General features: G+C 39.5%; 3 protein-coding genes across 9 annotated transcripts in view; 1 reads left to right on the top strand and 2 right to left on the bottom strand.

Moving 5' to 3' along the window:
- Positions 1 to 6,935, bottom strand: part of DYRK4 (dual specificity tyrosine phosphorylation regulated kinase 4) — a gene marked incomplete at its 5' end in the record, with an annotated part of 22,584 nt that extends 15,649 nt beyond the window's left edge. Inside the window, 3 exons of the mRNA XM_056340814.1 lie at positions 235 to 370; positions 5,338 to 5,487; positions 6,843 to 6,935. Of these exons, the coding sequence (XP_056196789.1) occupies positions 235 to 370; positions 5,338 to 5,487; positions 6,843 to 6,935 (379 nt within the window). The remainder of the gene's footprint in view (positions 1 to 234; positions 371 to 5,337; positions 5,488 to 6,842) is intronic.
- A 23,787-nt stretch (positions 6,936 to 30,722) lies between these two features.
- Positions 30,723 to 38,872, bottom strand: RAD51AP1 (RAD51 associated protein 1). 5 transcript variants are annotated; one of them, XM_056340113.1, is made up of 10 exons: positions 38,742 to 38,872; positions 37,879 to 37,928; positions 36,376 to 36,517; positions 35,513 to 35,622; positions 35,115 to 35,189; positions 34,314 to 34,463; positions 33,005 to 33,160; positions 32,319 to 32,465; positions 31,591 to 31,776; positions 31,282 to 31,417 (listed from the first exon to the last, which is right to left on the bottom strand). In XM_056340113.1, the coding sequence occupies exons 1-9, from the start codon at positions 38,855 to 38,857 to the stop codon at positions 31,640 to 31,642; spliced, it is 1,083 nt and encodes a 360-aa protein (XP_056196088.1). In that variant the 5' UTR covers positions 38,858 to 38,872; the 3' UTR covers positions 31,282 to 31,417; positions 31,591 to 31,639. The 5 variants fall into 5 exon arrangements, with proteins under 5 accessions (XP_056196089.1, XP_056196090.1, XP_056196092.1 ...); XM_056340116.1 differs by having other exon boundaries at positions 38,734 to 38,835; XM_056340114.1 differs by lacking the exon at positions 31,591 to 31,776 and having other exon boundaries at positions 30,723 to 31,417; positions 32,313 to 32,465.
- C5H12orf4 (chromosome 5 C12orf4 homolog) lies at positions 38,864 to 61,355 on the top strand. Of its 3 annotated transcripts, none has more exons than XM_056340111.1 (14): positions 38,864 to 38,999; positions 40,303 to 40,497; positions 40,759 to 40,904; positions 42,248 to 42,429; positions 44,062 to 44,161; positions 44,253 to 44,374; positions 46,591 to 46,697; positions 47,419 to 47,616; positions 51,031 to 51,159; positions 52,271 to 52,339; positions 53,904 to 54,106; positions 58,838 to 58,895; positions 60,098 to 60,165; positions 61,105 to 61,355. In XM_056340111.1, the coding sequence occupies exons 2-14, from the start codon at positions 40,320 to 40,322 to the stop codon at positions 61,195 to 61,197; spliced, it is 1,653 nt and encodes a 550-aa protein (XP_056196086.1). In that variant the 5' UTR covers positions 38,864 to 38,999; positions 40,303 to 40,319; the 3' UTR covers positions 61,198 to 61,355. The 3 variants fall into 3 exon arrangements, with proteins under 3 accessions (XP_056196086.1, XP_056196084.1, XP_056196085.1); XM_056340109.1 differs by lacking the exon at positions 38,864 to 38,999 and adding an exon at positions 39,588 to 39,707; XM_056340110.1 differs by lacking the exon at positions 38,864 to 38,999 and adding an exon at positions 39,591 to 39,707 and having other exon boundaries at positions 51,031 to 51,138.
- Positions 61,356 to 71,609: the final 10,254 nt, after the last annotated feature.

The following is a 71,609-nucleotide window of genomic DNA, read 5'->3' as shown; positions in this document are numbered from 1 at the left end:
CTCATTTATATATATGTGTTAGTCTATTCACTCTCCTATTGTGTACATCCCTGAGTAGGATTTTTAGAAATCACTGAGTCCATTTGTATGTTTTTCCTTCACATTTTTTGTTAAATATTTCAGTGACCATTTAGCACAGGACCTCTGGTCAGCGAGTATACGACTGCACACATTCCTTATCTGTGCAGGCAGTCTGTCACTCCAGTCTTTTTAGCATATTCTGTTATATTCTACCTGAAGCTGTCATAGGCAGTTTGACACTAATGCTGGTGCTTTCCAGTTTTGATGTTTTTTTCTGGGCTCTGGTATCACTTTCAGGAAGACTGTCTGGAAGGTTAAATTGGGAAAAATTGCCTTGAGTTCCATTTTCCTGCCAAGCAAAAAAAAAAAAAAAAAAAGTAAATTTTATTTTCAGATATTTTCATGAACATTCATCTGATGTCCAATTATATAAATACACACAAAAATATATGTAAAATGCTACATTCACAAAGACAAAGCTGCAAGATACTTATTTTGGATTGGTTGAGTGATCTATGTCTGTTTTGTGCTGAGACAGAACAAGCATGGCTGGGGACTAGAACGCCCTGCTTACCCAAAGAACAAATTCTGCCAATAGCACTGGAGGCTATTGGATCATGGAAAGATAAATCTCTAAATACAAGAAGGAAGTTCATCTTCCAGTTTCATTAAATACATGGGCTTTTGTTTTCTATAAATACTACAAAGTGCCATGGTTTGATTAATCGCAGTAACTCACATTAACTATTACAGGAGGGCAGGAAAGACAGCATAATAGGCAATTACCCATCTCAGATTTCTGTGTGGGCACATCCACTGGGGAGTTGTGCTGGAATCCCTGAGATTGCTTCTGCAGTCCATGGAACTGCAGGGATACCAGCCTGGGTCTGCACACATACGCATTCGGAACAGAAACATCAAGACTGGTATAAAGGGGAAATGAATGGGCCTGTGTGGGTGTGGAAGCACTATAAGGAAGCAATTGCAGACAAAATGTTACACAGATGTCATCTATATCAGCAGGTGATCAAGAACCCAGCACATGCAGGTTCTCAGGGCTCCTAGAATGGGAAATCAGACGACAGACTACAGAATCAAGCCATGAAGAGATGATGGAGCACTGGAGATCAAAGAGCATCAGCTAAGGAGACAGAAGATGGTGTGCTCTGGGATAAGGATGTAGGATGTGGAGGCCCAAGCCATGTTCTCCTCAGCCCCTTCATTGAGGGGAAAAGACTCAGCTGGAGATGATGCATCCAGTAGATCAATACTTGGCTGAAGCTACAGATGGCTGTGGCTTCTATGAACATAGGATGAGGAAGATGAACTGGTGCGCAGAAACTCTGTGATGAATTAGGGCAAGAGTGTTGCAAAGAGCTTTGCTAACCTAGTGAAGAGGGGTTTTAATTAGGTACAGCAGGGAAGAGTCATCATAACCTAAAGGCTCTGATACTCATGGGGCAATTCAGTCACCACTATCTGCTGGAGTGGCAAAAACATCCTAGGAGATTTCTGGACTGTGTTCTTAATGCAGGTGATGTGAGATGCACTGCTGGACCCACTACTCACACACAAGGAACAAATGGTTGAGGATGTGAAGGTCAAGGAAAGGACAACTCTGGCTGCAGTGACCATGTGATTGTGGAGTTCAAAGCCCTCAGACAGGTGAATAAAACAAGCAGAATTACAAGCCCTGGTCTCAAGGAAAGCACCTTTTGGCTTGTTCAGGGATCTTTTTGTCATAAACCCACGGAAGACATGGAGGGCAAAGGAAATCAGGAGAGTTCATTGCTCTTCAAAGTCAGTCTTCTTAAAGCACAAAAATAGTCCATTCTAACATGCAGGAAGTTGAGCAAATATTGCTGAAGGCCAGCACGGATGAAAAGAGAACTTCTGACCAGGCACAAACACAGTAAGGAGCCCAAAAAAGGTAGAACAGGGATGGGTTATCTGGGCTACATGCAAGAAACACTAGCTGAACATGCAGGTATGTTTGGTAAAGCCAAAGCTCAGCTGGAATTGCAGCTAGCAAGGGATGTCAATAAGAACAGTTTCTGTAAGTAGATCACCAGCAAAAAAGGAAGGCTGAGGGAAATGTGGACCCACTGCCCAGTGGAAGTTGAGACCTAGTAACCAAGGATTTGGAAAATACCAAGGTACTCAATGCTTTTCAGTTATAAATTTTGCCCTCAAGCCTGCCAAGTCCCTGAGTCTAGAAGTAGCATTTGCGTAAAGAAGCATTACCTGCAGCACAGGGAGATAGAGACCACATAAGCTGCTGGACATACCTAAGTCTGCAGGACCAGATGGGATGCGCCTGAGGGTGTTGAAGAACCTGGCCAATGGCATTGCAAAGCAGGTCTCTATCATCTTTGAATGGCAATCAGGAGCAGTTCCTGACCCTTTGAAAAAGGCAAACAACACACCTGACTTCAAAAAGGGCAAGAAAAAGGCTTCATGGAACCACAGGCTGGTCCTCCTTACCTCAGTCCCTGGGAGGACTATGGAACAATTCTTCTTGGAAACCATTTCCAACCAAATGAAAGACAAGAATTTGATTTGGAACAGCCACTAGGGATTGGATTTGCCAATGTAAGCTGTGAGCAAATGGTGTCTGAACAACATGATTGCTCTCTCTGATGAAGTGAGGGGCTTGGCCAGTGAGAGAAAAGCAGTGGACATTGTATACTTCGATTTCAGCAGGGCTTGTGATGCTGTCTCCCACTGTATGCTTGAAGTCCAGAGAGAGATATGAACTGGATAAATGGATCATAATGCAAGTGGAAAATCGGCTGGGTGGTCAGGTTCCAAGGACTGTGATCAGTGGTAATCGATTACTAGCGACATCCCTCAGGGATCAATACGAGGGCCAGTACAGTTTAATGTCTTTATGTGGACAATCGGTGTGTTCGCTCTCTCAAATCCGCAGACCACATCAGGGCTGCTGTCCAAAGGGATGTCAGCAGGCTGGAAAAAATGGGGTATGGGTATCTTCTAAAGCTGAATGAAAAGAAAGGCTAAGTCCTGCACCTGGCACAGAATATACCCATGCAACAGGATGTGCTGAGGGACAACTCAAAGGACACAGCTTTGCAGGGAAGGGCCTGACAACAACCTGAACACGAGGTCGCAGAGTGCCCTTGTAGCAAAAAAGGCCAAACGCATTCCGGGTTGTATCAGCATGAGGACAGCCGGCAGGGTGGGAGGAGTGATCTCCCACTCTATTCAGCATTTGTGAGACCATGCTGGGAATACTGTGTCTAGTCTGGGGTTGGCCAGTACAAGGAAGACATTGACTGACTGGAGTGAATTCAGGGGAGAGGTCTGGGCTTGGTCAGGAGCCTGAGACACGTGATGTACAAGGAGAAGCTGCACGAAATGCATTTGTTCAGCCTGCAGAAGAGGAAGCTTCAGGGCTGACCCTACGGCTGTCTAGTTACTTGACAGAATAGTGTAGAGAAAGCAAAGCCAGACTCTTCTCAGAGGTGTGTGGGTCTAGGACAAGATGGGTACGTTCCCAATGCATACAAGTTGCAACATTGGAAATGTTAAGGTATTAGAAGAAGCATTTTTTACCCTAAGAGTGGTTCAATATTGCAGCAGGCTGCCCTGAAAAGCCGTGGGTTCTCCAACCTTTGAGACATTCAGAACCCAGGTGGACAAGGCCTTCAGCAGCCTTCTCCAAGTTTGCTCTCCTTGTAGTGGGAGGTTGGGCTAGGTGTCTTCCAAAGGTCCCTTCCAAGCTAAATTATTCCTTAATTTATTTATATCTCATCCCTTGAGAAATTCCTGATGATTCAGAGAAGTGGGATAGGATGGAGACATAAAAGATGAGTTTCTCTTAGTGTCAGAAGGGTACAAAAGCCATATTCAGTAAGCAGCACACAGTTAGAACAATTGTTGGCAAGAACAACCCAGGTGATATGATACAGATGGATCAGTGGGCAGTCCTAGTCCGCCATGTCCTCGCAAGAAGTCCTGGCTGGTACCACTTGGATACATGTATCTTGGGGCTTGTGAATTTGGGGTTAAGAATACATGAAAACGGGTTTGTTTTAAAATGAAATCATCTTCCCATACTTGCCTCTAAACTTGCTACTTTTTTTGCATTATTAAGTGCTACAAAAGCAGGGTAACCAGGCATGAGGGGCACCATCTGAACAGCTCAAGGACGGGTCTGTGCTGACACAGTCAGTCCTACTGTTACCCTGCTGAGCCCCAGCGCGAGAGCTCCACTCTGCCCATTCCAATAGGCACCCCCTCGTTCAGTAATGCTGTATTGCTAAGGAAGGGTAAACAAAGAAGGTCTCTAAAACATACAGAACATAATCATGCTTTCTAGATTGAAATGTTTATTGTCCCCTGGCATTTCTAAGCCAAGCAAAAGGCTTTCTTATTGGTGTTTACACAGTTGCTTATATAAGTCTATAAATTGCCTTTAAAGAATAATAATTAAAAAAAAACCTCTGTAAAATGCTTGGCTCCAATCTTTTTACGGAAGATAAAACGGATGGATGGTTCATTTTCAGACGCAAAGGTTAATCATTGGCTTCTATGGGAGCTGAGTGTAGGTTTGACTTATGAAGGCCACAGGATTAAGATTTAAAGAAAATTTAATATATTTTAGACACTAGCCCATTCCACTTTATCATTCGTGCTATTTTGCATCTTGTAGCTTTTCTCAATGATATACACCCCCCCCAACCCAATGAAATAATTTGTAGTAGTAGCAAGCTGCCAATTTCAAAATATTTGAGAAGACTTTTGACTTCTCAAAATGCTTTATGTGGGGACTTCCAGTGCAAGAGATCTGAAAAGACTTCATATGAGAGCCCTATAGAACCTCTCAAATCTCTCAATAAAGAGACTCCATTGAAGAAGAAGAGAGGTGAAAAAGGGAGCGATTAGAGTAGTGGTGGTGAGTAGTGCAGGTCCCTGATTTGTTGGGGAGAGAAGCGGCAAAGGAAGAAGGGTACAGACAGGGGATGGACGTAGGGTTTGTGAAAAAAAATGAGAAGGAATGCCAAAGTGAAGATGACTTCAAAAACTTCCTGTGATGTTGGGAATTCACTAAAATACCTGAAGATATGCACAGCCACGCTGGTAAGTAATCTATTTGACCGTTGACAGTTCTTTTTTTTTTCCTTTTAAACTATGGCTGAAAATGGAAACTGATGCAAATGCTGACACTAAATTTTTTCTCTCTTCCCACATACAAACACGCTTGTGACTGTCACTGGCACTCTCTTAGCAGTACTTAAGAGAGAAGCTGATTAACCAGGCAAACACATGATGTCCAAGAGCTTTATAACTCACCTGAAGAGAGGGGACAAAATTCTGCAAGCTCTTATTTGTTATCTGAGGCAGGCTGCTTTCAAGGGGGGGAGGGTTTGCAGTGTCTGCAACCAGACCATGCTTTGCTTGACCTTCCAGATGTGGGAGGGAAAGAACACCACGACTGACTTTCTAAATAGAAAGCAGAAGTAAATGTTACACAACGTCCTAGCCAGCAATTCTGTGTAATACCTTAGAAAACCAGAATTAAAACCTTGGAAATGTGTATGGTTCACTTCTGACACCTAATGGCGAAGGGGAAAGGAGCAGATGCTCTCCGGCAGCTCCCAGGCGTGCTAGCGGACAGCAGTTTGTCCAGGCAATGGGGCAGCCTGGCACATTTTAGGACATGCAAAGTTTCCCCACAAGAACACCTCCATCCAGCATCAAGGCAGTGACTGCTTCAGCTGGAAAAGATGGTTAGGCTTGGAAACCTGACAGCTGTTCCAGGCAGCAGCGCTCCCCTGAGTGGGGAAAATTAAGCATGTGCAGGGTAATAAGCAGGCATGAATTGTAAATGGCAGGCAACATCATTAAATGCTCCCAGTGGTAGTAGAGAAATTGGGACTGGACTGCTGCCAGGCACCAGGGGTGGAGACACTGGGAGGGTCTTCCCTGCACTGGTTTCTCAATATTTCCTTCCCCCTCATCTTCCATGGAGTTCACCTCGACAAGGCCCCTTTGTTGCACTCCTTGTTATGAGGAAAAGGCAAGCTCTCTGCAAATGTTGCTGAAAAATACATGCTTATACTCATTTGAAAACTCCAGGATTATTAGTCCATCCTTCAGGCTTCTTCCATTTGTTACCTGCAAAACATTCCTATAGCACTCATTCTTTAAAGTTAGCCATTTAAGGATGTAGTTTCGTGAATGTTAGGACCTCTAACATTCTTGGGTATCTAAAGTGAGAGAAATCACACTCTCAGCAGCAAAGAACATTCTCGAGGTAAACTATTTCTTTGGCAAATAATAAAAAAATGATGTGAAATAGATCTGAAATAGATCAACTGTGCACTATGACATGCAGAACAAGGTCCAGAGTTAAGGCTATAACCTATATAAGACTGTGAAATTTTTGTCATGAGGGAAGGATAGAAACATATTTGTAAAGCTTTTGACAACAAAGGAGAGGTTTGATATTTTCTCAGAAAGCAAAGAAACAAAACTCTCAATCCAAGCAACTTGAATGAATAAGTTCTGTTTTCCAATACTATGAAAAAGTCTCAAAAACCTTAGAACTGAGATTCCAGTGGACTTTTCATGAAAGCTTTAACAAACAGAAGTGGCTAGGCAGAAGAAATGCCTGAAATGCTACTGAACAGTGAGCAAAAACAAAATACAGGCACTTGGGACAGTCATACAGCTACAGGGGAAATGGAGGAGGGCAGGGAATAAAGGATTTCCCTCTGCTCAGATTAATTTATTATAAGGAGTCTCACAGAAAACAAGAATTCACATATTTTTAAAGTCAGCTAAGAGTCACATACCTGATGGAAGACTCTGTTAGATCCCAGATGATCTCTTTCTTGAACAGTTAGTTGAGACTGAGAAAAGGCATCCACATGGGAAGACTGCAAACATGAAATGATGGTTTAATAAAAATTATTCCGGAAAAAAACCCCTGAAATCTCTGTACGGCTTCTGAGTTTCTTTCCTTTGTGGTAATGTCTGTGCCAATACAGTGTGTGAGAGAGAACCACAAAAGCTGCTGAAAATGCGCTACGCTCTAGCAATTCCTCTCCCTGTCGAACAGCTGTTTTGTGGGCAGGTGCAGAGACAGCTTGCTTTGCCTATTATGCCTCTCAGCGTGCGTGCTATGCCCATGTGGTCAGCAGAGGGGAAGGGGGGGCTTTGCCATCCCTAAATATGTGCTTGAAAGCTGATAGTGTGAGTCTGCTTGGAAGGACAGCTTTAAACTGCCTCACAAGGTACATTGTGAGCCCATCCATTGTTAACAGCAGCATTAAACTGATTCAGCTTGTGGTACAGGTTTTATAAAAACATAAGTCAATGTTTAAATTTACTGTGATATAGAAAAAAATACATTGGTTCTGATGGTCAGAGAATATTAGCAACAAATACAAAAAAAAGAAACATGGGGAAAGTGCTAAGTAGCTTGTAATTTTTAAGATTTTGCTGGTGGTTTCAACATTTTTTTTGTAAACATGATCAGCAGCACTGTATATTTCTGTCTGATAACAGACTGCAGTGAATTGCAGAAATCTTTACAATAATTAGATACTGAGCTGAAGCAGCTTGGAGCTCAGCTCTATAGGGTGCAAGGAAGCCCACTGAGTTTGGTCAAAAGTGCTCCCTTGTCCCTGGGCTCTGAGACACAACATCATTCCACTCATAGTCACAAAATCAACTTTATCCAAGTAGATCCATCAGTTCCACTATAGAAGTTCTGAAGTTGTAGAACATCAATACTTTCTCTAGAAGCAGAGGAACTTGGAGTGCGGAACTCTAAATTAGAGTTTCAAAATAACAAATTTGCAAACTATTTTATGGATGCGACCTGCAGATTAAAAATACTTAAATAAAGCAGCTTGGTGTTCTTCCTTATCTGTTCTGCAGCCAGGGCTTCCATGCCTGTACCTGTCACACAGCCTTAAACGGGCAGAGCACCTGCTGATGGTAAAGTCTTTGCTCTTTGCAATGACTTTTAGCTTATCCAGCGCCAGTATCAGGGCCAGGGGATCACCTGTTACAGAACTTTGTCACGGACTTCAGTTAGTCCACACAAAAATATTGGAGGGGTATGCTTAACGTGTTTTGTACTGGCTGGTGTAAAACATCTGCCATGATGCAGCCTAGCTGTGCTGGAAGGGCTTCTTAGTGTCTGAGCCTGAAAGAAGAAGGAGCAACCCAGATGAGACTGATGGATCTGTGCCAACACACTGCGCATACAGAGAGAGAGGAGCTACAGCAGGTGAGGGATGCTTGTGTACAAACTGATCCACGCGTACACAGCGACTGTGATATATCCAGGGCACACTAGCATTGCTACAAAGGTGCAGATCAAGCTGAAGATACATGTGCAATGGCTCTACACATCCTGCTCTATAAGTACGGAATAGGCGCTCAGAGAGGCTGTGGGATCTCTATCCTTGGAGATGAGGTTAGATTAGAGACTTCTAGAAGACACTTCCAAACGAATATAAAGGGAAAACTCTATGTACAAATCTACCTGATCACGTGAAGGAAATGCTGCCCTTTGACATGCAGGTTCAGCTGCCTCACTGTCCGTCAGGAAGACACCACTAAGGCTGGGCAGACCAGCTAGAAACTGCCCTTTGGACAACCGTGCCGCTGCTGTCCATGGCAGGTATTTTTTCTTTCTTTTAATTTGAAAAGTTGGGAGAAAAATCCCACAGACAAGTAAGTCCTTCTGCAAGCTTAAAGGAAGTCCTTCTGCAAGCTTAAAGGGTAAACTTGAGATTCAGAACAAGCTGAGAACAGCTGCTCTGGGTTTAGCCTTATTATGCTAATTGAGTCCGGTTTGAGAGGAAAGGTCACGGATATCCGTGGGGCACAGGAGAACAGTAGGGAAGGGAAAGGTACTAAGACTTGTCTTTGCAGGACATAGTAATAGCCATCTTTGGAACTGGAGATCAGCTGGCCAAGGGTAAGGGATTGTGTGCTGTAAATGCAAAACAGCCCCAGGGCCACCACAGCAAATGCCCCCAGAAGAGAACCAGTGTATTACTGTATCCTACAAAGCATGATATACTTTGCTCAGCGCACCAAATATCCTTGTGGTCACTGTCCTTCCGTGTGAATTTCCATAGATGAACTATGGAAGCCCCAGTGCCAGAGCATTTTCACAGACAAACACTTCACATGCAAACTACATAACCTGCAGATCAAAGGAGAATCACGTTTGTTGTGAAGGTGAGTCTGGGATCCACATTCATAACTCTACGAGATGTATCAACCCAGCTCTTAATAAGACTATTAGTTTTAGTGCATGTTATACTTTCCCCCACACTTTAGCTACACTTCACTCCCAGCTAGCATTATTTTTTAGTATCTGGAGCTGATGAAAACATTACACTCCATTTAAAGACAGTTTCTTAACTACATTGTGCTTTTCTAACTACAAGTCAACATAAAGCCAGGATTTTAGACAGATACAATTATCACTGAAAATCCAAGAAACAGTGGACTTCACTTACCTGTATAGACTGCAGAGTCTTCACTCCAAAATGACATTTTATTTCTTAGCAATATTTTTAAAAGGCTACGCAGTGATGCCTGTATTACTATACATGCATTTCAAAATACATTGTATTTACTAACAGAGCATGAACAAATCACAAAATGACTTTAAAACTCAGCAAGAGCTAAGGAAGAAGGCGGGTGAGCTCCAAGATGTCCTGCCAGAATTTGGAATTCGTTTGATTTCCATTCACTGGGGAAAGATTAACAAGATTTTGAGGTGGGCATTTCTCCTTTTACACTGCAAAAGTAAAACCAGTCCATCAGCCCATGGCCATGCCTTTTTTTAATCACAGAAATTTGTGATTCTCTTTGTCTCTCTTTCTCAAAACCTATTTATAAAGGGTTTATAGTTCTTCAGTGCTCTTTGGGCAATTTATTCAAACCACCTTAAAATCAGTAACTGATCAACCCTCATAACATTCCCCCATAACAGGTAAACAGCATATTCTTCTACCCGTGGAAAAAAATTACCTGTGCCTACAACAGTCCTGCTGGTGGCTGAATGAGGAGCAGGTGGATTGATCAGTTAGTCCACAGTGTCTTATTTGATGGTTTTGATCCAGATGACCCATCAACTGCTGGTCTAGCAAAATCCTGTACAATCTAGTGCAGGACCTACAGCTGAGCTGTTGTGACTCGTTTAATTCTGGCAGATGCACTCTAATGAAAAACTGCAGCAACTCTTACTATTCCTCTCCATTTCACTCCTGGCTGTCCTGCTCCTAAAGCACACAGCCTGTCCAACAGCTCCAATATTGCACTTCAATCCCAAACTATCATGTCCTGCTATTCCAGCCCTTCAAATCATGTATTACCTTGCTAATTCCAATTATCACTCAAGAAGCAGAAAAATATCCTCATTCACTACCTAGTCTGCAGTCATAAGGAGTTTTACGTACTGAGAATACAGCATCCTGCAAAATCAGAAATTGTTACACATTACCATAATTCCCAGAATGTCAAATTATTTTTCTCTGTACCCATTTGACCACAGAAATCAGAGATGCATCAAAATTTCAGAAAATATTAAAATACACAACTATATAAAATATAGACTCCCTTGTCTCCTCATTTAAATGGGCACTCTATTCTCTGTCCTCAAAGCTGAATAAACCCTGCAGAATACATAGAGAGAATGCAATGTAGGTGTTAAATCATGCAATATATCAAAAAGCCATAGCAAATGCACTGTCACTCACTCAAAATACAGTAGGAACATAAACATTTTCCCCACCTTGTCAACTATCTCTGTCAGCATAACTGCAAGAGCCGTTAACTGCAGGATAGAGGTTGCTTATTCCATACGGTGAATGCATTTCAGGAAGCCCACCTTCATCTAGTCAGAGCATAGCAGGATCAGTTTCATACACAGTACCCTGATCAGAAAAAAAATGGGTAACGCTTCTGCTTGGCTTCAGATTTAAATTTTTATCCCGGAAATATGCCAGTGACTATTAGCTGCTCTAGTATTCTTTTGGTGGCCATCTGTTCCCTTTCTCAGCCTCCTTCTAGCCAAATATAATTTTCCATATTTATCATGGCAAGTCAGTAATAAGAAAGACAAATATAACAGGATTGGCTGTTCTCCTTGCTGTCTCAGTCTGTTCTTTCTCACTGAGCTCATGTGCTTGCGAAACCAAAAACACTTGAACTTGTATTTTTTCAAAATTTGCCGCAGAGACCTTGCTATACAGTGAGTAAAATCCGTTCACCAAGATTGCCAGCCTGGAGAATGAAAATATATCAGAACCTCAAGGGTTGATTTCTCACTGGACATGATGTGTCATTTACTGAGGACTACACTAAAGCACCTTGGTGTGCGTTCTTGTAGGCATCAGTGCAGAGCTCTTCTGCCCTGTGAGATAACGAGGCTTTCCTTTTGATGTGGATAGTGAGGCAGAGCTCAGCTGCCGCCCTGTCTTTCCTTTTCCTCTTTTGGGTGTTGTGCATGTGTGATGGAGCACTGGTGGAGGTGTCCCTATCCCTCCACCATCTTAGGGGAATATCTAAAACTGAAAATACGATGTGCTTTCCTCCTTCATACAGCCAAGGAATGGCATGTTCTCGGCTGGTCTTAAATCTGTTGACAACCCAGAATAGTTCTACTTTCACTCAGAAAGCAGGGCTTTCAAAGAAGAAAGACATGCTCACCCACAGAAGCTATTTTAGAAGGCTGCCACTTTTACTGATCCTCCTGGAACAAGCACCACTTTTCACAGTGTGGTCAAAGGACGAACAGCTGTTCTTTTGCTTTCACGGTGGTCCACGTAGTGCCCTTGCCTAATATAATTGATGAGGTGCACCATCCTAAAAGGCACATCACTCCCACTTTTCCATTCTTACCAGCTTGGCAATTCTCTAGTCAACAAAAATCCTCCCCAGTATTATACCTCACGTACAAGAGAACCTTCTCATTCTCTAGCCAAATAACCAGAGACTGCCACACCAGCAGGGCAGGTTCAGCCCTGGGAATGCATGGAGATGCCTTGTGCTGGAATACAAATTAAACAAACACGCATTAATTGTATTTAAGTTCAACCATTCCCACGCAAACATATGCAGACAAACAACCATGTGTGAGGACATACAGGTAGTTAACACTCCAACTCTTCTCTCCCATAGGTAAATTAAGCATTTTTGAGCAATTTTCACCAAGGTTCACAAGAAGGGATTTAACTGACGTAGTGTGTGGCGGATATTCTAACTGAAAATATAGATTTGTCATACTGGAAATGATCCGTGCAATCCACCGTGGGTTTCACGTTTATGTACTATGCAGATGAGGAGGTACTGTGATCCCCACTGGCGCTTGCTGATAGCACTCAGTACTCTTCCTTCCACCAGCTGCGCTAGGTATACGAGGTGGGGGACCTGACAGAAAGCTGCACACTGCATTCCCTCTGGGTTGTTGTAGTGCAGACATTCTTTGAAGTTGAAGATTTAAAATACAGCTTTATATAGCTCCACAACCCTCTGGGCCATACCTTTCCCTCTTAGGTTTTGATTCTTGTTGAAAAACTACGGACAGTCCCAGGACAGTTTACATAGAAAGGAGTGAAGGACAGAGCTGACCATGCAGTCAGCTGTCCCCCATCAAGAAGAATGTCCTTTACTTAATTTTCTTTGACTTGTTTTTCTTCTTTGTAATGCTGTCCATTCTCCTCATTTCATCTTATTGCATTCTTGTAAGCATATACAAATTTGCTGTGCTAAGTCATGCAGGAATAAAAACAATCTTCAGGATGACTCTTTTCTCATACCTGAAGAGGACGGACCAATGTTTGGCAACACAAGAAACTGTATAAAGTTTTCTCCTACATTTCTCAACAATACTCTGAAAGCAAGAAAAAGCTCTCAGGATTACTACTAAGTTTCAGTCATGATACACTGAAGTAAAAAGCAATATTTTAAATGTTTCAACTACAAATTAGCAAGCACTTTTATTAAATTTGGAGAAAATATTTACAGGTTTTGTAATTAATATAAAAGAAATCCCGTTTCTGAAAGATATTTAATTAAATTAAGCTTAGTGCAATGGTAGATAAATTCCTTGTGGATGTGATCACTGTCTGTGATCATCACATAGGCAAAACATTAACTACAAATTTATTGTTTGGCAACATCTCTACGAAGTAGAATAGTATTAGAGATAAAGGAAATGAAAGAACTTCCCATGCAAAGGAACAGGCATTCTGGAGTGGGAAGAGGATTCATTCCATCTTAGTTTAAATATTCAAGGTAAACAAATTTCCCTGTGGAAGTGGCCCTGGCTTTTTATTGGCTTGGCTTGAGAAGAATGTAGACTAGCTATCCCAAATTTTTATATCCCTAAAATTAGTTTAGATTAATTCTACTCTTTATACTGTTTACTGTGCTCCTCCTGCACTTCAATCCTGTTCTCAGTGAGCCAAAGGATGGAAGGGAACGATGAACTGAACACCGTCTCCAGCCCTGTGCTGTGGCACGCATACAGGCCTGGCCGGTGCCATGGAGGAGGTCAAATGCCACTGCGGGCTGGAGCAGGGAAGGTGAACAGAAAAGCCTCTAAAGAACAAAGTCGAGTGGAGTTGTGAGAAAACTTCTTAAATCACTCCTGCTCTATTTGCTGTAAGAAAGCATATGAACTATGTCAACAAGACTGTTGCAAAATCAGTGCAAAGGGAATGGGTGATTAAGGTTTTGCATACATTTACTTGGGCTAAGATCCCATCAGATCAACCAATTAGTCCAAATCTGCTAGAAAAGAAAAAGCCAGTTGCACAGTTTCTGACTTCTTTAGAATGTATCTTCCACAGAAGACTGCAAAAGCAAAAGCTTTATATTATAAAGTCAACTTTCTAACATTTAAAGCATTTAAATTATTTGCTAGGAAGTTGGCTCTTTAGAATAGAAGAATCATTTAGGTTGGAAAAGACCCTTAAGATCATTGAATCCAACCATTAACCCAGGACTGCCAAGTCCGCCACTAAACCATGTCACTAAGCACCACATCTACATGTTTTTTAAACACTTCCAGAGATGGTGATTCCACCACATCCCTGGGCAGCCTGCTCCAATATTTGACTACCCTTTCAGTGAAGAAATTTTTCCTAACATCCAATCTAAACCTCTGCTGGTGCAATTTGAGGCTGTTTCCTCTTGTCCTGTTGCCTGTTATCTGGGAAAAGAGACAAACCCCCACCTGCCTGCAACCCTTTCAGGTAGTTGTTGAGAGCAATAACGTCTCCCCTGAGCCTCCTCCCTCCTCTCCAGACTAAATAACCCCAGTTCCCTCAGCTGCTCGGCATAAGAAGACTCGTGCTCCCGGTCCTTCACCAGCTCCACTTTGGACACGCTCCAGCATCTCAGTATCTTTCTTGTAGTGAGGGGCCCAAAACTGAACACAGTATTTGAGGTTAGGATCTGGTATTTCTCCTAGCAAACAAGAAAAACAAATTAATAGTGGTGTTCAGTTCTAAAAGGGCTCAAAAGCTAGGTAAGAATCATGAATGCAATTTTACATCGTAGGAAACTAAGGCATTGCGTAGCTAAGGACATAATTACCATAACCTTGGGAGATAATTCCTAATGTCTGAGCAAGGATCCACAACCAAATTCAAATAGAATTTGGGTAAATGGGGATCTTCCAAACAGCTCTTTGACTGTACAAAGCCACCAGGACCTTAGCCACATCATCAACTGGGAAAACAACGGACAGCCTAGAAATCAGTGCTCAAACAGGTTTTTCCAAAGCATCAATCTGTTCTTAGGACTATTCCAAGAACAGAAAATATGGTTATTCCTGGACTCGCAAACTAAAGAGGAATCACATGAGAAGCAGGATTTGGACATGGACCAGATAAACTGATTTAAATCAAGTGGGGTGCACAGATGAAACGAAGCCCTAGATATGTTGAAAAGTCATGGGCAAAAAGAAGTTGATAGGCAAATAAGATCATGATGGAAAAGAATTTTTAGCTTTTCTATCAAGCCCTGAAAGCCTTGCAAGATTTTCCTTTCAAGAAAGAGCTCCAGCTGTTTCTACCAATCTGCAGGTCAGATCTGGGAAACAACTGTGCTACCCTGTCATGACTGGAAGTGGAAGCTGCGGAGGTTGGTCCAGAAGAATCAAAGCCTCTTGGTCCTTGTATAGTTCCTAACTACACTTGCTAAATAACCTTCCCAAATAGTACCGACATCAAACATTCACCTATGCATTCAGATATACTTCCTAAATAGTGCCATTTGGGGAGGAAACCCAGGGGCATTGTTTCACAACTTTATTATTTCAGAGGGGTTATAATAGTATAAAATTAGTAGCATATCAATGAATGACCCCTCACATTGATTTTCCTATAGAGAGTCAGTTTAAACAAAATGATCAAATGCTAGGTTTAAACTAAAAAACATTCATTCTTAAAAAGGCAAAACTTTTGATTTCAGATTAATACAACTCACTGGCATTTCTACAGAGCATAATTTTTCCTCTAAAATAAAAAGTAGACTAGCTGTCTACAATATACATGTATCTTTAATAAACCACAAAGCCTCTCATATAAATATAAAGGTCAATCTGAAAACTTTTGCAGAATCCTATGTACTCTGGGAATCTATAAATTAACTATTTGCTCACATTTATGCAGAAACATGTAACATACTCCTGTAACTTAAAAACATTAACAGTTATTAACTTTGCAGCATTAATAATGTTAATGGTTTCATTAGAAATTGTCATCTTAATTCCACTTCTCCAAACAAATTTAAACAATGATTAATCCAATAAAAATATCATATGGAATTCATGGTAGATGGCACAACCGATCAAACTGTCTTCTTTCTGTTTTCTAATAACAATTTTCCATTCCTCACAACAGATACGTCACAACCTAATACAAACATTTGTACATCAAACAATAAAAACAAATGCCAACCACTACTACCTTAGGCTCGATTCTTCTATTTCTTCTCATTCGTAAACAAGAGTTATTGAAGAAGCTGAAATCACAGCAACTCTTGCTGCTTCTTTCTTTCCCCATAATGACAAAGCTCCATGTTTTAAATCTCTCCATTAAATTGTTCTCCTTGTAATTTAAACCTGACACTACTGTTCATCTAATCCATCTGGCCACACAGGTGCCCCTCTATGAGCAATAGCATGGGCTGACTGATGATTTGTATGGGTGAGCTGGTTGGAATCAAATCACATGTTGTTTTACTATGGTTCCACAGCATTGACACAAACCAAATAATATCAAACTGAACTGTGAATAGTAGCATATTCGCTGACGTGCTATGAAATCTTTGAGGACTTAGCACAAGCACAACATGTTCGTCAATTAGGCTCAGCACGATTGCAAAACCATCCCTTGAGGCACCACAAGGTGCATCATTTGCTTTCCTTTTCTTTCTTGTGTTTGTTTTTTTTTTTTTTTCCAAAGACACAGCCATAGCTTTAGCTCTTCTGCTACAAACATAAACTGTCTAATGAAGGTAATTCAAAGGTAATTCAGAGTTTTACTGAGAATCCAAAGAGTACCCCCAAGCATTTCACTCACAGCTTCCTCTTAGCTCTCAAAACTACTTGCAGTCTTGGAATGACTGTTTCTGCGTACTCCTGTCTCTGCTTAAATTATAATCCTCTATGTGCCCTGACAGCCTTTTAGCTATTCCACCAGAAAACCAAATACTTGCAGAAGGAGCAGCCTTAGCTTGGAATATTAAGGGAACAGACTTCAGTGATCCTTTATTCAGCATGCTGTAATCTATTTTTGTACTCCTGACAGACTAAGCTAACACTTACGTCTCAATTCATTATTTTTTCTTTTGAGAACTGTCCTGGTTTCAGCTGGGATAGAGTTAATTTTCTTCTTAGTAGCTGGTGCAGTGCTGTGGTTTGGATTTGGTGTCAGAACAATGTTGACAGGAACTGGCATTTTTAGTTGTTGCTGGGTGATGTTTACACTAAGTCAAGGACTTTTCAGTTTCTCAGGCCCTGCCAGGAGAGGGCTGGAGGGGCACAAGAGATTGGGAGGGGACACAGCCAGGACAGGTGACCCAAGCTAGCCAAAGAGGTATTCCATACCATATGATGTCATGCTGAGTATATAAACTGGGGGAAGAAGAAGGAAGGGAGGGGGGACATCTGGCATTATGGTGTTTGTCTTCCCGAGTAACCGTTACGCGTGACGGAGCCCGGCTTTCCTGGGGATGGCTGAACCTGCCTGCCCATGGGAATTGGTGAGTGAATTCCCTGCTTTGCTTTGCTTGCGTGCACGGCTTTTGCTTTACCTGTTAAACTGTTCTTATCTCAACCCTGGAGTTTTACATTCCTTTCTGATTCTCCTCCCCATCCCTCTGGGTGAAGAGAAGTGAGTGAGCGGCTGCGTGGTGCTTGGTTGCTGGCCTGGGTTAAACCACGACAAAAAAAAACAATTCATGTTTCATAAAGAGCAGAAAAATGCAGACACAATTTATGTCAAAGCGAAAGAAAGATTTAAAAAACAGAAGAGCAACACAAGCTCAACAATAAAGCCATAGTAGGTCTGGAAATAAAAAGAGAAAAATCTCCAAATCTGCTTTTTGGAAAAGACTGAAATTAATACCAGTTACATTTCCTATGTTTTTTATGTTAAAAAAATCATTTTACAAACACTAATATTATTTGATACTTACTTCAAAACGTTTTCATGCAAAAAAAGGGTTCAGGACCACCGAGATATTGAAATCGTATTACCTTGTTATTCAATTTTTATTTCCTTTGGAAATGGGGCGGGGAGGGAGGAGGGAAGGAAAGAGAAGGATGTGAAAAGAGACAATTGGATGACAAAACATAAATACCAAAAAGTCAAAACCTGAAACTGTTTTAATCAAAAAGCCCAAAGAAACAAACAATGAAATTTGAAGACCATAACTTTCCTTACAAAACAAACAGAATCTCAAAGCTTGAGGAAGATTTCAGAGAATCAGCAAAAAAAGTTTGTTCCACACGGCAGGAAATACAGCAATAAAATAATAAATGAAAGGGCTTGCACTATGACGTCTATAATGAACAATTTCTGCCTTTGACTTCATATCCTGCTCCAGTTCACATCAGTGAAGTATTCTTCTGGGTTTGGGAGTCAAATTTAGAGCTTGAAAGGAGAAAAGGAAATGATGGAAAATGGAGAGACTGTATGAAGTCAAATAAGAATTTTATGAAGTCTAGCAGAAGATGGATCATACCCCAGATCCTGAACCGCAGTCACTATGAACTAAGCGAGTCAACATGAGAAATGTGAGCTTTCATTCAAGCACTGAGAAATCCATCACGACAAGTGCCAAGTAACTGATCATTTTAGTCTAGGTTACAATGCATGCCAAATTAATGTGGAGGTGTCGAGAAGGTGCAATGTTTAGGGGTCCATGTCCACCTCCTTCCCCAGACCTTCAGCAGCACTGAGCATCCATAGGGGCATGGGACTGTGACTGGTGCCAGAGGTACAGAGGTGCTGGAGTATAAGAAGGAAGGGGCACGAGACACGAGAAAGGTCCGAACTGCCTCCCATACTAGCAGCACTACCAGCCCCACCGCAGCCTCCTCAGGGTGTTCTGGCAGCACTGTGTTTGGCAAAGGGACCAAGTGAGCAAGCCCTGCAGACCTTGATTCACCTCTGATGTTGATGTGCATTATCAGCTGGCAACCACTGGCCTAGTGAGATGTTTCTCAGTGCCTGGACACCACGGGAAACCCCAGCGATTCAGACTGCAGTCTGCATTTCACGTGCTGTTATTAAACGGAGCAGTCAACTATGACTTGAATAATACGTGGTTAAGGCAACACGTCTGTGGGGAAGACATGAGTTAATTAGCAGCCTGAGGCACTGCTTCAGTAAGAGATTTCAGCACACAGTTAGTCTGAAGTATGAAAGTCACAGGGGTGTTGGAACTAGATGATCTTTAAGGTCTCTTCCAACCTAAACCATTCTATGATTTTATGTATTTCAAAGGCGAGTGCTTGCAGTCTGCTCGATCCAGGTACTGACACAATCTCAGTACACCTGCTGAATTTTAATACATTAATCTCACTGTATTGAAGACAGATGTGCCAAATGTCCGTACCTGGCACATGTGCATTGCTACCGTTAATTTAAATAAAATATTTTAAGTATGTATTTTGCCTCACTTTGTCTTTTGAGAGAAGGAACATCTTAAAGATCATGTCCCAGTGGCATTTCAGGAGATACAAGTATTTATTAAAAGAGCTTTCCTATTAATTGAGTAAAATATTTTAATAATACTCTCTTCACATGCATTATAAACACTCAGAATATTAGGGAGATTTCAAAGGAGAACTATTTCCTTAACCGTTACATATTACGGTACAAAGAATAATTTGGGTTGAAGTAGAAGATCTCCACCGTGTGTTTCAACCTGAACAGTTCTGTGACTGTCATATTGCAGTATCACTGCTTACCATACACACAAAGGTTGTGCCGACCTGTCTTTTTATTGGTGTTACCAGTCTTCCCTCACACTTTGGACAATAACACTAATTTTCTTACCCTGTGTCAAAGATACCCCTGCACGTTCAACTACAGAGGGTAAAATGTCATAACCAGTAATAAATCAAAACCAAATCCTATCACATCAACAAAACCAAAATTTGCTCATAAAAACTTTTCCCCTTACAGAAAGATGCAGAGAAAGCATGAAGATTGTACAGAGGACCTACTGCAGTATGTGCTGGGTAACATGTCTCAGGAACGATGCAGATGAAAATTTGGGAGTGAGGCACAGTTCCTGCTTAGGAACAGGCTGGCTGTGATGCGCAGAGGACAGAATGCTTCACATCACTTTAATAATATACTTCCCCACTCTTTCAGGAGCAGCTGGAAAAATCGGCCTCCAAATTTCTTTGGCAAGAAAGATGAATCAAAGCAAATGAAAAAAAGGGAAGCAAGAGCTGATCTCAGCAGAGACGAGCTCACTCATGTTCTAAAGTATACACAGTTCAGCAGAGAATATACACTTACTGTTAAACCTCAGTGGAGCTAATGAAGATATAGTGCACAAAGGTGATGAGGAGAATCAGGCTTTCTATATACAACTGCATAAATGAGGTAGAAAACATATCCCACCAGACCATATTTTTTCTTTAAATGATGGTTTCAAAACTATTCAGTGCTGTATCTATATCTTGCTGATTTAAATGTTCCCAGGAGCTTTGGCAGCTCTCCACTTCACATTTACAGTTCCTTTGCAGGTAGCCTAAATTCAGTCAGCTCTTAGTAAACATACCTTGTCTGCCTTCACTTTATGGGCACACTCCAACCTTCCTAGAAAAGCGTTCGGGCTATCGTGTCTGCCCAGTGCTGGCTGCAGGGATCTGTCAGAAGGGCAGATGGAATGGGTGGGGATAGCCAGGCAAGGCACAAGAGCACTAAGACCCATCCACATGGCAGGAAAACGAGCTCAGAAGTGTTCATTTAAGGATCTTTCTCTCAAGTATACCAGCTGGCCTGCCTTTCCAAAACCTGCAGGCTGGCAGTGGCTTCACAGTTACTTCTGCACAGCCATGTGAACACAACCAAAGAGAACATCTTTTACAAGGGAATTTAGTTCTACTTAAAACCACTACAGAGCTACTAGATGTTATTAAGATTATTGTGATGAACCTGCTGGGCCTTCATACATGTGGACACGAGCTTTAGCATACATCATGTCCTGCAGATTATCAATGCCTTTGATGCAAGATATGACTAAATTCAATGAAAGCTGAAGTGGTCAAGGACAAATAGAATTTTAAAGCGCTAATGGTTACAGATTATTATAAACTTACCATTACGATTTCCATCTTATCTTCGATTTCCTGAAAAAGTTATAACCTTTAACAAGCAATATTTAAAGATTTGTTAAAGCCCGAGTAACACATAATCAAGCAAACTGTACAGTGGAGGCAGTGACTGTAATCCATTTCAGTAGAATTTCTATGGATGAGGTTCTAATATTTACTGTATTTCAAAAACCACTTGAAAGATTTCAAAAAATAAGCATTTCCTTTGGAGCATTCCAGCTTATGTGATTGAGATAGGGGTCTGGGAAAGGAAAGATGATTACCAAAATTGCTCTTTTTAAATTTTGGAATCTTATGACCAAGCACAACTAAGTATGAACTATCATTATGAATGGAAAATGGAGAAATAAGAATGCCTGTAAGTCTTCAACTAATAGTCCTTAAAGGGATTTTAAAAATACTATTTGGACACCAGTGCAGGAAGTGAGAAACTCTGCAGCTTAAATTGGGATAGGTCTATTATCTTGCTACATTTGCAACTAAAGCAGTTTTCAGTGTTGAAAGCCCTTGTGTCTTCTTGCCATAACCTGATTAAACAGACGTATTTAATGCTCAGCCAAACTATTCTACATTGAAGAGAACGTAGAAAATGCTCAGCCACCCTAAAAAGCAGCCAGGAGAAATTATCCACCTTGTTAAAAAACCAAAGTGACCAAGTGCAAAAGATCACAAGTAAAATTAAGTCTCTGTATGCCAAGCAGTGCGCATACAACAATGCCTTTCTTTACGTTTTCCCTTGGGTAACCACCATAGGTCAACGCAGAATTGTTCCATTCAGTGAATTCTGCTGGGCTTTTCCAAGGTCACCAGAAAATAATTTATTTTTTAAAAAAAGAAAAAATTTACAATCTTAGTTATTACTGTGTATTATCCTCAAAAGACCTGACCAAAAAGCCTTCTGAAATCAAGACTGCTGATCACATTTTCAGTTGGTTTTGAAGCAAACTTCAAAGTTCTGGACCTGGTGGCCTAAATCATGTTGCTATTTTTACGAGTGAATTTCCTGAATTAGGTTAGATAAAATTCACTGTCATATTCTGAGAGGATAAAATGTAGGTAATTGGCAGGTATCCCTCACATACCACATATATTCCTACTGGGACATCTTATCACAGATAAAATGCCAAATATAGAAGAAACTGCATATATCCAACATTGCTGTTGTCTGCTCTTCCTCCACCATGGGTTTAAATAACACACATTTCAAAAAAGGTTACTCTTTCATAGATAAAACTAAGACTTAGAACTAATAACAGCAGTCTGGAAAGGTCCAGACTGAGAACAAGAAGGAGATGTCCAAGATGTCTTTTCACGCATGCTGAGACAGAGAGGAGCACTGTAGTTTCACGAGCATTTTAAACCAGCACTGTTGCTAAAAGGGGGCTGGGCACAGGCTGGGGGAAGTCTGCGACTCCCTTTGCTATTTATTCTTAATCCTCAGCTGTCCCCTTCTTTACGCCAGCACCGATGTTCATTAAGTCCTACAATAAATTAGATCCAAAAAATAACCCAGGTTAAAATTAAACCAGCAAACTCAGCTTAGTTTCAACCTGCATCGGTCGTTCTCCAATTAACCATACAGTGGCAGAAATGTTCCCTGCAGTTAAGGACAAGTGATGGAGGTCAGGGAGGTGTTCGAGTGCCTCTTTCAGCAGCGGTGGTCAGCTTGTGCTGCCTCACCGTGCCAATGGAACGACCCTGCTGGTAGCATCTGTGGTGCTTTGATGCTCCCATTGCTGCCTGACTTTTAAACTGGGAGCACAGAAATATCTCAGCAAGCTGTGGCCTCTTTCGCTGGGATTTTTAAAAGTAGAACAATTAATAATAGTTCATAAAAGCTCATGTTCTCAAAGGCAGCCATACCAGGTCAGAAAGATAAATGTCAGGTGGAAAAGAGAAAAACAGATACTGTCTTGTAGCTTGTGAATAATTCTTAGCCATGAATTAATTCTGTGTCAACCTAAAAACTCTGACCACTTTATTATTTTTAAATGGACTTTTATTAAATATTGAAGTGCTATCTCTCTACTCAGTTTGGAAGAAAGTAAAAGCAAGTGTCCCTGCTCTGCAGAGCTGTGAAACACTAGTTGAAGCACTGTTAACAATCTTCATTCTTAATTAATTTTCAAATGACCATACAGCACATTATATATAACACGAACTTGTTTAGCTTCTAGTATCTTATGTTGTGTTCTTTTCATATTCCATAAAGCGTGGGAAGGTCCACACAAGCATTAACACTTCCAGCAGTCAGTTCTTTGGATAACTGATTTTCCCTGGTAGCACCAAAATAACAGATCAAAATCTATGCCAAAATATTGACAATAATTAAAAGAATAATTGTCAACACTCAAGCAGATTTTTTTTTCTTGACAAGAATCAGCATCATCAAAATTTGAGTAAGTAATCAGGACCAATCCAGCAAAAATAAAAAACACAAGTAGCACCCAAAAGAAATTACAGTATCGTGAAATCAGCTACTAATTCCACATTTAATGACTTATTATTGAGACTGAATTGACAACATCAGGAGTACTGTGATTACTTGAATCCACGTAAGAGCAAGGCAGCTATTCTGCAGTCTGTTTCAGACACCTGTGAAACTATTGATACGTGGAAGTTGTACTTACGTCAAATTTGATTGGAACAAACATTTAATACAAAAAAGATACGCTTTTGAATTTTTATCTCATTCTTACTCTAGTGCTACCTCCACGAGTCTCACAGTGACACATTCCCTCACTGTCATTAACATTTAGAAGGAAAAAAAAAAAAAAAAAAGACTACTTTCCCCATATTGTATATGGATCATCACACTGCTCATGGTCTTCCAGCAAAACACAAGCCTTCCAATCCCCTTTATAATAATCCAAGACATGCTGAAATGTGGCAAAACACGGCTCGCTTTAGCACAGGTTAAAATATATAAATGATTGTGTAGAGTGACAACTTTATTTTTTCTATTATTTGTGCAGCCCTGAGTTAGAAAAAAATACCAGTTTTGGAAGAAAGGATTATTGGAAAATCTTGCATTATTACTATCACTTTTTGTTTTCATACAGGGAACACACAGTCAGCAGTTCCCCTGACCAGTACACCTCTAGGTCTTCAGCCATCAAGGAGACAGATTAACACATCTTTGAAAATTTTGGACAAACTTTGGGCAACAATGGTAGAAGGTGGTCCAGAATATGTTGGCTGTGTCACAGAGGAAGCTGGGATGTGCAACGCACCAACACGAGGCGCCAGGCTGCAAAGGAGGGTGGGAGCCAGCTGCAGTGCTCTTCTGAACATCCTACTGACAGACAGAACAGGCTGTCCTGAGAGAGCAATCAAATGAGCAAGGGGAAAGGAGCAAGCCAAGCTAAGATACGGTTCACCCTGCCATTGTAGGGGCCTTGGGCCTCTGACACAGGAAGACAGATTTCCCGGCACTGCTTCAAGCACAAGTGCATAATTGCAACCGGCCTTAGTAAGGAGCAGAGAGAATGAATGACTACATACCATCTGGATCTGGACAGTAACTGCCAACTGCTACCTAATTTCAATACAGGGAAGCACTATGGCATTCGGAATTACTGGTAAGTTAAACCTGTGCCTCCAACTTCTGAGGTCTATGCAGTTCTCTTACCTTTGGCTGTGCTGAATGCATCCCTTTCCCCGATGTAGCTATGCTGGAGAATACAATAGATCTGCCTATTCTTATACTTTCTGACCAATAGGTAACTTTGTTCGTATGAAATAGTGACAGAGAAACTGAATCAGCTAGACCATACTCATAAATTACACCAATATGATTTTTACCCAGGTAGGGGTTGACGACTTATGCTTGAGAAAAATTATAGCAAACATCTGGAAAAGCACTATACATTAAAGCTTATAACAATGAAATAATCCAGGAAATACCTACTAATATTATTACTCACTAAATGTATGAAAATACATTAAAGAAAACTGTATTGTTGATATACTTCAATAAAAGGTAAGATGGTTAAAACTTATTAAATTTCTATTTTTTTTTCTATTCTAGCTATTTCAGATTCAAAAGAAATAGTTGGAAAATAGATACTTAGAATACCTTTGGGTTATTTTTTTTCACTGCTCGGCAATATACTGGGTGTTTAAGATTGCAAGATTCTTTAGGGCACTAGTACTGTAATATAATGTAATATTGTCTAAAGTTATAACTGATTTTTTTAATAAATTCTTTGTTTTGAAAGAATCATAAACATCAAATATGGAAAAGATTTAGAAGTTCATTCTCAAATCAATAATTTGTAGTCTACAGGAATTAAAAGAGTCTAATCTCATTCTAAGACTCATTGTCCCTGGATAATCACATGCTAGGTTGTTGATAACAGAGAAGCACCAGTCACTGCTGATGCAGGTACAGTATAGATATCTGAATGTTTTCATTCATATTTTGCCTTCTGCAAAAATACTACATGCATTCAAAAAATCTACACCAGACCTGAAGAACAGCTAACTACACTAGCAACTATCACCTAATAGTCTGTCTGTTTTTATCTTATTTTACTAATTTCATTGTAGTGCATTATTTCTATTTACATTCTTTGGTGCTCACATATGTCATCCAACTCTTTGATACAAGTCCATTTTGCAAATAAAAATGTTAACCGTACAGCTCTGCTGTACTGGAACAGTAACTTAATGCACTGCCCTCTAATGTCTATTTCCTACATTGTTACAAGCTTCCATTTGCATTCTAAGAAATGTGCACCCATCTAACATTTCTGCTGAGATGGGGTTCACAAGGTATTTCTAAAAGAACTACCTGATTATAACTCTTCAGAATCCTTCAGTTTAATGAATTCTGCAACATTAACAGAATGAAAGCAAGATTTACACACATTTACTAGAAGTAAAAACCCATTAAATACCCAAGTAAGAGGGAAAAAAGAAAGATCATCTGTCATCTTTGGCTCTACTTTCCAAGATGGCCTATCTCCAAGCAGATGAATATCATCTTTCTTTCATGTTTGATCAGTTCTATTGTTTCATGTGTCACATAATTTCTTTGTTCATCTGTCTTATGATTTTTAATGACATCATGAATAAGATTGCCTTGGCCCTAAGGACTGTCGTAATTATGAAAAAGAATTTGGTGAGAGGAATTGAGATGCCTAAGCATAGAAATAAAGAGAAGCTTAAATACTCTGCGGAATATGTAAATTCTGCCTTTTACACACAACGCCAATTACTCAAGCTGTAAGTCCTTTCATGCTCTTTTTCAGTCAAAGTTAGGGAAAACTAATCTCTAATGTTTTAGAGATTAGATGTATATTCAAAAGCACTTAAAATAATAAACAGTGGGAGAAAAAAACCAAAAGAAAATGAAATTTCAGATTTTCAATATCCCAAATGTATGGGAACAATGCATGCTCAAAGTCTTAGTTTAAAATGTACACAACTGTCGTGAATATTGGGTGTGTGAGGATGGAAAGATTCAGCACAGCAGGAACAACCTTGATTCAAATAAGGTGGTTTTTTCACAGCTTTTTGGCTTCCTCTCAAGAGAACGATGCCACACGTGAGTGGAGACAGACCAGTAATTCTTTTAAGTAGCAGGACAAAGTGTTTTAAAATGCAAAGAGCAGGTTTCCGCACAGAGGATCACAGGAAGCGGTAACACTCGTTTTTCATCTTTGTGGTTTGCACCGATACCTTACTAGTCTGTTGGGTAAAAGAAAGTTGAGACAACAAAAGTGATCAAATGTGATAGATTACATTTATCTGTTTAGAGATAGTGCATCTGTGTAAATTACACTCAAATCCCTCTGTCGAAAATTAAAGAGCAGTTCATGCCAGGAAATATCATTTGGGAATTTTTGTTATGAAAACAATGGGAAAATGTTTGTTTCCCTTATTAAATTCCGTGGCTCTGAATAAGCATTAAGTCACATCTTTTATTTAGCTACTCAAAAGTTACAGAATTTCACATTAACAGAGTATCTGAGAATAAGCAATACAGACTGGGGAGATGAAGGCTACCTTTCAGATCTTTTGAATCACATAATGAATTATTCACAAACTTAAGAGATTCCAAATTAAAACCAAATTTGGTTTTCTTCAGAAATAATGAAAGTTGAAATAGTGGTCTTTGCCCTGTGATGGTAACCTACTGATAATGTATCAAGAGCAAATAAACAGCCAATCTGCAAGCAAAAAAACAGTTAAGCCATCAAATAAATGCTTTGTCAAGGTATAGATTACGGATGATGTAGCAGCACATGTATTTGACTACATATTTATTGCTAGCTAGTGATTTTGCATCTTTCACAGAGATTTGACACTTACCCTCTGCACATACCATATTCTATAAGATAATACTAAAGAACAGAAGTGATTGCTCATTAAGAATTGCTAGTCAGTTAAGTTGCATGAATTTCTCAGCTGCAAAATTTTTATATTCTCACACGCTGCTTCCCACATGATACCAGAAACACAAAGGAAGACGACTGATAAAACTGTATGGAGAGAATATCCATTATTTCATTAACATTTTGAGGAAGAAGAAAAATTATACTGCATAGAGAGGTTCAAACAACATGACAATGTGCCAGCATCAAACTCTGACTAGACTCCAGCTCTACCAAGTCTGAGGAGATCAGCTTATACCCGCAGATGTAGGAGGGTGTAACAGGCCTACAGGCCTCAAAAGATCTCATTGCATTACCACCACCGAAAAGCTTTCTTAACAGTGTGCCCTGCTAGACTCAGGTTCCGGAACAGATCACTGAAGGAAGCTGGGGACTGTCCACCACTCTCAGAACACAATTAGCGGACCCTCCCTCCCCTCCTCCTGGGGATATGAACTGCTCAGAATCTCTTCCCCACTTACTTCAACCAATCCCCAGGAAAGGAAATTTTACAGGTAGTTTCTGTTACAAGTTCTTAGATAACTTTTGTTAAAATGCAGTGCAAGGCTGAGTCTCAGCATAGAAAAAAAAAAGCCTAAAAAATATTTTCAGGAACTTACAAGTAAGTAGAAATATATTTTATAGTAAGCATCTCAAACACTAAACACCAGCTTTTACCACAAAGATTACTCGCACATTATGTTATCTATACCGCTAATTTACAACTCATCAGTCACTATAACCAATTATTTATCTATCCCCAACTCCCTCAATTACTGTTGTATACAATTACTTTAATTTATATTTTTCCTAATGTTTGCTGTTTATGTCATGAAATTATTTACTTTCGTACCTATGTACTAGAAAACTAGGATAAAGAAAAATCATATTGATAAAATGGATAAAAAAAATCTGTTTTGAGGAAGAGTACTTATTCTTCCAAATCAAAATCCCTAACCCCTTTACCCCACTGTGATATTTCAACACCACAGAAATAATCATCTGTGACCATGTTCTCTGAACACCACAGAGGAATTCAAAGTCAGTGCAAATACATGCTTTGTCAATACAGTGCCGATTTTCTTAGCACACTTTCAGATCTCATTAGTGAAGAAAACTCCAACAGAAAATAAATGTGACTTTTCCATGGACTGTGAATGTAGACTATGCAATGGAGCTCTTGAGCGCGAGAAAGAGTCAGTGAATATAAATGAGGAAGCTGGATCCAAGAGCTTGGTTTTCATTCTCGTGAATGTGACCAGAGGCCTTGCAAAGGGATCACAAGAGATTGAAGCACTGGGCAATCATCAGTGGCATGAAATTTAACAAGAACAAATGCCAGATTCTGCACCTGGAATGGAGTATTGCTGGGCATAAGTATAAATTGGGAGAGGAAAGGATGGAGAACAGCTCTGCAGAAAGGGACCTGGGCGTGCTGGTTGACAGACAGCAGGGTCAAGAGTTGCATTGTATTTAGAGCCAGCGCAGCCTCAGCTTTCTGATTGCTTTACAAATTGAAACCAAAATACATTTCATGTCATATCATTGTGCAACCCTTGGAGAAATTATACATTCTCCAATTCTGTGCAGCACTGTTTAAAATTTAGAGCAATGAGGGAACTGTAAATGTTACTTTCAGCAAAAGTTAATTTTCCAAGGTTGAAAACAGCTGGAATAACACAGACCACCACTCTGTTATTAACAGGGAAAAAAGAGTTACATAACAATTACAGCCCCAAATTCCATTTAGCTGCTTTTGACCATGTCCTTTAATAACCTAGGGCACAAAAGAAGTTGTCTTTTGTAACAATAACCTCCACCTACGAGCAGGACCTGTTTTCTGCAGGTCAGGTACAGAGTAGCTTTGAAGCATACAGTCACGAACGTTTACTGCTTCCCTTTCAAAGACTTTTTTTTCTAGTTGCCCATGTGAAATTTTTCACTCAAAGAAAAAAAAAGAAATACTGGAAAATCCTCATGAACTGGAAACCCATCTGAACTTTACGGAAGTGCTCAAGGACAGGTGACAGACTGAAAATTATGTAATTTTTGAAAGATGTCACGATTAAGACTAGAGGAACACAAATCTCAAACGTATGTTTCATGGAAAAAAAAAAGTGTGATGAAAGGAGAGTGGAGGAAAAGGGGTTACTAAAACTACCAGCTGTAGAAATACTTTCCTGAAGCACCGCATCGAGAAAATACTTTGCATTGTTACGTACATTTTCCTGTGGCAAGAAAACACGCAACCACATGAAATCTATATTTATCCCTGAAAAAATATAAAAGCAAAGATGACAGTTTGATTTCAGTAGAAAGAGACTTGGTAACTGTGATACATTGAGGGAGCTGCTCTTCTGCACAGCCACTCTCACAGGAAAGCAAAGGACTGAAGCAAAACTGGGGGCCAGCAGACTGGGATGCTGCACTGAACCACCCTGGGGCCCAAGGCTCTCTGTGCTTCCCGTTTTGCTGCAGTCACTTACCCACCCTACTCCTCAGAAAGGGGCTACATGAGTAGGCACAAAGAAAGGGAATCAAGGAGAGGAACAGCATAACATACACACTCCATACTAGTTGTCACAAGCATTATTCTTGGATGCCTACCTTTTGTCCTGTGGGTACTCCTGCTTTAATCCTGTTTGGAAGCAGTTTCAAGCTCATCGGATCGCAACCTACTGCAAACTTCTGGGGTTTTGATGTGTCATTTTAGCAGGCTATGACAACTCATGATCAAGTCAGACAAGCACTAGAAGACAGCAGGCACGTGCCCCCCTCCCCTCAGTGAGCTCAGCCCAGCTTACTGGATCACACTTCACTCTGGGCTATGTGATTCCATGCCAGGAATCCCAAATGTGGGTGATGCGAGATTATATACCACAATGCCCATGTTTCCTTGTTTCTGGAAAATAGATTTTCATCCATAGATTTCTTCTCATATCTTTCCATAAGGCAAATGCATATTGTTTTAATAAATACGTATTTATTAGTATCTTGTTTTAATAATCTAAGTACTACACTGTCACAAAGTAATTTGTTATACCATAGTTTTATTTTAGGCCACACCATGCTTTTGTCTGTGTAATTACTCTGACTAAGGCTAAATATTCCTTTGTTAACGCAATGCACTCAGTCATGACCAGTTCCCTTAAGCAAGACAAGGAAAAACGCATCTGCTGGGTCATCTGACATAGTCAATATGCTTAGACCGGAAATTACTTACATTGTGGACTAATAAGTTTGAAAGCTCAGTCTCAGTAACATACCACTTCAACACTTTACAAAATCCCTAACTATGCACAGTTTTCTGGTCTTCAGTGAAGACCAAGGAGCTCAAAGCAAAATCCTTACCATCTAAGACTGACTAATGCCATTGACTTCCAGCATAAGTATGCACATGCAAAAATATCTGCTGGACTGTAGCCAAAATTTACAAGTGAAAAGTCAATAAATTTGATTAATTATATATTTTATTTTAGTTTTTTTAAAAAATAAACATTCTAAAAAATTTTTTAACTATAATACATAAAAATTCATTAAAATCCACATACAAGATATGCAAACATTAACAGGTTTTGAGAGTGGTGACAAACTTTCCAAGAAGGGGGGGGGGGGGGGGGGGGGCGCGGATAGTGACCACTCTTCCAAGAAATACTTTTTAAACTGTGACTTTTACCTCTGTTAAGAATTCATTTCTGGTATCGAATTCTATAACTGTCATAGTGCTGTCTAAACTATTTTAATGCCAAGAGTTTATATACCAGAGAGCTAAAATTATCAGAAAACCATATCAAAAAGGTGGTGACCCAGATATCACCTTGATTAAATAATATTATTCATTAGCACTTAAGGATGCCTAGCATTTTGCAGAATAAAAACTCATTACATTATTAGACACATTCATAAATGACAGTCCTCCAAAATGAATGATGCCATGAAGCTTTTGTTGCCACCCTCTATTTATAAGGAAAACACTTCCCCAAATCTTTTCCTTCATGTGGCACCTTGTCACTAACCATTTAACTGCTGGCAGCACTGGGATGCAATGGTTTGACTCTTGCTAGTCTGGAGAGGCCAAGTCTAAGACACTGAGCAGGTGACTTAACAGAGACGTATTTCATAGAGTTATTACTGCTTCCTGATGCAGCTGAAAATAATTTTAAAACAAAAAAAGGTGTAAGAAGTTTAGAAGGAAAAAATAATTCACATGACTGTTGTTTTTTCATAGTTTTCACAGCAGAACAAAAAAGGTATTCTAAAGATATTGCAAAAAGGTCTGAACACCACACCATAGAAGCACATGAAAATCACCACACTTACTGGGAATCAATCTATTTGGGAGCCAATGCAGCAGGTGCGGTGCACAGTTTTAATTAACCAGCAACACACTGCAGCAACGCTGGACAAGCACATAAAAACTGTTCCCAGTGTACTGTGCATTTCCAAGTGCTCCACAGAGAATCACACAACACAATTCCACGTGGGAAAAGAAGGCTTGAGAGAAATCTTGGACCCAAACAGAAACAAACACATCCAGAAAAGAAGAGTAAATATGAAGGAAAAGCAACGTAAGAGGCAGGAGTCATCAGCAGCATGCTCAAACACCTTAAGAAAGCTTCTAAGCATTTCCTTTACTAGAGCAGTTAAAACACTCCAACATATTTCTAATATTATTTGTTAAAATAGGTAATAATGCAGCATATACCAGAGATAAAGCAAGCTCTTATTGAGAGAAATGATCACAAAACAATCTCTTGATTAAGATTGATCCACACTCTGGAAAAATATTGTATTAACCTCCCCACATAAAGAAGTTAAGAATAATGCTGTAAGAGGAAAAGAAGCCAGAGATAGCTTTTCTTTCTTCTTCTCTCTCTTTTTTTTTTTTTTTTTAAATCTAAGGTCAAAATAATACCTTTCATTGTAAAAGGGCAGCCACTTTTCTGAAATACTGTTTATTTGTTTGTTTACTTGTTTGCTTTTAGGAGAGACTGCTAAAAGCTTAAGTCAACTAATGTATCTGTTTATAGTTACAATCTTACAGGTACCTGGAGGTATCCATCTAGGCTTCTTGTCTGTTACAGGACTTGATGTATGTAGAGGCCTCCCAATTGGTTCTGACAAACTGCACACCACCTTTTGCGTCGGCTCAGATTTTTGTTCCGTTACGTGTGAAGGAGAAACTACAGGTGATACTTAGTTGGAAAATAAAAGCAACCTTAGAAAGATACTCTTGAGCAGAGAAAGCATCACACTGCATAAAATGATAGATCACTGTACAGCACAAACTCTCTGCACTGAGTGAAATAATGACTGTTACTAGATTGTCATATGTTTAACTATACATTAATACAGTCAGTGCCGTTACACTCTGGAATATCAATTCTGCTTTGAAAAGTGGAACTGCAAGAGGAGAGTATGAGATTATAATTTTTTTAAAAAAAAAAATCTCAGATCACTCATTGTTATTTAACCTTTTCTTAAAAGCTATAGTTATATAAAAAGAAATGAACTTCCTATTCACTATTGTCTGTTCTTATTGTAAGGACTGTTAGCTTACTATGAAGAGTTTTTTCTTTCAGGATTGTTTTCCTACTCTCCTCCCTTTATATAGGCGCTTTCATCATAATCCTGCACATTCAGTCTGCCAGTCAAATCTGTCTATTCCTTCAGTGAAAATAAAAGGGACTTTTGTTACAAAGAAGTCTATTTCAAATTCATAGTACAAACTTACCTGTAGTATTAATCTTCGATTTGGGAGTTTTCTTCTCTCTTGCAGCTAGCATCTTCTCTCTTGCTTTCTTTTTATTCCCTTTGGCTTTCTTCTTTTCCAGAGCAAAGTCTTCATCATCACCTCCACTATAATCTGAATCTTCTTCTGACTCCACACCTACAGCAAGGAAAAGGGATGTCACCGTTGTACAGGAAATACAATTTACTATTACACTGCAGGGCCTTCTAATCACATTCTAGACATAAAAAACCAGGATATCTGAAGGACACAGTAGAACAAATTTGCACATATTTGTATGCTGAACTAAGAAAGAAATAGCTTCTATAAAATATTTTGTATTTAAAGAATTCTTGTTCTGTACTATAATAATGGAACACCCTGGTACAAACTGCATACAATAATGACTTTAACAGCAGAATTGTCAATATTCCACGTGTGCAAGATGAAAAAGTTAATTTTTTTTGGCAGGGCTTCTGATTTTTACATATTCTTAGTCATAACTACTTAAAGTGAAAAAAACACTACATCTAATTTCAGCTGTAAGAAATATTTTATAGATTTATTATTAAAAAACCCCAGACATTAGCAAATCTTAAAAATAGTTCTCTATCAACAGAAATATCTGGATTATTCCCCTGAAAAATTATTTCACTGACAATTCCAAAAACACTTTCCAATAAACCTTGCAGTAAGGAATAAAAGAACGGATGCATGCATGTTAACCATTGGGGAACTGATAGAGAGTCTATCATATTCTGCAGGTATACAATACTAGGCTGCTACCAGAAGCAAGAGTATGATGCTAGACTGACCTCCAATCATATGTAGCATGGTCTTCTGAGAGTGGAGAATTGGGGGAAGGAAAGAAGGGAGGCGACATACTTTTTAGTAAACAAAGCTAATACTGAAAGCACTAACACCTGACACTAGTCCTGAGTCACTGTTTTGATGCAAACCCCAGTCAACAACTGGAAAAATTAAGAGACAGAATACAGACATGAAATTTTCCTGGACAAAAAGGGTAGAAGAAATTTGTTCTGACATACTGCAGCAAATGCAGAGAAGCAGTATCATTTTTGCCAGTTTGGGGAATGTGTATATATAACCTGTAACTTATTAATAATACTTTTATTTAATAAGTTTAGATTTAGTATCAAAGTGAAAGTAGTATTAGAAGATCCATTAAGGGAGGAGAGAGAAGATACAGTAGAAGCAGTATGCATTTCACTGACAATATAAACAACATAAAATATAAGGCATCACATTCAAAGCTCATCTAAGGAGGGTGTACTTATAAAGAAGAACTTACTGACTACAGACTCTGGCTCAGAATCAGCAGCATGCTCTCCGTCATCACTATCAATGGTCGGTAACTTCTGCTGTGCTGGAATTTTAGCTGCTGCTGTCGTCTGCCTACCATCACCCCTAGGTATGTCATCAACCATAACCTGATTGAGACCTAGAAAACAGAAGGCGGTCTAATTAATTCAAATTCACTGTAAAACTGTTCTCCTTCTCAAAAAGAAGCAGGTGTTTGAGTCCCCAGAATTCATCTGTGATTTTGAAGTATACTATAGAGAAGCATATCATCAGCACTTGGTTTCATGTGATTGGCATTTTGCTCTTTTAACTGACCAAACTGTACATTCTGGTTGTGATAGTTATCAAATATTTATAGGTAATCAAGCTAACAAAATGATAGAAGACCAAAAATAAAACTGGAAAAATGAAATTGTTTCCAATGGCACAGCAAATGTTTTAGTCATGTTTATTTGATGCTTATGCATTATGGACCCATTAAGGAGTTGGGGGTAAGTGTAACTTCTTGAAGAAATAAACTCAGCATCTAAAAACATCATGTCTGTTGCTTTTTCCAACTAACTTTTAGTGATCTGTAACAATCTCATGTAGCAACCCACAGGTTTTCCCATTTTACAACTGCAACCAAATTTTTAATGAAAAAATTGATGCATCCTTCAGTTTTTAAGATAAAGACTCTTTTTCCACTTAAGTGAAAATCAGAAACCAATAGAAACAAAGAAGAGATAAGCTACTTAAATGTATCTTGAAATGCTATTTCTGAAAAAACAAGAGTATGAGAATAACTTACCTAAAAGTTCACTGTCTACACTGCAGTTGGAAAAAAGGGGTCTCCTGTGTACATTTTCTGATTCAGTATTCTTACCTGTTTTAGGATCCAGAAAGCAAAAAAAAAATATAATTTAAAATATTAGTATACAAAACCACATTATAAAAAGACATGATACTAAGAAATGAAAATGACTAACATTTTTATCTGTCTCTAATCAAACTATATGTTTGGAAGATCTTACAGAAGAGTTATCTTTTCACACAGACCATAAAAAGACAGGCACTACCTAGAAATTCTCATTTCCTTCTCATGACATCTTGAAATAAAACTTTCAACCTATTTCACTGTAAAATAAACTGTCATGTTTGAATTTACTACATATAAATAAAGAGTATTGCATTGAACTGTAAAGTAACCTTGTTCTTCTGAATTTTGCACCTCCAGGATATTTGCAGATTTTTCTTTGACAGATAAGGCTAAGGCAACTTCCAAATCCCTTTGATAAAGTTTGTCATCCAAGGATATCCTGGAAAAAAAAACCCAAACATGCTAAATAATAAAACAATGACATGAGTGTTATAGATCTATTTCTGACCTGCTGAACTTTTAAAAATTCAAATACTTTTAAAGAAATTGATATTTCAATACATACTCATAGCATATCATATTATGAATATCACTTCCTGAAACCATTTAGACAAAGTACACAGTAATATTTAAAGCTCACTACACTGGAAAGTATTATGATTGCAAAACATTGTGTATATATATATAAACTAATAACTGGCATTATCACAGAAAAAAGTTATTATGTTTGCTTGAAATACCAAACTGAAATGTAATATTTATACACACATTTACTACCAAAATAATCTGATTTCTTTTTTCATTGACTTTATATTTTCTATCAAGCTTTAAATACATTCTTTTTTAAAGACTCAAACTTGACTTTATATTTCTGTTTAATGAGTACTTAAGTAACTCAGAATTGTTACCGTTATTTTGCACCATAGACAGAAGACGACAACATCAGACATGCAAACCTGTTTCTGCACCTATGCTGAGCTCTTGCTGGAGTTTTTTTTACAGCTGTAGCAAAACAGACACAGCCCACTACCGAACTCAGGCAAGTTTTCTCAACTGCGTAATAATGTTACCCTTGATTTGCAACTGTACCATTAAAGTTGAAAGCTTTTATTACACTAATATATTAGCTGTTTATTCTCAACTGCTGAAACCCAGCTTTACACAGAGTTGACCACATTTCAACATTTTTTACCTTTTACCAGGTGTCTGCTTTTGTGATGGAACCAATTCTTTGTGTGGCTTTTTTTGCTTCTCTTTTTTCTCTTTCTTTGGTTCCTTGAGCTGTGTTCTGGATTTTTTGCTTGAAGGTGCAGCTATACAGGCAAAGTCTTCATCTGTTTGGGAAAAGGCAACAAGCTTTAATGAGTTTCCCTACATTTTTCCATATGGCCAAAAGAAGTCATTCAACTTAATTTCATTGCACACTGCAAATATGCCAAAGAGAACTTTTGAAACAAATTCTATTTTTAAAGAACACAACTACTATTGCTATACTATCCTTAAACGTATTTTAAATGAAAATTTAACAAGAGCTCTTTCGCATATGCTTTTATTCAAGTAGTAATGATTCCAATTTTTATTACTAATAAGGCAACGAAGCTGCAATGTCCAATGTGTTAACAGATTTTCAGTAACTAGAAGTTCACCTTTTGATATGCTGAACAGCTGTCACTTATAATAGTAATATATGTTATTAAACAGTTTTCAGTTCTTGGTGTTTGGTAAATTGTTCCCCTTAATGACTCCCATTCTTAAAAAAATGCAGGCTGCTCCCCTTTTCCTATCATTTGCATATTGCCTCTTACCAAATACAATGCGTTTCTGCAATTTTCAAAGAAAATTAGAATGCATGAAAACTGTCTTTCTTCCAACTAAGGACACTGCATATCACAGCGCAAAAGATGGAAAAAAGCAATCTTCAGTATTCTCTATATGATGGAGAACCTTAGATAAGATCACGAATGGTTCTTAGGATTTACACTTTTATATTACAAGAGGTCACTTATAAACTAAGAAAAGTCATGCACCACTTTTACACTAAGAATCTGCATTAATCCACATGATTCACACAAGACCTTCAACATTACCTATTTTTGCCCTCCCCTTCCCACCAATTCAAACTGTTCCCTGGATCCTGCAAACAGCACAGAACATAAACCCATGAAAGCAAACAAACACTGTAAGAAAAACGCATCACACCCATTAAGGCTTAGAAGGAGACCAGTTACAAAAACAAACAGCCTGCGGTCTATTTTTCTTATCAATGGAACTCAAAATTCGACTGCTATGTCCTTACCCAAACCCCATCAAGACAGAGCCCTATACGAGATGGGTTAGATCTAGGCATAGATGATTCAACACCTTCTTTATATTCTCATTTACAGGTTCTTGTGAACTGATAATCAGGAGGACAGGGACCAGCCAATTACCACTGAAAACTGAGGCAGGGAGAGAAACAGATTTTCCTGCAGCAAGACACAGTGTATTCACCAGGTTCCTGACAGACTGTGGTTATACTCTCTGGCTTACAACAATCATAGTCTCCTTGAATTAGGAAATTTAGCGCTGTGCCCAGAGTACTTCCAGTGAAAACTGCAACAGCCTTCTCAATGAACTAATTCATTAAAGACACTTGGATGATATTTTGGGCCACTAATTAGCGTACATCGTTTTCATATAAGAACACACCACTCACCGTCATCTTCCAAATCCCCAAACTGAGAATAATCAACAATTTTTTTGTTCCTGTGACAAAAAAACACACACTATTAATCTTTTCAGACTGAGCATCTTGACTTGCCAAGACTTGATTTTGGGGTAAATCACATTTTACAAGAAAAAAGCAACACATTTTCAAATCTACGTAGAGCCAGTGCCACCGTACACCATACAGTTATTAAGAATAGCTTCTAGATTTTTTTAAATCTGAAAATAACAGTGCTTTTTGTGGTTCTCGCTGTGGGAGCGTTCTATTCTCCCGATGTACACACCGCCCTAGAGCTGCTACCGTGCCAGGGAATTAACTCCTGGGTCACTTTCGGGGACGTGAAACGCGCTTGCCGTGCTGCTTCCAGGCCGTGCCCTGTGCGGCGGGGCCCCGGGTGCTGGCGTTGCCCCAGGCGGGGGGGCACGGGCGGCACTGCCGAGCCCACCGCTCAGCCAGGGATCGGCCCAAGGGCCGCCACCCGGCGGGGCTGCTCTTCGCGGGACGCGGCCGCCGCCGCCCCAGGGAGAAGCCCCCGCGCTTCCTTCCAGCTGGAAGGGGGACGGCAGCGGGCCCGCCTCAAGCCCGGCGCCACGGCGGAGCTCGGTGCGGGGGCGCCGGGCTGGGAGGGGTCCGGCCCGACCGGCGGCCGCGGGGGACCCGCCCGCTCCCTCAGCGAGCAACGGCCGCCCGCGGCGCGCGCGCCTGAGGCTTTCGAGGAAACGTCACGCAGCGCCGCTGGGCGCGAGCTCCCGGCACCGCGCGAGCTCCCGGCACCCCGCGCGCCTCGGGGCCGGGCGGGCGGCAGCGGCTCACGCCCGCCGCGCATCCCGGCGCCGCACGCACCTCCTCACCGGCCGCGCCATCCCCGCCGCCGCCGCCCGCACCCGCCGCCCGCGGGGGGGGGGTACGCGCGCCGGTGACGACACGGCTGCCCCGCCCCCTCCGCCCCGGGCGCGGCCCAGCACATTCGCCACAAGGCGGGCGGGTGCCGAATCTGCGGCTCCGGACGTGAAGGCTCTAACGGGGAAGCGGGAACCACCTCCCTCCTCCCCGCCCTGCAGCGGCGCCGCTGCCCGCCGCGCCCCCTCACCTGCCCGCCCGCGACCCAGGTGAGCGAAGCGGGAGGACGGCGCCGCGATGGGGGAGCGGCTCCGGGCCCCGGCGGCCCTGCGTTTGTTCTGCGGGCTTGGCGCCTCCCGGGGGAATAGAGGCGCAGGGGACCCTGCAGGCCTTTCCTGCCCACCGCTGGTTTTGCTGCCGCATCTCTGTCTGCCTTCTTTGGCCTGGGCCGCCGGTGTGGCGGCGCTGAGCCTGTGGTGGAGCTGAGGCCGCGAACGCCGGTTTCGGCGGGGGGCTTGGCCCTCCCCGCAGGGGCACGGGGCTGCTCGGCTGCGCCGCGGGCTGAGGCAGCGGCCGGTGCCCCCCGTGTCCTCCCCGCTACACCTGGCTCTGTCGGGCAGCAGCAGGGAGGCGTTCGCCACATCTCTAAGTTGAAATCCCGTTCGGTGATGGGCCAGGAGACCGCTCTGGTGACCGTGAGATTTTTGTTGTTAGCGTGAAGCGATTTAGGTTTGTTCACAAAGAAAGACACCACACAAAAAACTATAAACTGGTCCCATGACTTTTGCTGTAGGAAATATGCTTTTTTTCTTTAGGTTTCTGCTCTTCTTCTGTTTGGACTGTGTCTTTTAGCACTGGGGAGGTTTCCCTGGGGAGATCCAGCTGGAGTAACATGTCTAGCTTTGCAGGTAATCCTCAAAAAAAGAGGAATTAAGTGAGATGAGGAGCCCTAGTCGAGAGAAAAATTACTGACATGGGTATGTGCTCCCCTCCTGTGTTTTCATTCTGTAGACAGTTCTTTTGCTTTTCTTTTGGCTTATTTCTAATGGGACTATTTAAAAAAATAATGACAAATCCTAAATCAGGTTACAAAGTGCCAAAATAAGCTTTTTCTGAAAGTGATTGCAAACTTCCACTCCACCCCAAAGTCTACCACCTGCAGAAAGGACGAAATAAAATCCTAGGGCACCGTGAAGGACTTCAGATTCTGAGACCTGCATGGCAGCAGTTACAGTGAGTCAGTTAAAGTTTGTTATTTAGTGAGGATTCCTTCTGTCCTGTTTCTGCTTTTAAGTCAGGAAGCTTAGGACTTTTAATTTGTAAGAGTTATTATCCAAATTCATATATTGGATACACTCAATTATAGCTTAGCATTCAGTGTTTTGAAAACTGGTATTTATGTTTCAGCCTCAACATAGGTATTTGGAAGTCAAAATTGAGAAGTGTATCTATGAAAAATTTGGGTGTTTAAGTTTTCTTGCCAGAAGCTATCAACAACATTGTTTTTAGTGAGCATTGTTTACTTAGGTTTTTACAAGAATGTAACTCATGTTATTTTCATTTCCAATGCAGGAAATCAACTCAAGAAGATGAAGCCTAATAAAGGAAAGACCTGCACTGGGGAGAGAGACTATGTGTACAAATTTAATGCTGGAAATCAACATTTAGTGCTTACTGTGCCTCTCAAATTCCCAGTGCAAGAGAATATTAGTCATTTGCATGGACGTCTAATGCTCCTGCACAATCTGCCATGCTTTATAGAAAATGGTAAGAATTGATTTCTTGAATTAGTGTCATATATCCATGTCCACAAGTGTCTTACAACCTGTTTTAAGAAACCAAAAGAAGGTGTTTATTAGAACAGTCTTTAATAAATTGTTTTTAAAACAGAAGAAAGGTTAAATAAAATTACTGTCAGTACTAGTAAGGCATCCAAGTAAAAAGCTTTTCAGTTCTGTTTCCTAGATGATTAATGATGCTTCTACTGACATGTTTTGTTGATGGACCATTCTCTTCTTGTTACAATAGACCTGAAGCAATCTCTTAATAAGTTCATAGAAGAGGAAACTATAAAAGATTATGACAGAGAAGCTGAAATGGCTCTGGAAGCAGTGAAATCAGGAAAAGTAGACATAAACCAGCTGGCAGATACTTGGGCTAAAGCTTATAAAGAGGTAAGATTAAGGCTGAAAAGTTAATGTTCAGGACTTGCTTTGTGAGTGTGTGTGTTTAGGTACAGACAGAATCGCATCTGTGAAGATGAAAACTTACACTGAAATTCACTTTTGCTGATCAATTCTTTCTATCTGAAAGTGATCATTAAGTCTTTATCTAACAAGTTCTCAGTCAAGTTTTTTCCTGAATTTGAGTCAAAAGATAGATAATTGAGAGGTATGTAGCTAGTGATATTAAAACAAAAATAGACTTGAGGGTTAGTGCATTGGAATCGAAGCAAGAGATAGTAAAGTGCTACTTCTAAGTCTCAGTAATAGCAATGAAGACCCCTCTCTCCCCTCGGAGAGACTTTTTGGCTCATTTTCAAAGTTCATGTGACTATTTTACATTATTATAGCAGTGATGAGGCTTTGCATGTGTTCTTCAAAATATAGGAATGCAAAAGAACTGGAGGGGTCCTAGTGAACACAAAAAAAGAATGACAGAAACCGCAGCATCTGAGGAAACGTTTATAGGAATTGAATTTGCTTATCATGGTATATAGAAGGATGTTGTGAAAAATTCCAGAGCACACATCTGTTATAAAGAGAATTGGAAGCAAATCATCTACGTTAATGCATGTTAACAAAATGAAATTAGCTTAGCCTTTAAGAAGGAAAAAATCTGTATTGGGTGAGCATGGACATATGATAAAACACCGAAAGAGTTTGCAGTCTTCTGTGCTAGCAGTTTCTGTGAACAGGTTAGCCTGAGTGCAAGGGTTAGGATTAGATGATTTCTTGATGTTTCCAGTCTACACTTCAATGATACAATCTCAGTTCGTCAACTGAATCTGATGGAAATGATTGCAAAAGTAAGGAGTGTTTCAGTATAAAGGAGCTTGCAAAACTAGCATCTTTGGGCCATTCTTTGTTCAATAGAAATGGCTTTTCTTAAATCGGTGTTGTTTATCAAATTCTAGTGACATCAGTTTAGTCATGCTTTCTAGCAAAACATTTTTGTTTACACAGCTGGTGTTTTGGGCCCTATCTAAAATTCATCAATTACAAATATTGTTGTAGATGTTATTGTTCTTTCCAGGTTGGTGATGGCTCAAAATTGGTAGTTCCTTATTGCAGTCAGAACCTTGATGTTTCTGCTGTTAGTTGCTTTGAAAGAGAAAAAAGCATGAAAAGGGGGAAAATGTTAAAGCTCAAGCAGAATACAAAAAGCTCAAATTAGGAAAGATAATTAATGTATGTTGAACGTTGTGCATGCTTAGTTGGTTTTGCCCCACTGTTGCACGGGATCTTTCTATGTCCTAAAAGGTACCATATGCTTTTAAGTCTCTTGTAACTTTTAGACAACATTAGAATATGCAAAACCTGAAGAAACAAGCTGGGATGAAGACTTTGCAGATGTTTATCATGATCTGATACATTCTCCAGCTTCTGAAATGCTGTTAAACCTGGAACACAATTATTTTGTTAGCATCTCAGAATTAATAAGTGAAAGAGATGTGGAACTGAAAAAACTACGGGAAAGGTATTCCTTTTTTTTTTTCTTTTTATTTTTTCTATCTTACTAAATATTGGTGCATGCCACTGGGTGTATACAACTCATAGGACAGCATGTGACAACTTGTATTTGTCTGTGTAAACCTATTTTAGTTGTGTTTCCCTCTTTAAAGTCGTTTAATACTTAGTCTGTATTGTTAGGGTCAGCTATCCTATATTTCCTCAGTTACTGAAAATAATAAAAACCAAGGTTATCAAAGTACTGTAAGGTTTGATTTCCGTTATTCTGTCGACGTTGCAAGTGGTGTGGCAACGTAAAGTGCTTGGGATATCTGGAAAATAAAGTATATGAAAAGATGAGCAAAAGACTTGAACCAACTTAAGTCAGAAGCTGTTGAATTTGCAGTTTAGGAAAGCCTTTGCAGGATCACGTGCTTCCGACTGATTGAATGGTTGCAGGTAGCTGTTTTCTCCACAAGAGGGAACACATACAATGCAGGTTTTTCTTTCCCACCCCCACACCCCCCCTTTTTTTTTTGTTTTGTTAGGGTGACTAGGCTAAGGAAAATGAATGCACCCAAATACAGATATAGTATAGATGCTTGTGAGGTGCCTGAGTGTTCTGAGTAGGTCTGTTTTAGCAATGTAGGTGGCAATATTTCTCTTGAATTGTGTGTGTTTAAGCTTACGTTATACAGTGTGTACCTGCTTATATGGTTTCTTCTAGACTGAGTCATACGTATTTCTAATTTGTAGATAAATGTTATCAATAATGTTAGCAAACATTTTTGCTGCTTATTGACTCTTCTCAAGTATGCATATAGAAGAAAGAGCACTTAATCCCTAGAGCAGTAATGTAGAGCTCTTTTGTGATATAGCTGTGTATTGACTCCAGTGGCATTTATCATATCTATTTGTCATAATTGAGAAACTCCATATGGTCAGTGGCAGCTGAGACTATCCCAGATGAACGTAGGTGCTGTTCTGTTTACACAGGAGTTGGCTTGGAATCCCTGCCCCTCAGCTCAGATTTGTTTTGTGGATACTCATTGCTAAGTCTGTGTTAGGGTAAATCGATTCCTTGCTGAAGAAAGGGCTGAATGTGTGTGAAAGAGTAAGTGAAGCCAGGGATTAAGAAGGCTAAGGAGGGACAGGGTATTGGATGAACTGATGATAGCAGGGCAGCCCTTTAACTTCAGATCCAGGTCCCCTTGTTGAGTGTTGTTTGAGCTGGAAGCTTATCTGACTATTAAAAATAGATGTGTTTTATCCTACTTCCTGGTGTTCACCTGTCTGCATCAACTGTGGTTTTGGTGGGATGAAGGCAAGGGACTGAGTAGGTCCATTTCAGAAACTCTCCTAATGATAAGGATAGCAAAGTGCTACATTAGAGCATCTGGAGGTACTGTCATACCATCTTTTGAGTATCTGTGAGTGCAGGCTTTAAATGCATGAATTCCAATTCCAAAATGAGCAGATGGACAAGGTGATGTATGACATATCTTTCAGCTATGTGTTCAGTTGTATCTCTGCTTGTGATGAGCGTTGACCTGCTGACTGGTATAAAGGATCATTCTGTTGGTAGCTGTATCAATGTTAATGGGTATTCTTCTGCCAGTTTTTTTGAAAAGGTTCCTTGTTGCATTTGCTTCTCTTTCAGACAAGGAGCTGAAATGGATAAGGTGATGCAGGAGCTAGGGAAATCGCTAACAGACCAAGATGTAAATTCATTAGCAGCTCAGCATTTTGAATCTCAGCAGGTAAACTAAGTTCAGTGAACTAGAATGTCATACAAATAATTGTCTTAAAAAGAAACCCCAAAACACTCAACTATCACTGATGTTTTCTTAGGATTTGGAGAACAAATGGACCAACGAATTAAAACAGTCAACTGCTATCCAGAAGCAAGAATATCAGGAGTGGGTGATAAAGCTTCATCAGGACCTAAAGAATCCCAACAACAGCTCAGTCAGGTATTTAATTAAACCAAGAGGCTTCTGTCTGTCATAGTTCAAAGGATTTGCTTTTATATAATCTTTATTTCAAATTAGCCATTTAAATAGGATAGTCACAGCACATAAACCATCATAATTAAATATTTTATTTTTAGCTGTTTTCTTGTAGGCATTTATTCATTGTTTAATGTTACAACCTTTCTTTACCAGAAAGTGTTGTAATGCACTGAACTACAAGTTGAGCTGAATACGGTTTCCTCCTATTTTGCCTTTATTTACCATACCTAGCTTTAACACTATTTCACAAGGCTATCTGGTGCTACCTAAGGATGTTCTGTAGAATAATTGTAGCTTGATAAATAGTAACAGTATCACACGTTTTGAATTAACAAGCCTCTTTTTTTTGTTTGTTTTTGTTTTTTTTCATGTATGCATCGCTGGACAGCTAAAAAATGGCAATGGCAATTTTTAGTGTGAACGCTTGTAAGAGTTGAATGAAAAGCTTTCTGATTGAGGAAACGGCAAGGAAATCAAAATTTGTAACTTGGGGAGATCCCTCACCATTAGTAACCATCTTTGCTACTAATAGGAAAACAGAAGTAAAACCTGATGCTTTCTCATGCCTCACATTAGTAGAAGAGCCTGTCTGAGTAGATTTAGGTGGATGCAGTAAAGAATTTCAAGGGAAACTACACCTTTGAACAAAGTGGATGCCAGTGATAAGAGGGAAAAGGCATGGATCATAATGCATGAAGTATTTCATCACTTAAGTATTTCCTTCTGGGTGAAGGAAGCTGAATGTGTGGAACATGAGGGAAGAGAGAGAGGAGGGGAAATATATTGGAAGATGATGCTGTATAGATTTCTCACTACTTTCCTCAGAATTTTGTTGTCTGGAAATTTGTTTTGTAAGTCTTTTGCAGTTCTTGGGTTTATCCCAGAATGTTCTAGGACTGCATAGCTCACAAGCAAACTGGCCTCTTTCTAACCTAGTGAGCAGGTAAAAGATTACTGCAGTAGTGACAGTCTGTTCAAGCTCTAAGCCAAATCCTAAAATATTTTTCTACATAATTTTCTTGTTAGCTTTGTCAGGTTTTTTTCCACGAATCTTTAAAGGTAGTGACGTTACAAAGGCTATTCATACTTACCACTGTGAACCTCTTCCAATGTGCTGGCCTTCTACTGTGATAAGACCAAGATGAAGTTGCTTGGAGCTGAAAGCTAGAAGAAATGGACTGCTAGAGGTCCAGAGTCAAGCTTCATAATTTTGGATGCTTATAACAGATGTGAAGTGATAGTATTTTAGTCATTGTACTCACATACAGTAGCAGAAAGCGTGATATCTCTGTGTCGAGTCCTGAAAACTGTAGGCCCCTAGTACGTTTGAAAATAATGCACAGGAAGCCTATAGTAGGGCAACTAGAAACTTGAGAGAGATAGAAAAATGTGTTCCATACACCTCTCCCTTTTATGTCTATATACACATACATCTATATACATCTTTATGCATCTAGTTGCTTAGGGATGTGTATATATATTTATTAATGGTGTATCTCAGTTCTGCCTCACCACTGGGCATTTGGAATTAGTGGAATTGCTTGCAAATTTATAAAACACTTGAAGATGAGGCACTTTGAAAACAGATAAATTTTTAATTAATGCAGAAACAAATAGGAGAGATGTTCATGTTCTTTTGTGTCACAGAAACAGTATTACTTATGTTACTTACTACCAGATAGATTAGTTTAGGAAAAAAAAATTAAAACTGATGTCTGAAATACTTCCTGCTTGTTTGAACACTGTGGCATGTTTCGTTTAGCTTTTCTTAACCTTCCGTTTTGTATAGAGAAAAAATAGATGTTTTATCTGGTCACTTCATGATTAAGGGTTTGGCTGTTATAAATGGGCTGAGAAGAGGTGGGTTTTTTTCCTTTTATTCTTATGTTCTTATTATCTTATAACTAGGTACTGTGATTTATTTTTATTTTTCAGTCTCAGGATGCTTTGCAAATGAGCTAGTTAATGTAAATCTAACAGTGGGGTCTATTCTTCCTACTGGTTTGCACCTGGAGTATTGCATGCCAGAAAACCCTCCCATGAATGGAGTTCATGCAAATAGGTTGTCTCTTGGTTTCCACAAAGCAGCTGAGAAAACATTAGACGGTTTTCACACAATATTGTTGGTCTTGAAAAGAATTAGGATGAACTTCTCAATACATTTCTCATTATTTTAGTGATGAAATTAAGGTTCAGCCCAGCCAACTGAGAGAATCTGTAGAAGGAAATGGAAGAATTTATGAAGAGCAAAGGCTGTTGGAAGAAAGTTTTACTATTCACTTGGGTAAGTAAACTGACACTAAAACCAAAGATGATAAAGGATGCTAATAAATAATGTATTTTAGCTATGTATTATTTACAGTATTTAACTGTCAATGTATATCGTGTATACAATTTGTAACTGTTTTGTATTTGCTCTTTATGTTTGTAAGAGAAGTACAGTGTGTGTAAACTGTATCAAACAGTATTAGCTACCTGAAATATACATAAAGGAAAACATTCTAGAGGCAAGTTTTTGTCCACTCTAGCAAGGTGACTAGTATAGAAAACACACTAACATCAGAAGGCGTAGCAATTAAAAATCATATTTTAACTTATGTTTGGTAAGAAAACATGGGTATTAAATTCATTTCCCATGATCAATTAACAGAAAAACAGGTTGGGTTTTTTTTGTTTATACGATAGAGGCTTCTTGTGCTGTCTGTTTTGACTACATTAGTATTTCATCTATAGCCTTATAATAGGGATCAAGGCTCATTTCAGGTACAGATAAGCCTTGCTTTGTGACAGCATGTGAAAATACTTCATTTTTACTCATACTTTGTAAATTACTGATATGTATGTAAAACTGAATATATGGCTAAGAACTTTCTTTGAGTACTGTTGATTATATTTCCCTTAGATATTTTCACAAAACAAGGGAGCACTTTGATCCTTGTGTTTTACTAACAATCCTGAGTTTCCTCTTTTACTGTATGTTTTAAAATCCTTTATATTCCATACAGGAGCTCAGTTGAAGACTATGCATAACTTGAGATTACTGAGAGCGGATATGTTGGATTTCTGTAAACATAAGCGCAGTCATCGAAGCGGAGTAAAACTTCACAGACTTCAAACTGCAATGTCTCTCTATTCAACTTCTCTCTGTGGCCTAGTTTTACTGGTAGACAACCGTATCAGTTCATATAGTGGCATCAAAAGAGGTGAGTCCTCTAACAGTGTGTATTGTGTCAGTGAAAACTAATGTTACTTTACTTGCTGCCTTCTCTCAAAAAAACATATTCCCTGTATAATTAAAATTTACTGAAGACCCTGATGTTTTGTTACCTTTTCACAATACCATGTCCAAATGCAGAAAGAGATGGATAAGGACGGGGGACAGAGTTGTGCTGTGGTATGCTGTTATCTCTCTCATCTCTTTCCTAGGTTTTGTGTTTGAGTAAAGAACGTGTTAGAGTGAACGCTTCAATGGTGATTTCCTTGCCGTAGACTGGCTTTTTATAGGGGCTTCTAACGCTTTAATGTCAGATGAGCATGCTGAAACCTATTTGCAAAGATGAAAATGAAATATGCTAAGACTTTAAATCGATAAGTAAATGTATAAAAATACCGTGTGCTTTAAGTATCTGCAGCACTATTAATTCAATTTAAAATGAACAATAGGAATATTACTTGCCTATTCCTGGAAAGCTTAATTAGTAGCCATTGTAAATGCATGTCTTTTAAGTAATGGGACACTATGATGAAGGTGGTTTGTATCAAGGTTAACCAATGAAATGTGTTCATTCCAGTTTTGGTTACTGAGGCTTTCTCTGGGCCACGTTATTGACTTTTCCACCTTCCTCTTGATGTTTAATACCAAAATATTTACATTTGAAATGTCTTTCTGACTGGAGCCACTATTACTTGTCACTGTTCTTGTGTACTGTAAAAAAAATACTTGGGTTGATGTTCTCTGAAAACAGTGCGGAGTGAGGCTTGTAGCAAGAAGGAAAGGGAAGTGTACCAGTAAAAACTGCAGTTGTATTTGTGCTGTTTATGGTTTCCAAGCTGCTTAATTCTGACAGTTTTGTTTCACACTTGTACTAATTTTAAGTTGCTTTTTCTCTGCTTAAATATTTAAATTCATAACAAATAGAAGATTTATTTTATGCTATGTCTTGATAAAGGTGATAAGACAGACATTGAAGTAATACCATTAAACACAAAACTGCATGTTCTAGACACCAGTTAGATCTTGCAGCCACAGTAGAGGGGAAAATAAGGAACTGTATCACAATCTAAAATATAATCCTCAATAAATTTTCATTTCTTTGAGTTCCAAAGGAACTTGACAGACTTCACTGTGGGCACGTTCCACAGCTCTCTGTACCACTGTTCTTTTTAAAAACGTTGCAGAAATGAATGTGTCCATGTCTCAGTTCCTCTCACGTAATTAGTTGGATGTATTACTTTAAACCATCAGTGAATGTCTGGTTGTACTGAGACCCTAAACTGCTATAGGTGGCAACTGACATTTGGGTACACTTCGTTAAATCCACTTTGTGGTGGCAGTGGTATCTTCTGACAGAAGAGCAGTAATAAACACCTTTGAGAGGAGACTTTGCTCTTAAATTGTAAGAGCTGTTTGTTGCAAGAGCACTAATCGGAACCAGTTCTCCTTCCTAAAAGGCTCTTTAAAAAGATAAATATGCTAGGGGGTTCAAAGGTTCATAAATTTGCTATACAGAAGACCTTTAAATAATAAATTGATGCTGCTGTTTAAGTAGGGTGTTGGTGGCTTGTGCAGTCCAAATTTCTGGGTTGCAAAAGTGCAGACACAATTTTCTGCTTCTGTTTTAAAGCTGGGGAAAAATGTAAACATCATAACCTTTATTTTGTGATGGGCTAGAAGCTCCCTCAAACCTCTGTGAGATTTTCAAAGATGGTTGGAATTAATTAACTTCATGTGAGTGTGCTACTTATCCAAGCATTTTACATTGTTTTGAGCAACACCAATCACTCAGCAAGCACTGAATGGAGGTATGAAGTCCTGCAATTTACTTGGTTAACCTTGTTTGTTTAGCTCTGGCCTGAGGAAGCCTAGGAATGTGCTTTGTTTAGTGTACTTTGTTAGTTTTGTTGTGTCTGGCAAACGTTTTGAGGTTGCATCTTTGGTAAATCTGTTACCCATTTGGTTCAATTTGTCTCAAAATTCAGGATGTTTGTCGGGTATTTGCAAGATTGAAAACCATGGCTACAATGTTTTCTGTATTTCTTGTAACGTGTAAAAAGCAACTATCAAAATATACCTTTGAAATTTAATTTGGACACATCTCTAGAAAACAGCCTTGAACAGAAGGTTGAATTTACATGTGAACTTTCAACATGCCAATTTAATTCAGACTATAATTTCTAAGCTAGATAAATAGTTTATATAATTTATGCATTGCCTAGCTCAAGTCTTTAATATTAGGACTTTGTGGGGCTACTGTGGCTCAGGTTTCGAGTAGGTGTAGCACACTCAAATGATAAACTAAAACTAATGTTAATTTTAATTTAAATATCAGAGATTTTTCAGTTGTTAGTTTCAATTAAAATGTCTTGTGACCTTGTTTTATCTCTATACACACGGAAGATACAATCTTCTGGAATATGAGCCTCTTCCTCCCTTGGTTTTGGACATCATAATTTAATAAAGCCTTTTGAAAATAGATTTTATGGTAAGAGACTGCATGTAAAAAGATAAAATACATTAAGATTTTTCTCTCTGCCCTGCCTGTTCCAGTTGCAGCCTGTTCACAGGAGTATATGGTGCTTTCCAGATAGGCAATCAGAATACATTAAGAACTGTAAGGAGGATTAGAACAGGTACCTCAAAGCAGGAAGTAAGTAGCAATTGTTTAGTATAGTCCAGCTCATTGCTAATAGCTTGTTTTGGCTCCCATTGACTTGCTTGGAGAAACGGCTGGACATTAGGATAAGAAGCTTAGAACACCAATCTCAGAGGCAGTATGTTATGATCCTGATTATCAGTATAATATTTCCAAGTCTGACGTAATACTTATCAGCAAAAGGAACTTGCAGCTCTCTTCAGCTGATGACACTTTTCTTTAACTTTCAGATCTGTGTCTTGGGAACTAAAAGGAAACAACTGTAATTCCAGCTTTTGAGATACGCTATTTATGATTTTCGTTAATAGCTCTCATTTTTCAAAACAAACTGGAATGCTGTTGTTGCTGTTGGAAGTGTCTGTTATGTATATCTTAATAAAATATCACAGATTGAAGAACTGTTAGTAATAAGGCAGCATTTGTAAAGCACAATTGCATTTTAATGTTCATATATTATTGCTCTTATTTTGGTGGGAATTTTTTGGTCTGGGTGGTTTTGTTTGAAAAGCAGCAACACTCAAGGTTTGGGTTTTTTCTTCCCCAAGCAATTAATTTATTTCAAAAACTGTTTTGGCTCTGCTGTAATTATTTTAGAATTTAAAGAGGAGTATAGCAGGGCTTTATCTGGTTTGGGGGGGTGGGGGTGCCTTTGTAACTGGCTTTGCTTGAACAGTAGAGCAGAATTATGTCATGTTCCTAACCACAGCCTTTCAACATGGATTTTAATCTTATATTTTTTCCTAGATTTTGCAACTGTTTGCCAAGAATGCACAGACTTCCATTTTCCTGGAATTCAAGAACAGCTTGAAATTGTCCAGAAGGTTGTACTTAAGGCCAGAGCACAGCGTAGCAGTAAGTCAAAAAGACATTGTGGTTAGTGACAACCAAAATTACTTTCCTTGAAATAGAATAGTGGTCAGCTGAATGTTTATGGTTATGGGCAAGTTGATTTCACTCTTCTTCAGTTACCTGACCTATAAAATGGAAGGATCAAGATTATTGATATACTGAGAAATCTGCATGAAATTCTCTCCTCATGGACAGCATGTTCACATGATGTTTTTGCTGCTATAACAGGTGTAACTTTACAAAAAAAAAAAAAATTAAATTCTGAGTCCTTAGGTTCTGATCACACTGTCACAGCATGGGAAGTGTATAGGGCTATTGTGCTTTCCTCTGCAGTTTAAACTGCCTGTAGCAACATAGACTTTATCTGACTTTACATTTAAATAGAAATAAAAGAGTAAAGCTTTAAAAATTGCAGGAAAGGAGTTATGACTCTTTCCCTTCCTTTAAAAGTGAACACTAAAGACTGAATAATAAATTGACTAAATGTGATGCTTTTTAGTGCTAACCAAATCCTTCTGAATGGTTTACTTTGCATTTATATTTACCAATGGCTGTGAAATTTTCTGACCACATGGTGTTAAGGTTGTACTTGTACATCATGAAACTTTGTTTTCCTTGCAGAGAACTACTTATGTGATTTAAATACCTCAGTAACATGAATAGATTCATAAGAGTACATAGAAAAACAAGTTTTCTTAGGAACCTGCATATTGCTGTAGTCTTGAGGAAGTAACTGAAAGCTGGTTTTATACTGTTGACATGTAAATCTCTAAAATTTTTCTTGTAATACTAGGAACAAATGTGTTTAAAATAGTTGCGTTATTTAAAAAGCAATGGGAAGGTTCTACATTGTTGTGGGGGCAATTTGGAAAGTTTAGTATTACATCTGAGAATGTTGTGTTTTATCCAAATGAAGAGGTATCGTAGGATGATTTAAGAAAGTTACTGCTTTGAGATAGAATTTGGTTCAGTGTCTATTAAAGACAGCAAAAACAATTCCTGTGCATCCCTCTGCTTTTTGGGGACTTCATGGTAAAAATTCAAGCCAGATAGCATCTCAGAATATCGAAGTTCCATGCCAAAGCACAATTAACAGACAGTGTATTTAATATATGTGCTGTGTATTTATATACAGAAAACAAAAGTAGTGGAAATGAAGAGAAACTGAAGAATATTGAACGAAACCAGTCAAATATTTTGCCAGGTGAGTTCTGTTGCATTTTCCCCCTCTTCTTAAAGCAAGTTGTGTTTTATAGATGCACATTTTTAGCTCTGAAGTCAGAATATAAATCATAAACTAAACCTGAGTTGACCTCAATCAGAGGAGAAGGATGTTCTTGTGGCTAAGGCAGGGAACTGGGTGTCAGGACATCTGGTTTCTATTCCCAGCTTTGCCACCGCATCATGTGGCTTGGGGCAAATCACTTCTCTATGCCTAAAATTTCTTTTCAGAATTTGAAGATGAAAAAAAAATCTCTGAGCATCTTGGGGAAAAGGTGAAACTGAAATACTAGCAACTAATATTGTTTTTGAAAATAATTATATATATATCACTGTTGTGATACAATGAAGCGTTTTAGAAGTTTTTTTTTTTAACTTTGAGAATGTACAAATCTGTCCCCCTCAAAGAGGAATTATCTTCTGTATGTATTGTGATTTTCAGTAAGGAAAGTTTCTGTGGAATTTGAAGACTAATACACAGTTGTAGGGGGGAGGAGTTAAATCCATACAACCCATGGCCGAATAAGAGGGCTTCTTAAAATTGCCTTCATGACTGTCTTAGATCTTGTTAGTATAAGTGGATTATAAATCGGCTTAGGTCCTTAACAGATAAATCCAGGTCAATCTTGCTGCAGTGGTTTGTGTATTGCTACTGTTAGATGATCATTGCTGGGCATTACTATTTCCTTAGCAGTCATCAGAAAAGCATATATATCTATTCTTCAGCTGTCCTTGTGCAAAGGTAGTATCTTAACTTAAACGACCAGTGAGAATGGGTTTGAAGAAAGGTGTTTGTCTGTTCACTGAAACAGTAGGGATATTGCATACTGGCTTTTCTGTTGACTCTAGTATAGAATTTTGATCTCCAGTGGAAAGGTGAGATGGAGACACCTGCATTTTGCTGCCCCTTACTCTTTCTCTACCTTTAATAAATGAATATAAAGTCTAAAAATGCCCTCACCAAGATGTCTTGGGTAACTTTTTTGAAAACAGCTCTGTAACTAATCTTGCCATTGTTAATAATTAGAATTTAAAATAATTTATTGATACGTTAGTCTTCCAGTACGTATCTCAGTTGTTATGTAACCCACTATCTTTTTTCCACAGACTTTTTGCATCCTTTATTTTAACCCATCCATTTTTGCTATTTCCGCCTCCCACATCTGTCTGCAATTCAGTGCTTACATTATATATTTTGAGTATTACACCTCCTCTCTGTTTGTTTTTGTTTCATGCTATATATAGATCATATCCGCCTGTACTGGCACTGTTATGTCTTATTACACCAGGTGTCCCTGATGCCAGTGAAACCCATCAAAGCAGGGAAGCGAGTGTAAGATGAATGTAAAACAATGATATTCCAAGAGATTTTAGATCAGTTGGTTTCTAACTTTTTTTATCTCCTTATGTATGTGTTCTGATCTCTGTTGTATATTTGTATTTGCCTTTGTCTTAACTGACCCTATCCTTACATAACCTAACAAATTGTATTTCAGTACAGGTCACTACCATGATAACTTGCCTTCTTGGTTTATGTTGCTGTGTAGGAGAATTCTACATCACGCGCCATTCAAATCTCTCTGAAATTCATGTTGCTTTTCACCTCTGTGTGGATGATAACGTAAGATCTGGTAACGTAACTGCTCGGGATCCTGCAATCATGGGACTGAGAAACATTCTCAAAGTTTGCTGCACACACGACATTACTACCATTAGTATTCCTCTGCTACTGGTGCATGATATGTCAGAAGTAAGTAAATGTAAAGATTTGGTTTGTTTTTATCTTCTAGGATGCAACAAAAGAGATTTTCTCAAAGGGTGTTTCATGCTGGTTTAGGCCAAATAGGACAGTTTATCCCAGTCACATACTCCTGCCACATCATTGTGCTGGCCCTCATATCTATATGGTGACCCAAATTAAGGAACTAAACCAGTTAAAAACATTTCAGCCAGCTGAATCACTTCAGTTTTTTTTATTCCTGCCCCTCATTTTGGACACTTCCTTGATCCAGCTCAATTGTACCAGTATTAATGAAAGATGGGACCGCATGCCTGGAAGTCTCTGGCAGCAGCTCTTTCTTAGAAACTAAGACTTCAGAGTCACTGATGTGATAGTGATACTAGAACCCCAACTAATTGTTGCTAGCTAGAAAACCTTAACAGTAAGTTTTATGAGCAGCAGAACTAGCAAAGCTTGGCTGGGAGTTCTGTATCCCCGAACACTACTCTTTACCTTCTCAGCCCTACGCAGCAGCACCCAAATTCCACCTTTTGCTGTGAACTGTCTCCTTCATTGCCTAATCAACTGCATCCTTAATTCCTATCCCTGTTTCCTCCCTAAGCCCCCCAAATACCGACTAGGCAAGAAGCAGCATATTGCTGAGGCTCTTTGTAGATACAAGTGTGCTTTACTTATTGTGCTGAGCTTTTGTATTCTCTTTTTCGGTGGGACACTAATGTAGCGCTTGCCTCTTACTCAACTAACTTTTCACAGTGCACACTAATGTAATACCACTGAAAACCTCTTTCCTCTATCACATCTGGCTCACAAGATACTAGCAGAGAAGAAAGGGGATGGGAAGGAAGGGAGAGAAGCAGTGGACAGGTAGTACAGCCATATGCCTCACCTCCTTAGGAGGTGAAAAGTCTATAAACTTAAAAAAAAAAGGGGGGGGGGGGGGGATAAAAATAAGATAATGATATTACCAATACCTTTGCATGGATAACTGTAGTCTGTTGTGAGGAGATTTTTAAATAACCCTTTGATTTTTCACTTGTAAATTTCAGTGCTGCCTTTCCTCCTTTGAAAATGCCTGACTTAGAGCAAGATAAAAGCTCGCCAGTGGATTACCTCTAACAGTGACTTTTTAATAACAGAATTTGATTGGAACGCAGTTCCAGATCTTTTACAAGATCGGAGTCTATTATTGTGAAAGTGCAAGCAATGCAAAACTTAAGTGTCCACTAATTAAGCTCCTAAAGGATATAGTTCCATACATAAAAGTAGACTTTTAGGAACAGATGATGTTAGTTCTGAAATTTTTCATTTCTGGTATCAAGACCTTTTTTGGGGCACAAATGCAAGTAACCAGCTTGCAGGACAGCAGCCTGGATTACTCGTGGGACCCAGTGACTCAGTTACTGTTTCATAAATTTATTGACCTTTTTTTTTCTTAAGTTGCCATTTGACTATATTCTTTTTCTCTTTTTTTTTTTCTCTTTTCTTTATACCTTGCTAGTTTTAGCTTTCATTTGCTTATCTGTAATTTAAAATACAAATAAAACACAAGACCAGGTGTTCACATGCTTTTGAGTGTGTTGTTGCTTGGATGTGTGAAGCTGAAGAATTACCTTCTTGTCTAGCACTGGATTCTTAAAAGGTCCTAGTAAAACAGTTTACCTTTTATATTAAATTTCACGTCTCTGTAGAGTAAGCAGAAAGTGACCTGTACGATAAGTGTATGTTTGGCCAAAACTCTGTTGTGTGAATTGCATTAGCAGCATTGTGTATTACAGTGCTTTGCAGCTGGCTGACCTCATTTCAAACACAAAAATATGTAATGTTGTTGACGGAAAAGTGAATAACAGATTTCTGAAAGTTAACTTGAACTTGGTGCCTTCTGCAGACCCAGTTTTGAATACACATTTACCACCTACATAAAAACAGTTTTGTAAAGTGGTTAACCAGGAGCACAGCTGCAGAGATGTTTGCATGCTTCAATGTGACGGGTATTCATCGTGAGTTTTCTCTGTGCTTTTCCCAAAGTTTTTCTCCTTCCTATAGATGGAAGCGTGGTGTTTATAACCTCACAGAAGTAACGAGTGTATTATCTCAATGAAGCTATTACATTTCATTCCTTAGTTTTCTTTAGTCTGTTTTCTTTAGTTTTTCTTACGATGAGAACAACAAAAATAGATTACATTTCTCTGTTTTCATTGTTAAGTTAAACGAAGGAAAGAAACTGGGTTTGTCCAAATTCAGGACAACTGAGGCATTACTGTCTGATCACTGTTCTGGATCTAATATAAACTGGGGAACAGAATGGCTCCAGTAGCATGGCATAACTGAAAATGTTAGAGCTGGCACAATTTTTTGGTAGTTTGAGCACAGGAGCCGTTGCTGCCGTCTGCTCAGCTACACTGAGAAAAATGTTACTTTTCAGGGATCTCAGTCAGCTGTATCTATTACCATAAGTTAAGAGAAAAATGTTTGGGAAAAAAGTAGAAATTAAGGGAGTATAAGCCATGTAACAAATATTTATGAACACTATTTATGTATATAGGGAGGTTATTGGTGGGTGTGTTAACCTCAAATATTTCTTGTCTGAATTTCCCACCTTTTAAATATATAGCTGCTCATACAGTGTTTAGGGTTTGCATAGATATGCTTTGAGTAAACATCTTGCTAATTCTTAATTTATTAAAATTAACATTGAAATTTGGTTTGAAATCTTTGTCTTATGAGACATTTATGGATTTTGTTTACATTACTTGGTTATGACATGGTTATGCAAAGGCATAAGTCTTTAGCTTTATAAAAGCAGCAGTCCCATGTAGTGAGTCTGTCACAAATCTGTTTGAATGAAGAGGTTTGCAACACATTTTTCTGATCAGTGATGCTGACCCCCTCTTTTTTTTTTTTTTTATTAAATAAGCAGAAGAAATCTTAATTTGACAACAAGTACTTGCATCCTAAAAAGTAGCTGGGATGTGGTCTGTGCTGGTGAATAAAACCAGAAGTCCAAGGTGTATCTTTACTTGAATACTATTAAACAAAACCCATTATAGGAGATGGGGTGTTTGTTTGTTTTTATCCTGTCTCCTGCACTGTAATTTCAATTGGTACTTAACAAATACTTCATCGTTTCCACAACTGTTTCTTAGTTTGCATGTAGAGAAAAATCCAAATAACATGGCAAAATCATGAGAACTTACATTTTCAAACATGGATTAGAATTGAAACATTACTGTGTCATTTTCAGTTCTTGTGGCTTGCATGGAGTGACATTCTGGATCCAACCTGTTATTTCCCTGTGTGCCCGCAAGATTTAACATCTATGTTCCTCTGAAATAGCCCAAGGAATGGTGTCATATCCTGCTGGTTTAATCCTTTTAAGGCTTAGTTCCCTTTATTGATTACGTAAGGTACTCCTGAGTTGCCTTCAGAGCAACAGGACCTTTTTAGATGTTTGGTTTTTGCCTAAGCCAAAACAGTGATCAAAGCTACCAATATATGCCTACGTTACTTGTGACAGAAAGCACACATAAGTAGATAAATTCTTCCAGAAAGCTTAGAAATGAAAAAAAAAAATATGTCCAGCATTGTTCAGATTAATGTATTGTATACCCTAAAAGCAGTGTCTATTGATGGTAGTGATTTACATAATGAAAGACAGTTTTCTGAAAAGATATTTTTAACTTACGCTGTTTTCTGTTTTTAAGTTGTTACACATTTTCGGGATGGCAGGAGATACTCCCACCTAAGTAGGAACTTTTGGCTTTCAGTAGTTGTTTAATGCAGCCATGTTCAATGCACTGTTGCAGTGTTATCAATTAGCATGCTTAGATAACCTTGTTTCTCAAATAACTATTTTGAGTCCTGAAATTAAGCTCTTTGATACTGACAGATTGTACGGTGTTTGGTGCTGCAAAAAAAAGGCTGGCTTTACTGAATAGAAAATTATCTAAAGCTTAAATTTGAGAAGGTACATAGAATGGATAAATTTGTTTCCACATCTATATTCCTGCATTCAGACCAGAAGGTGCTGATTTTCATGTTGGAGAGTACATCAGAACAAATAGGTACTATTTAAACTGAGAGAGAGTAGACTTAGATTAGATAATCGGAAGAAATTCTTTTCTGTGGGGATGGTGAGGCACTGGCACATGTTGCCCCGAGAAGCTGTGGGTGCCCCATCCCTGGAAGTGTTCAAGGCCAGGTTGGGTGAAGCTTTGAGAAACCTGGTCTAGTGGAAGGTGTCCCTGCCCCACGGGCAGGCAGTGAGTATGTCAATAAAACTTAGAATCACCAAGAACAGTTAGGCTCCTGGCCGCACTTCCCAGCAGTAACCGATGATTCCTCTTTGGCTAGCTGAAGCGTGAATCTGACAGTTATCTGTTGGACATTATACATTTTTCTGTAGCTCCGTAGGGGAATTTAATAACCCTGTTTCCAATGACAGTTGTAAGATTGTCAACAGTATTTTTATTCAATATCGCAGCTTAAAAATTTGTAGATTGTTCTGACAGTGGGCTGTCCTACCAATAAGCAGTGGCATGCTTTTAGGGTCACCTATAGGGTATATACTACCTGCCTAGAGTAGTCTGGAAAACTGAATCCCTTTTTATGGCCTGTAATGTTGCTTGAATACCTGCTTGGAAAATGGGGTTCTGTGGCAGAAATGTATTATTTTTAGTAACTTCCCTATTGCTGCTCTTGGTTAGATCATTGGGCATTGAGTCTTCATTTATTAATTTTTAGGAAATGACCATCCCGTGGTGCCTGAAGAGGGCGGAACTTGTGTTCAAGTGTGTCAAAGGTATGTTAGTGGGTGCTTCAGCTAGGGGGGCGGTTTGTGTTACATGTGGTGACATCCAGCCTTGGCTTAGGTTGTGTATTTTCTTAAAAAGGTGTTTTTCAATAAGGTGTTGTTTGTTTAAAACATACACTTACATTTTCTCTTTAAAATTGCTAACTATCATTAGTTAACTGTTAACCAGGAAATAGGCTCAGACACTTCGAAACATTTTTAGTCTCTATTCTAAAAGATCTTTACAATGTAGACAGTAGAAGGAAAAGCCCTTACTGCTGCCTTGAGCAGTCTCTGAAGGAAGGCAAGAGCTGGTGGTTCTCTGCAGTATAATTTCCAGTGTCGTCTTTTTAGTTTTATTTTTTCAGACAAAGAGACTCCCTGCATTTTTCCAAGACTACTTTATACACTAATTAATCTCTTTGCTGGAAAGTCCTCATGACTCATCTTGGTTTTCTGTCTTTCCAAGTGGTGTTATTACTTACCGCATTCTTCTGTGCTGCACTCAAATACTTGAACCAGTCATTTAGAGTTTTTAAAATGTCAGTAATGTTAAGTTTTCCTACCACCCACTTGAGGAACCTCTTTCTATTGTGACCTTTATTAATTCACGATGGAATATCATCCATGTAGCCACTTTCATTAAACAAATATTTTTCTGAGTATCTTTATTTGCTGCATGTTCCGTGGACACGCATTTAGTTCATTTGTAAGGATATGCTAGCATAAAAATGCCATATCATAACTTGAGCAACAAACGAGCGCTGAGCTTTTGCCACATAAGTAGGTCCAGGTAGTTTCTGTTGCTGCCAGATTGTCAGCATACTTTTGGCAACAGACTTGTGACCACATCCACATTAATGAGTACATCAGAGCTAAAGGAAAGAGCTGTTTCTCAATGAAAGCAGGCCATTGAAAGAACTCATAACACGTATATTTAGAGAAACCTCTCACTTTTGCTGGCTAGCACTGGTTATTCTGCTCTTCAAGGGTATATTGATTTTCTCTGTAACACCTCATTAGATTTTCCAGTTGAAGCAGATTTCAGCCAGGACATTGGCCAAATCTGATTTAAATGTGATTAACGATATCCCTAGTTACAGCAGTTAAAATCCTAATTGTACGTGAAAGCTCCCTCACTGCTTGCTAACAGTGTCATTGACAGGGAAGATTGCATAGGTAATGCATACAGTATGAATGCTGGTTTTTAGGTTTCATGATGGAGATGGCCTCGTGGGATGGAGGAATTTCTCGGACTGTACAATTCTTGGTACCACAGGTAGGTTAAACCTTGTTCCAGCAGACATTTAACTTGAAGTTAAATGTCAGCAGATCTAGTTTTTGTTTCTTTGCTATGCCCTGCTCTTTTTGTGTAAGCTTAAATTACTGTAGTTTTGGTTCCTTGCCTATAAAACAGGAATGAGGGGTTTATATTTTTTGATGTCCTGTAGTATCTTCTGAGGATGCTAACGTTTCAAACTGGGAGGTTCACCTTTACAAATGGTGAATGCATCACCTTTGAAAAAGATAATTTTTTGCTATTATTTACTCTGAAGAGGTGGGCTAACCTTGCATTACATAAGTTTAGGCATTTAGTAATCATATTGTCCAGCAACTTGGAAGGTTGCAATGCGCTGAGTTCAGTCATGCTTCCACAAAGTCATTAATGACTCCAGAAATTTGAAGTTAATTGTAATTAAGATTCCAAAATGATTTAATTTGGAGTTCTAGCTAATCTTCAGAAACAGGCAGTTTGCCAAAGGTGGCCAGCACTAAGTTTTCTTTGTTTTAAAAAACAGTACTGGAAATAATATAAAAATCAGAGTTATATTAGGAGAGAAATCACTACTTTATCAAGAAATACATGTTAACTGCTGGGCAAGGAGGAAGCCAAGAATAAGTGCTGAAGTTGAATCTAATCCTGGAATTCAGAGAGTAGGAGTCCTATAGATAAGAAACAGCACTGTCCTGCGTATGCTAGGCAGAAATAATCAATTACTGGAAACGGAGACATCACATAGGACACAAACAGTATTTTTAGGTCAGTCTCTTGATTGAATTATAACACATAGTTTGAAAACAATCCTTGTGAACTTCTGAGAAAACAGCAGTTCTCTTAACTGTCAAGAGCTGAGAGACACTTAATTCTTCCCAACTACAGCAAAAAGCCAAAGCTTACTGGTGTATTTTTTCTAATTCTTTCTTTTTTTTTTCCCAGACAATTTCTGAGGAAATGTTTTACCAGCTCAGTAATATGCTTCCACAAATCTTCAGAGTATCCTCTACATTGACTCTTACCTCTAAGCACTGAATTATGTGCAGCAGTGAGACGTATCCTGTTGACAAAGCATGCGATTACAGAGATTCTGGACTGGAATGTCTCTCTTCTGAGGGATGATGACCCTGAAGTGCTATTTGTTGCAGTTTCAAGAATCATGTCACCCTAATAAAAGATAAATGCTGTCTGTACTTGGGTATTAGCAGTTGATTTTTTGCCTTTTGCTTTGTTTCAGCACAGTATTAATATTGAATTCCTCACCTGTATCTGAAAGACATTCAAATATAACTTATCGTATGTTATCTACAGAAATATAGGTGATTCTTGTGTAGTAGGAATAAGAGCTTATGGTAGGAGTAGGATCTTCTGCGTGGTCTTTAGGTTGTTGAGTTTAAAACATACTTTATTAATTTGTTCAGTGACATTTAAAAAAAAGAAAAAAGAACAATGTCAGGTGTCTCCTTAGCATAACTGATGTAATTTGTCACGGTGACTGCACAATAAAATGTATTACTGCCTCATTTTACTGTTACAAAATCAAAGACATGAAACAAGCATTTTACGTGCTATGTTTTGTAAATCACAGAAGTTATGTTAAGAAGGGGGGTTCCCTCAAACCCTTTATGTTAGATCAGCCTGTCCGTTTCCCAGGAGGGATGAGACCCTTGTGCCTGCCCAGCCTGCCCGCTGCCTGCGCTGTGACAGCCCGCTGTATCGGAGGGGATGTGACCAACCTATTCAGGGACCCCCGCTGACAGCGTCACTCAGTCAAATCCCTTACAACAATGACTCAAACCTCCAGAGACTCGTACAAAATGAACTTCAGCTGGAGATTTGAAATGAAGATTTTTTATTATGCAAAATACGTATTGGTGGCAGAGTAAGTTTTGAAGATTGCTGGTGATAATACACTGATTGCAAAACAAGCTTAGAACGATACACCTAACAACAGCTAGCGTGTGCTAGTCAGAGGCTGAAGTTCTTACCCAGTAGGTGGCCCTACGGGGTAGAAGGCAGGTTCAGCCTGCCAGCTGATCCCAGAAGCTACGATGGAGTCTTCCCTAACTTCTCCCCTCCTTTGCTCGCTTTTTATACTTTGTAGTATGTTGTGTATTCATTGGCATACACGGGTTGGGTTAAAGTTTCTCACTTCCAATGCAAATTATTATGCATCCTCAGATAGCACCGCTGAAGTTTGTTACTAACTATGCATGTTCTCTAGGTGGGGTCGTGCCCTCTTTTGGGGGGCCTATTTGAGTCAGAGGTTGAGATCTTCCATTGCCACAATTATCTTTCCCCTATTTTCAACTAATTTGCTATTGGCATCAGTGGATTGTGACAGTTTATCAGCTTGTCTCCTCTTACAGCCAGAACTTTCCTCGCTTGAAGGCTTCTTTCTGCGTAACTTAATGGTCGTCTTTTCGCTCCCTGTTCTTTGTTCCTCATCATTCCCAAGGCTGACTCCCTTGGTTAGAAGTCACTTCGTTCATAACAGCTTTAGACAGTGGGTCAACTTGACCGAGCTTTATGCACAGATTGATTTAACATACATTTAAACACTAAATCAGAGTTTGGTAATTTGGGAGTTTAGACAGCAGTTCCCCATTCCTGGACTTATTTTAGCCCAACACCAGTCCGTTTTCTTTACATTTAAGTGGAGCTTGAGTAACTGTAGTCATACATATTTTTGTTACTGATTGGTGTCACGTACCCAGTGAGGTGTTGGTATCTTGGAGGCGGGTAGCTTTGGGATGGAGGTGTGCGTTGGTATTACGATGGATTATTTCATCTGAGGAAAGTAATTTCACCACAATGGTCGGCTCAGCAGCAGACATCTCAGGTTCTTCATGTGACAGCTGCCATGCAGCTTATCAGCTGTGTGGTACCATCAGACTCCCCTTCCTGCAGGGAGCACAACAGAGCCTGGCTGCGACGTCTCCACCTCCGTTACTCCTGCCAGCACATGCTGAGGTGGCAGGGTGTGCTGCTTAGGGAGCCGTGGTAAAGTAGATTCCATGCATGCCAACCATCCTGAAAGTGATAGCTCTATTTTACCCTAAAAAGCTTTCTGTAATACCACACTTCTGTTATGTCCCAGTTTTCTCTAATCCCCCACCTCCTCAGTAATTTTCCCACAAAAGAGTTTAAAAAAAATAATCAAAATAACATACCTGTGACAATAGTTAAAACTTTTAATTATTATCTTTTTTTTTTTTCTTTTAGTACGTTAAGTATTTGCATTATTTTGAGATTTCACATTGACAAGTCTGTCACATGAACAACTTTATAAGAAAACTATTATGTTCTGGAGTGTGGTACAGGTGTATTTTGCTGCTTATTAGTTCTTAATGTTTCATGACTAAACAATCTAATCAGAGATGACAGGGAGGCAGGTCAAGATGCAGCTATGAAATTTCTTGAGACAAACTTGAATTCACTCAAAAAAAAAAAAAAACAACAAAAAAAAGCCCACACCCCCTTGCCTCCCCATGATGGGGGGTGAGGGCTAAGTTGGGAACTGCTTTTCCCCTGTTTTGGACAGGCGAGGATTTTTAAACTCAGCTGTGGACCCAGGAGGCTGGAGGCAATCTTTCAGTGCAGAGACTGGCCACAGGAAAAATCTTGTCTGAAACTGGGATTCTCAGGGTTGCCAGAAGAGTCAGGCTCTCAGCAAGGAGTGGGGCGGGGAGGGGGACCCTCCTGAAGTCCCCAGTTCCGTTAGGTAGGAAGCACAGGGATCTGGGCAGAGCTGGCTTGGAATCTGGGCTCTGTTTCCTCTTTTCCTATGTATTGCTGAAATTCTGCGCTTGAAAACTGGAGATCCTGTAAGCCAACTAAAAACCCCACAAATTATTATCTATTTTCATCGTGATTTTTTTTTTTAAATTATAATTTTTATTATTATCTAGTTTGATCAATGTGAAGATTGCAAAGCTCTGTTCTGGGGATACTGCACAATTTAAAACTCTCACTGTGAATCCAAGAAATATTAATGAGTTCATGATGTTTTTAAAGTCACTATATAATTAACAGAGTCTTAGCTTAGTATTTTTATCAGGTCCTGCATGCTGTACTGAAGCCATGTAAGTGACCCAGCAAACATCTATTGCTGAACTGTCAAACGCTTTCTCTTCCTCTGCCAGCAACTTCTAATTTAGAAGAATCACGCACGTAATGTGACCTAATTTGGTGTTCTAGAAAAGAAGGATGTAAATTCATCTAGAAGGAGCTGGATTAATCCTGTTAGAGCTCATTTTACATTGCTGGCCTTAAGCTGAAATCAAACTCTGGTCCCAGAAAAGCAAGTGCGCTAACCACTATTCTGTTTGTGAAAGGTGCGGCAGCAGAAGTATTCCTAAGTTTTTAAACTCATCCATGTTGTGAAAAATGTCTGTGTTACATACTTGATCCTTTTATTTTATTTTGTTTTTCATTCAGTGCATCTACCAACAAGTAGCCCACAGAACAAAAATTATTGAGTAAATAATTTTGCTTCTATTTTTAGATCCTTTGTTAATAAAAATTATGCCTGAATTCTCCTGTTAATTTACCAGAGTGCAAAAACACCATTTCATTTAGTACCACTTGTGTAAAACTGCCACTAATTTCTAAGAAAATAATAATTTTGCCTTTCATTTTTTGAATCTGTGTGTAATGCAATCCCCAGAAGGTTGCGTATAAACTTTTCAGCATGATCACCGATTGGTCTTTGATACTAAAAAGGACAGACACCTCTCAGGTGAGGTTTTGGAAAATCAAAGTGGTAGGAATGGTATGGGGAAACTATTAGTTCTGCTTAGAATTGTACTGAAGCCTGGCGCTTGTAAACACTGGATTGACTTGCCAGACTGAATCTTAGTCTAAAGGATTCTTGATCTATCTATTGTTCTTGGTTTTCATATCTATTCCCAAGGAAGTAGTGCTTAACAGCAGATTTTTAGCTGTCTTTGTAGAGAAACAGAATACAGAGATGGGATGACCTAAACTGTACTTTCTGTTTGATCTGTACCTGGCAGCTGTACAGGACGGTAGTGTACAGGCTGCAATTTATGGAGTACAGCCATGTGAGAAATCCTGTTTGGGTCATGAGAAGCTATTTGAGATTAAGGGGAAAATGACTCAATAGGCATGAGGTTTTCTATTTGTATACGCAGTGCAGCATCCCTTGGAAGGGTGACAGTGTCTAATGCCTTGAAAATGTGTAAAATTGTACATGTGGCTTGTCTTGAATAAATTGTTCTTGCCACTAAAAGAAATGAGAAGCAGATGCCACTGTAACTTTTTTTAAACTGCCCATGGTGACCAGTAGGAACTGCAGGTGCCCTTTACAGAATCTGAACTGAGGTTATTACAAGAAAAAAGGAAAAGTAGAGATTTTCAATTCGTCAAGGACATAGCTTACTAACCTTCAGACTATTGTCTTCATCTATATGATCTGTATCCGTTTGCTTACATGGTGACTGATGACAAACAGGAGGAGAAGAAAGAAAACAGCTGAGAAGCAGATTTACAGACCTTGTCCCGACCAGACTGCTTTTACTCTGTTGTAATTCCAAAAATTTCACTGTTAGTAGATGTTACTGTTGGGAGAGTAAGAATTGCATCTGAGGTCTTCCCTTCTGCAATAGTTCACTCTGGATAGCAGAATCTGTGTTAATGAAGCACAGTTGAAAAACCTTATTTTATAACTTTTCCTATTGTAAGAGAGATGAGTGAAGCCACAGAAGTTGATTATGGAGAGGGGATATAATTTAAAGGAGGAAGTTACAACAAAGATTACGTGTTCTAGCCCAGTCCTGTTATTTGTGCAAGCTTAAAAGTTGATCAATTTACTTGACCTGTACCTCATTTCCCCCTCAGAGGAAAGTTTAATCTATGCTTGTGTAGTATTTTGAACGTTAGCTTACATTTCCACATTTACTCCTATTTCTTGCCTGTACTATATCCAAAAATACAGTGCTGTTCCCTGGTATTCACACCAGGTCAGAAGTGTAAAGAGATGCCTGGCCTCTTCTCGTATCTTTGGCACATTGAGGTATCAGGGCAAACCATCAGTGCTGCATAAAAATAAATTTATTACTTCATACTGTGTACTGGATGTGGCAGAAATCAGTAGCAACCACAGAACTGTGGTCCCGTGTGACCACAGAATTGGAAGAATATATTATTATGCACAAGTACAAACAACCTTATTTCTGGTTGTCTAAGTTGAAGGGCTTGACTTTATGCTATAATAGCATTTAAACACTATTTTGTAATCTTACCCCAACATTTAGCAGTGGAACAAAACAAATACACATCACAAGGAGCAGCACCTGGAGACCAGCCACAACAGTCACCAGAAGCAAGACCGTGATGAACCGAGTACCCTGGTAAAACTTCCTACCCTTGAGAGAAAGGGATACCTCCAGCCACGGGCTGGTGTTCTGTGCGGGAAGGAGTCCTTAGGTGAGCACAGCCTGTCCTGCCAATGGCTTAAGCTATTTGTTTCCAAAATTACTTTGGAAAGCTGGACCAAGCCCAGAGGGCAAGGAAGCTGGGCCGTTACAGGTAGGATGGTCAGCGGGTGGGATCAGTTCATCTGCCATACTCTGTGCTCCCCCATCACCAGGCTGTCCTGGTGATTTTAGGCCATAGAGGAACCCATAAGAAAATTGTCAAGCTCTTTTTAAGATTGTTTCTTGGAGATTACACCAGATTCTGGGTAAAGAAAGGTGGTTCATAGTTCTTTATTTCCATTCCCGCATCCGTCAGAATAAGCTGGAAAGGGAGGAAAACAGTGTTCACCCTTTTTAATAAAGGTTCTGAAAGAGAAAAAGCATTTAAACTAGTCAACGTAAGATGTGAAGTAAGTCTTGCAAGCTCTGCCTAGTTATTTGAGCTGCTCCATACAAAGTGTCACGTCCAAAGTCTGTGGCTTAGGAGGACCTACCAACAGTATCATTATAGAGGATCTACAGCAGAAGTAGAAGAGTACAGCAGGAGTGACCCCCTTATCAGCTCAGACAGATATATCAGTGTACCCTGGGTAAGGGAAAAGGTGTTTAGTCCATTGCCTCTGTCCCATTGAACAAGTACAGCTGCTGTCTGTGGAGGAGGAGAGAACATCTACCAGCCTCCTGGGAGGTGGCCCCTGTCATCAGGCCGGTGGGAAGGCTGGGAAAGTGGATGACCTGCAGAGATGATGGCAGCTCACACAGCAACAGGCATCATACCTGGAACAGCTGGGCTGAGTGGGCAGTAAAGAGAGGGCACCCACTAACCCTGTCTCATAAGGGTATTAAGGGGCAAAGCATAAGGAAAATTAACGGAGTGGAAGAATGCAGTGTAAAACAGCCCAGAGAAACTTCTCCTCCGTGAACGGTCAGCTCTCTTTCTGTTAAATTTAATAATGCCTTTGAACTAGGAAAAACACTTAACAGTCCGAACTTCACTAACTTAAACGCATTAACAGTCTCTGGCTGTGGCAGCAGAGGAGTGACAGTACAAGGAAGTCAGCTGGAACAGCAACATGATTTAGACAAGGCCAAAGGATATGGCCGGGAAATAACGGATGTAATTTTGCAACCATGAAACGTTCGCTGTATGTTTTGTAGAATATAGCAGAATGGACTGAGCAGGCCACAAAAAAGACTGCAGAGGTGGCAGAAGACACTATAAAGAGCAGGGTGGCAAGCACAGCTTGGGGAAGATGAGATAGCTTTAACAAGCAAAGCTTCCTTTGGTCACTTTCTTTTCTTTCTTTCTTTTCTTTCTCACCACTTCTTTGTTTTTTTATTGGAAAATGCACTATGGTCTTAACTACAGGATGCATAGCTCTTATCTCACTGGCTTTCTCTGCTTTCAGAACGGATACAGAACAGTGCTTTCAACCAGCCCTATGCAGGGCTGAGAAAAGGTGGAGAAAGTTTCTCTAGTGGGGATAATTATCAATACCCATAGGAAAGAAAAAGTCACAGAACAAAACAAGCTTCACGTGCCATGTTTGTAATAGAGATGTATAAATATGAAGTATCTAGCATAAAATATTCCATGTAACATAGAAAAACCCAAAAGCTAGCGGCGTTAAATCATAAAAGAACTTGGCACAGGCTAGCACGTAATGATGTGACGTGTCTGCACTTCTCACCAGAGTCCTGGTAGATACCAGCATGTTTCAGATGGCTGTTGCAGTTCACAACGTCTTCTAGATCTTCACTCCAGTCACTGGGAATGCAGCAAAAGATACCGTGATGGAAAAGTCACCAACCTTGTGCAGTCCAGGGCCCACATGATGTGATACTAGTTTTGATAGTCTCCCTAGTTTTTATTTAGCAGTTGTCTTTATTCAGGGCTCACCTTTTGCTCTGTGTTTTCCTGGTGTAAATTCAAAGTTCACTGACTTACTCCAAAATTACACAGATGTAACTGAGAGCAGAATTTGGCCTTGTGTGCCCTTCCAAGGGTGCTAAGTTTGAAGAGATACAGAGTAACGATGGCTAAATGACAACTGAAGGGGAACATGAAAACCATCTGTAAATATTTAAAGGATGCAAAGATTAAAGAGGAGGCGTGTTTGTACTGCCTGTTCCAAGGGTTTGGACTTAACTAACGGGGATAAAACTGAACAAAGAAAACTATGTAAGAACTAGAGAAACGATATTTCTAAGAACTTACAAATCGATCTCATAATGTACAAAACTTTCTCTGGCAATGGAGAGATATCCACTGTGTAATTTTCAAAATGACAGGTGGATACAGTTATGCCTTTGTGTTATGAAGTACTCTTGAGCTGCCTGGGAGATGGCAGGACAGGGCTTCATGTCTGCCTTTCCGATTGCTCAGCTGAAAGGGATTGATTTCTTCCTCCTTCTGTTCCAGCTTTGGGAAGCACATGCATGACCATCTGAGTCACGGTTTGTCCCCAGTTGGCTTAATATGTTGGTCAGTTTTCAATTTGCACGAAGGAGCCTACCATGGAGAAAAACTCCATTCCTTCAAGACATATTTTCTGTGACCTTGGGGGAAGAAATCCTGTAGCTGAATTAGTTCAGGTTTGGATACAGGGTATGGAGAGTCATACGCTACAGGGCACTGCCAGCTCTTTCCTAATGGGCATTGGTTCATTCATAACAGTGCTAGGTACCACCAGAGTATCTTTGAGACCTAGTGGTTTCCATAGGAGTTCAAGGCCCTTGGCCCCCATGCAGGAACAGACCCCGTATATATAAATTTAGGACTGTCTCGAACGGGGAAGTCACCAGAGTTGAAGATGGTTTGGTTGTCTCCCAAAAGTCTTATTTTAAGTGCCTTAAACTGAACCATAACAGCTCCTGCCCGGCATAAATTATAATCCTCCAAAATGCTCTGTACTCACACATGCAAGTCATTTATAGTGACTGTTTCAACTTTGTTCCAAAGAACACTTTTAAATCCCAGCAGAAATAGCATCACTCCACAAACAGGGGCCTGCTTCCTTCCGCCACTCCTCGGGTGCGCAGCATCCACTTTATCAGTCTGCTTGCGTGCCGGTTTCGGAGCGGAAATCCTACCAGTGCAAGCCAGCCAAGCCTCCTTTTTTGAGAAACAAATCTTTCCTCGCTCACCAGTAAAAGGTGGAAATTGCAGTGGGTCTGTAACAGGAGTTTGGCCTCAAGCTTGACCAGCTACACAAGAGGATGTGAGTGCTTCTGTTGAGTAGTTGTTTGGAAACCGCTGCCTGACCACCAGTTGTTATCTTGGATATGTTTTTAGCCATTTCGGGCAATTCTCCCTGCCCGTGGAAGTGGTTCTTTCTTTCGAGCAGTCCATAAATTATGGGCAAGTCCTGCAAGCTGATGTTAATACATGCAAAATGGTACATACCACTCTTGCGTTGATAGCTCCGCATCCTTCTCAGCTCTCTTTATGGAACCTTCCTGTTAAGAAATATGAACTGCAGATAAAAATACACTGTTGGCATCTTTCTGAGGTTCTCTTGGTTTCTAAACCTTCAAAATAATTCAGGGAAGGGCTGCCTAACCATGAGGGATATTATGCTTTCCTTGGTCCAGAAGCTTTTACTAGTGCCAGTTTCTGCTGTTTCAGTGGATGGAATTTGCTGTGCAGATTGGGCCACTGCTTCTTCGGTTCTGCCTTTAATAATGGACTCGCTCTGGAGTTCTCAAGGACAGCAAAGTTTCCCCATAACACATTTCTTACTTGTGTTTCTCAATCACTTGGTAGCTGGCAGTTATCAGGAGTCCCAACAGACACAACGATGTACAGGCAAAGCTAAATGATGGATGTAGAACTCAACACGAGTAGCGTAAAAACTCTGGATGCCCCTCCGTGGCACCCAGCACACGAGTGACCACGGCAATACAGAAGAGAAAGCTTTATGTTGTGGACATTGTAACCTTAATGGGAACTAGCTGCCTCACTCTGAAGTACCCAACACTCAGCAAAGTCAAACTCACCATGTTTCCAATTGTCTAGTCCTTTTAAAACACCTGCCATTGCATCAAACAATTTATTCTACTAAGTTGATTTTAAAATTTAATTACTTAAGCGGTTGAATGATACATGGTTGACAGTTGCACAGAAGACAGGCAACAGACTTGGAGAGTTCTTGTGGTTAGCGCTGAAAAGAGACCTTATTGCTTTCTACAACTAGCTCAAAGGAGGTTGTAGTGAGGTGGGTGTCAGTCTCTTCTCTCAAGTAACAAGTGATAGGATGAGAGGGAATAGCCTCAGGTTGTGCCAGGGGAGGTTTACGTTGGATATTAAGAAAAATCTCTTCACAAAAAAGGGTGGTCAGGCATTGGAACAGGCTGTCCAAGGAGGTGGTTGAGTCACCACCCCTGGAGGTATTTAAAAGATACGTAGATGTGGCACATAGGGACATGGTTTAGCGGTGGACTTGGCAGTCTTAGGTTTATGGTTGAACTGGATGATCTTAAGGGTCTTTTCCAACCTAAATGATTCTAAGAGTCTATGAAGCTACAAACTGCAGGCAGGAGGGATAAATTACAAAGAGATAAAATGTTGTTAATCAGGAAAAGTCTACTGACTGGGAACATTATCAGACTATAGAAAATTTAGAATAATTTAAAATCACCTGGACATTAAAAATCATTTGGACAACAGATGGAATGTTCTGTCACACCGAGATGGGAGCCTCTCTGTGAAATGCAGAGGTCACTCCTTGCTCCTGTAGCTTTCTCTCCAGCCTTATGCTCATGTCAACCCCACCACAGCCAGCCTGAGCAGAAAGGAAACTTGCCTGTTGCTTTTGTGTTTGTTGGTTGCTTGTTTTTAACATTTAACTCACTATTTGCAGGACATAAAGTTCTGTGAGATCGGAGTTCATTATGTACTCCAGGACACCAAAGTCCTAACTCAAAGGCTAGTGGAATTAGCGAAAATGAAAAGCCAGTGGAGAACAATGGAGATCTACAGATCAAATCCGAGAAGATTTGATCCCT

The sequence above is a fragment of the Falco biarmicus genome, chromosome 5, assembly GCF_023638135.1.
Source record: "Falco biarmicus isolate bFalBia1 chromosome 5, bFalBia1.pri, whole genome shotgun sequence".
Classification (NCBI taxonomy): Eukaryota; Metazoa; Chordata; class Aves; order Falconiformes; family Falconidae; genus Falco; species Falco biarmicus.
This window is presented reverse-complemented; position numbering and strand designations above follow the sequence as displayed.

Excerpts from the sequence above, each read along its gene's own strand:
- RAD51AP1 (XM_056340113.1), bottom strand. The coding sequence starts at position 38,857 with ATGTGCTGGGCCGCGCCCGGGGCGGAGGGGGCGGGGCAGCCGTGTCGT. Across the intron at positions 37,929-38,741 it reads CGGCGGGGATGGCGCGGCCG|GAACAAAAAAATTGTTGATT; the intron begins GTGAGGAGGTGC and ends TTTTTGTCACAG. Across the intron at positions 34,464-35,114 it reads TGTAGACAGTGAACTTTTAG|GTCTCAATCAGGTTATGGTT; the intron begins GTAAGTTATTCT and ends TCTGTTTTCTAG.
- C5H12orf4 (XM_056340109.1), top strand. Across the intron at positions 40,498-40,758 it reads GCCATGCTTTATAGAAAATG|ACCTGAAGCAATCTCTTAAT; the intron begins GTAAGAATTGAT and ends TTGTTACAATAG. Across the intron at positions 52,340-53,903 it reads CCAGTCAAATATTTTGCCAG|GAGAATTCTACATCACGCGC; the intron begins GTGAGTTCTGTT and ends GTTGCTGTGTAG.